General features: G+C 38.4%; 8 protein-coding genes across 10 annotated transcripts; 4 read left to right on the plus strand and 4 right to left on the minus strand.

Annotated features, from left to right (window-relative positions):
* Positions 1-8,192: 8,192 nt before the first annotated feature.
* Positions 8,193-13,279, plus strand: LOC126614420 (RNA demethylase ALKBH10B-like). The gene is made up of 7 exons (XM_050282082.1): positions 8,193-8,908; positions 11,136-11,266; positions 11,394-11,511; positions 11,738-11,839; positions 11,958-12,073; positions 12,249-12,403; positions 12,488-13,279. The coding sequence occupies exons 1-7, from the start codon at positions 8,365-8,367 to the stop codon at positions 12,963-12,965; spliced, it is 1,644 nt and encodes a 547-aa protein (XP_050138039.1). The 5' UTR covers positions 8,193-8,364; the 3' UTR covers positions 12,966-13,279.
* Positions 13,280-14,543: 1,264 nt separating this feature from the next.
* On the minus strand, positions 14,544-16,210 carry LOC126614421 (uncharacterized). Its single transcript, XM_050282083.1, has one exon. The coding sequence runs from the start codon at positions 16,105-16,107 to the stop codon at positions 14,704-14,706; it is 1,404 nt and encodes a 467-aa protein (XP_050138040.1). The 5' UTR covers positions 16,108-16,210; the 3' UTR covers positions 14,544-14,703.
* Positions 16,211-26,212: 10,002 nt separating this feature from the next.
* LOC126614423 (probable galacturonosyltransferase-like 4) lies at positions 26,213-28,045 on the minus strand. Its single transcript, XM_050282085.1, has one exon. The coding sequence runs from the start codon at positions 27,913-27,915 to the stop codon at positions 26,821-26,823; it is 1,095 nt and encodes a 364-aa protein (XP_050138042.1). The 5' UTR covers positions 27,916-28,045; the 3' UTR covers positions 26,213-26,820.
* A 672-nt stretch (positions 28,046-28,717) lies between these two features.
* Positions 28,718-31,178, plus strand: LOC126615463 (exosome complex component RRP4 homolog). The gene is made up of 7 exons (XM_050283290.1): positions 28,718-28,946; positions 29,071-29,172; positions 29,458-29,503; positions 29,634-29,723; positions 30,227-30,292; positions 30,389-30,454; positions 30,646-31,178. Exons 1-7 carry the CDS (start codon positions 28,792-28,794, stop codon positions 31,093-31,095), a joined length of 975 nt encoding a protein of 324 aa, XP_050139247.1. The 5' UTR covers positions 28,718-28,791; the 3' UTR covers positions 31,096-31,178.
* Positions 31,099-33,247, minus strand: LOC126615465 (auxin-binding protein T85-like). Its single transcript, XM_050283292.1, has 5 exons — positions 33,095-33,247; positions 32,256-32,362; positions 31,734-31,937; positions 31,588-31,655; positions 31,099-31,432 (listed from the first exon to the last, which is right to left on the minus strand). The coding sequence occupies exons 1-5, from the start codon at positions 33,183-33,185 to the stop codon at positions 31,321-31,323; spliced, it is 582 nt and encodes a 193-aa protein (XP_050139249.1). The 5' UTR covers positions 33,186-33,247; the 3' UTR covers positions 31,099-31,320.
* A 130-nt stretch (positions 33,248-33,377) lies between these two features.
* LOC126615462 (transcription termination factor MTERF4, chloroplastic-like) lies at positions 33,378-35,723 on the plus strand. The gene is made up of 2 exons (XM_050283289.1): positions 33,378-33,536; positions 34,023-35,723. Exon 2 carries the CDS (start codon positions 34,051-34,053, stop codon positions 35,614-35,616), a length of 1,566 nt encoding a protein of 521 aa, XP_050139246.1. The 5' UTR covers positions 33,378-33,536; positions 34,023-34,050; the 3' UTR covers positions 35,617-35,723.
* Positions 35,724-36,131: 408 nt separating this feature from the next.
* Positions 36,132-38,144, minus strand: LOC126615464 (protein RESISTANCE TO PHYTOPHTHORA 1, chloroplastic-like). Its single transcript, XM_050283291.1, has 4 exons — positions 37,808-38,144; positions 36,910-37,120; positions 36,647-36,816; positions 36,132-36,544 (listed from the first exon to the last, which is right to left on the minus strand). The coding sequence occupies exons 1-4, from the start codon at positions 38,075-38,077 to the stop codon at positions 36,518-36,520; spliced, it is 678 nt and encodes a 225-aa protein (XP_050139248.1). The 5' UTR covers positions 38,078-38,144; the 3' UTR covers positions 36,132-36,517.
* A 15,510-nt stretch (positions 38,145-53,654) lies between these two features.
* On the plus strand, positions 53,655-68,386 carry LOC126615264 (piezo-type mechanosensitive ion channel homolog). Of its 3 annotated transcripts, XM_050283076.1 has the most exons (21): positions 53,655-54,096; positions 54,200-54,280; positions 55,132-55,291; positions 55,382-55,542; positions 55,889-56,045; positions 56,284-56,470; positions 56,827-56,942; positions 57,940-58,024; positions 58,885-59,100; positions 59,184-59,361; positions 59,582-59,710; positions 59,891-60,064; positions 60,175-60,408; positions 61,032-62,582; positions 62,920-65,417; positions 65,678-66,073; positions 66,452-66,610; positions 66,819-67,328; positions 67,457-67,601; positions 67,694-67,838; positions 68,013-68,386. In XM_050283076.1, exons 1-21 carry the CDS (start codon positions 54,048-54,050, stop codon positions 68,146-68,148), a joined length of 7,467 nt encoding a protein of 2,488 aa, XP_050139033.1. In that variant the 5' UTR covers positions 53,655-54,047; the 3' UTR covers positions 68,149-68,386. The 3 variants fall into 3 exon arrangements, with proteins under 3 accessions (XP_050139033.1, XP_050139034.1, XP_050139035.1); XM_050283077.1 differs by lacking the exons at positions 53,655-54,096; positions 54,200-54,280; positions 55,132-55,291; positions 55,382-55,542 and having other exon boundaries at positions 55,907-56,045; positions 56,313-56,470; XM_050283078.1 differs by lacking the exons at positions 53,655-54,096; positions 54,200-54,280; positions 55,132-55,291; ... (3 more) ...; positions 56,827-56,942; positions 57,940-58,024 and adding an exon at positions 58,080-58,115.
* Positions 68,387-70,347: the final 1,961 nt, after the last annotated feature.

Raw genomic sequence — 70,347 nt, forward strand, 5'->3', positions numbered from 1 at the left:
AAAAAAAAAAAAAAAACCTTTCCCCACTACGTATGATGTACCATCCCATATTCTGAGTACATTGAATCATCTCAACCAATTACATGACCTACTATGACTTTGCATTCCTGTCCACAAAATCTATCTTTACATTAATTTGTAGAACTACCTTGAGAAGTAGAGAGATGGATAACGAGTCCAATAGGGTTAACCGAACAATTCCAGTTGGATTATGAGACAGCTCTAATTAGTGTTAATATCATACTATCTCGGCACGCATGTGGTGAAAAAAAAAAAACGACTTTAGTATTGCTAAATGATAAAATTATTTGGATGCATCACACACATTTTTTAATATATATTAAATAATTAATATGTCAACAAATGTGTCGGTTTTATACTTCTATACAGCACCACCCATTACGCAAACAAATAGCACATTATTTGCACACTATTATTAATTTGGAGATGCATGCTATACATTTGGCCTCAACAGACCATTAGTTTGAATTTGAAGATGCTATTACAACAAAAAGATAAAAATAAAAAAAATCGACATCAACTTTGAGGTTGGCAATGAGAATCATTCACATATATATAATCTATAAATAATGTTTTTTAGTACACCGATAACGTTAGTGGGTTAAATAATTAATTTTTAAGGAAAGAAAAGAATGAACGGGATCAAACATGTATCAAAGTGCATATATTATTTCCACCATAAAGCACCATCTGATATGACAAATATTAAACAAACTAAAATCATAAGCTAATAAAATATTTCTATAATCTACCGATACTGGCATGAAAGATAAAAAGGAAGAGAATAGAGAACAAAGGAGGTAGAGAGCCTAAAGGCTAAACTTATCAACTTTTTCTTTCGAGCACCTTCGATCATAGAGATTTTAGTTACAGATCACGAAAAGGAATCGATTTCTTCTTTAACTATCTTTCTCCCAACCTCACGGCCATGAACAAACCACACGACATGTTCGATTATTTTATTGCGTTTTCTCAATAAATGGAATCATATGCAACCACTTCTACTTCAAGTTTATATGGTCCTGGTTACATACGTGTGAGTTGTGTACATCTTCCTCGATCCTCCACCATCCAAATTTAACAAAAAAAGTAGTACTTATCACAAGCTCAAGTACGTTCAAAGTAAAGGGATGGTCACATTTTTTGGATGAATTAGTATCTTCATGGTCTTCGTCTTGGGAGTTTCGGGTAATCAAGCAAGGGCGGAGTCATCCTTATGTTAGAGTCGCATGTGGTCTTATATCCTAGTTGATAATGTATTTGGTTTCTACTCATGCGTCTGGAGTTCGAAACTCCTTCTCTCCTAAATTATTGTAATAATTTCAAACCCCTCCTCATTCCCTTAATAATATATATATTTTTTTAAATCCCTAGGTTAGGGTGGGTTGGTTCTAATCCAATTGTGTTTATGAAAAACAAAATAGCTAATTTACAGGAAACTCGTCTCACTCGATGAAAATTAGATATCTCACCCAAGCAAAAATTAGCCAACTAGATCAAAGCAGCTCCCAAAACGACTCCAGTCAGTTAACTAGATGGAAGCATTTCGGAATAAAGAAATTATAACCCACCCTTGAGAAAATTCCTGGATTCCATTTTTGTAGGTAAGATCCATATTAGAGGTTTAATTATAGGTACATAAGATCGATCCTCGACTAAATACCATAATTTTAATTTTAAAATGTGGAAAATATGTAGTAACCACCTTACCACACCCAGATATTTAACATAATATTAATATTTTCGTCCAACTATTTGACCTAAACTCAGAGATCTTTCTTTATATTGGAGCACATGTAACTAAAGTTTTCATGCTTGAAATGTTACATCCTAAATGGAACCCTAAAAGTTGGCATGCATAGTGAAAACGTATGTACAAATACGAAATCGATATATAGATTTATGTCGTTATCAAGAGCATCAAGAATAAATGGTTCCTCTAAGTTTATGCTAAATTATATTGAAAAAGATTGATGTTCACGGCATGAGATATACATGTTGAGTTTCTATTGGCATGAAGTTTTGAGGATAACAAATTGCGTGAAAAGTTGAAATTGAATTTTGACTTTTCTACAAAGTGATTTTGTGGGTCTCCATCCAAATGTCACACTTTTTTTAACTCCATTTTACATGGACCTCACAAGTCTCATGGGTACCCTTGATTTTGAGCTAAAAAGGCAAATGGAATCATGGCCTTTTCCCCCACTATATAGTTTCAGCTTAAGCTTGGCTTCCTTGCAAAACTTGGCCACGTAAAGTTCGTTTTATTTTATTACAAATCTACCATTACTATGAAAAGGTTTTACATGTCACGAAAATGCGTGGGAGGACTGCTCACATATGTAGATAATTTGAACTCAGAACATGAGAGATTGTACTAATTTGCATAGAAATTGAAAGACCCGAAATTCAATAGAGAAAACTAAAAACATTGCACAAACTCATAAACTCAAATATGAGGTATAAAGAGTAAGCAAGAAATTTTTTAAATATAAGTTAAAGCCAAAGAAAAGTCGATATAATAAGGAGAGGGATGAAAAGAAAAATGAGGACTAGCCTGGAGCAAAAAAGAGTTTGAATTTAGAGCACACTTGAATTTCAAGAGTATTGGATTGATATGCAGCAACATCACCTGTTACAGTGGGAAAAAGAAAAACAGGTAGGATCGGCTAGGGACTATTGTAGTCCCTTGGTAGCTGCGCCATTGTCACGGATGCATTGTTATTAAAGAGTTTGTGTCAATGATGTAATATTATGTGTACATTTTTATATAAATTTATACAAAACAATATAATGTTGTATTCGTATCATATAAGTTACTCTCAATTAACACAGATTCTAATAAAGGTTAAAGCCTTTAAAGTTAAGTTATTCCCTCTTAATTTACTTAAAGAGGCGATGGCTTTGTCATTCCTTTTAGAAACAAGAACTTTTTATCCTGATTGGAAGATTAAAATTTGCCATACTATTGAGGAATTTGAGACAGGTGTAGATGTTTTTACCCAAATTGGATTCTCTAACCCTTCTTTTTACAAATAAAGTACTCAATAAAAATATGTCAAAGTGCGCAGTTGATGACACGACTGAAAATGCTCTTTGTTAAAAGGATGCATACCGTCCCTTCTCTCCCTCCTCCACCTCACTTTAGTTTAGCTTGCTCAGTACACTCCACTTTGAAGTTTTGCGTCCGTGCGGAGCCCTAGCTTCATATATTAACGACCTTATCTATACATATATATATATATATACACATATATATATATGGAGGATCTTGTAATACAAGCATTAAGTTCTATCTCATGATATTCTATGTTTTAATTATGATAACATTAGAATCACCACATGGTGGCTCAGTGGTTGCAAAGAATTTCAGGTCCTTATTCCATGCAGCATTGTCTTGGATGCAGTTTCTAGCAGTGGGTGAATCACACGATGGTGGCCAAGAGAATGCTGAAATGCCTATGTGAATCTTCTCGACCCCCGAAATGATCAACTGCTGTATAAAGCCAACAGTTAGTCCCCCTTTGAAAAAAGAAGAAAGAAATTATGATAACATTAGAGTATCAATTAAGGACCACATAATTGAATTTGAAATGAAGTCTACGTTGGGTTACGTACTAATTAAAACAAAATTGGATATGTTCTCATGTTGATGTAATGTCAATCAGATGTTTTACGTGCATTATAGTATTAGTATGACATAAAGATATAAACTCACATGGATTGACAGGTAAACGTCAAGCTTATGAAAGAAGCTGCTTATTTTCTTTTCATGCAGAATCAGAGAATTAGACAGCAAACCTTTATTAAGAATAACACAAAAATAACACAAAAACTGGAAAAAAGGAAAAAAAAGTAATAAGCGGATTGGTGGTAAGTGGCTTTGTTATAAGCAGCTTTTAGCCAGACAGCCAGCCGGCTTAATTATTTGGCAGTCCACTACTGTCTTTTATGGTGGTGGCAACTGCTGAGAAGCTATCGTCCATCCATCCATGTCTTCGGTGGAGAGTGAAGTCTGCGGACACAACAAAGACGAACACACAAATTGCTAACCCTAAAACTTTAGGTCACCACCCTACAGTCTTGGGTCCCACGCAACTTTCCTTCCTCGTCTACAAGCCAACAACAGTGGAGCTCTCTCATTGGACCCTACCACCCAAAACGAACTTTCCTGGTTATGGGGTTGCTGCCCTGCACCACATATATGGCATTTTCTGGGTCGGCCTTTGTCATAAAATTTGTTATGCCTACTTGTAGTGATGTCAAATAGCATTATGGGCAAAACCACCTCTTGTGTTTCTGTAGTGTGTTTTGGTTTTTTCATAGATTATCAACAATTTCTTTCTTTTTTCTAAAGTTTAAATAAGACTTTTTAATCAAAATGATCCTTAAAATTGACATTACTCCTCACTTTAGTCTATGAAATTTAAAATATATATATAAGTGGCCTATGAATTTGTCCACCATCAATCATTTTGGTGCTTCCAAGAAATCTGCTTTAAATAAGGATAAAATGACAAAAATACCCTCAATTTGTCAAATCATTTTTACCCATTGTTCATTAAATTGAGGATATTTTTGTCATATTTAACATAAATTTTTTCACGGAATGACCAAAATAATTGATGGTGGACAAACTCATGAACCACTTCTATTGATTTCGAATCTCAAAAACCAAAATGAGGAGCTACACCAACCTCAGAGATCATTTTAGATAAAAAGCCTTTAAATAAATACAGTTAGTTAAGAGCACTCATTAACATAAGGATAAAATGACAAAAATACCCTCAATTTGTCAAATCATTTTTACCCATTGTTCATTAAATTGAGGATATTTTTGTCATATTTAACATAAATTTTTTCACGGAATGACCAAAATAATTGATGGTAGACAAACTCATGAACCACTTCTATTGATTTCGAATCTCAAAAACCAAAATGAGGAGCTACACCAACCTCAGAGATCATTTTAGATAAAAAGCCTTTAAATAAATACAGTTAGTTAAGAGCACTCATTAACTAACATTAGGTCAATGAATCTTCATTGTAAATGATCTCATCAAAGCTTTAGCATGCTAGTTGAGCTAACCATGATCTCATCACACTAAGTCAATGTATCTTCATTAGGGATTGAACTAGTATAAAATAGTGTGCTAATACAAATCCTAAATAGATTAAAAGTGCTACATAGAAGGAATACCTGGAAAATTACTATCAAATAACTAGTTGATGATTAAAATGATGGATCAAGCAAATCGATTACTCGATACAATTTATTTAAGGGCTTGTTTACTTATCAGTAATGGGGAAATAAAGATTCTGATAACTTAATACATAATAGAGGTCACGTAACTATACACTTTAGGTGAAAGAATTTATTAATCGTTACATGCATGCAATATGCTAATTAGTAAAGACCGTTAATCCGTTAATATTCTTCTTACCTTAAACAACAACGCCAACTATTCGTAAACCAAAAAATTCATGATTGATAGGCTACAAATGGTGATCTAAGACAAAAGTGCAGAGTAATTAACCAAAAACAACAATTCACATTCGACAATGTATAAACTATGATTACATGATAATTTATACGGAAAGGGATCCTCGCCGAATCCTTTTTTTGGGGATCCCGTGATCGTGTCCGTTCATCGTACATCGTACGATCAATTTTCGTTAAGTACTATTTATATTTAATTTTAAATTTTTTATTTCAAATGATTTCTGATCGCACGATGTACGATGAACAGACACGATCATAGAATCCCCAGAAAAAAAATCCGGTGAGGATCCTTTTCCAATTTATATCACCTCAACCAAAGAGCTTTCCATTCGGTGGCCAATGTATAACTAAATTTAATTAGCTAATTATTGTTTGTAAAGTTAGCCAGCCTGTTGGAGCTTTATAATTTTGTTAAAGTAGCCAAAAAGCTTCATTTAGTTAGGGGGTTGAGATGCTCGTAATTAGTTCGTATGACAATTAGGTGCAAATGTACTATTTAATAATTACTGATTAATTAACTAGTTACGATCATATTAATTAGATCCAATATTAGACATTTGAATTACATAATTCCTCATTAATTTATGCTTAAGCATTCGACATGAGAGGCGGTAAATCAATTTATTGAGTTGTTAATGAGTACCTGTTAAGATATCATCTAACACTACTATCTACTTATCTCACTTTTATATTATGGTGAGACTAAATAAAATAGGTATGAAAGTACTCATTAATTTATCATCAATCATACAATATGCTTTGGATTCTTTGAATTAAATCATAAACTATACGCGCATTCTGCAATACATGTTAAGTTAGTTATTGAAATATCCACCCAATATTTAATTTTATAAGACTAAAATTATGAACTTTGTAAGATCCCACATCGCCCCGAGGTGAGGATATTGTAAGCCTTATATGTATGTTCCCATCTCTACCTAGCACGAAGCATTTTGGGAGCTCACTGGCTTCGGGTTTCATCGGAACTCCGAAGTTAAGCGAGTTCGCGCGAGAGCAATCCTAGGATGGGTGACCCACTAGGAAGTTCTCGTGTGAGTTCCTAGAAACAAAACTGTGAGGGCGTGGTCAGGGCCCAAAGCGGACAATATCGTGCTATGGTGGAGTCGAGCCCGGGCCGGGATGTGACAATTTGGTATCAGAGCCAATCCCTGGCCGGAAGTGTGCCGACGAGGACGTCGAGCCCCTAAGTGGATTGTAAGATCCTACATTGCCCAAGGGTGAGGATCCTGTAAGCCTTATATGTATATTCCCATCTCTACCTAGCACGAGGCCTTTTGGGAGCTCATTGGCTTCGGGTTCCATCGAAACTCCGAAGTTAAGTGAGTTCACGAGAGAGCAATCTCAGGATGGGTGATCCATTGGGAAGTTCTCGTGTGAGTTCCTAGAAACAAAACTGTGAATGCGTGGTCGGAGTCCAAAACGGACAATATCGTGCTACGGCAGAGTCGAGCCCGACATGTGGTGGGGACTCGAGTCGGGATGTGATAAACTTGGTTAGAATTAATATAAGGCTGAGACTCAGCCAAATTACCAAATTAGGGTACCATTTAAAATAAGATTCATGTTTAATAAAATTTTAAACTTTTGGAAAAGTATTAAGGCCAAAAAAGTTAATGAAAATGCAGATAAATTGGAAATGTAAAACTGCCACTAAGCTACCAAAGATAAACAAAGCAACATTGTTAACCTGCTAAATTTTTTTATTAAAAGTTTTGAACCTTCAACCTAATCTGCGTTTACTCATCATCTTATTTATCAGCCATCATCAATGGCATTAACTTACCACTTTGGGTCCAAGCTCAAATTAAATTTATATATATTTTTTTACTTTTTCATCTTCGATGTGAGTTTTACAACATTACAAAGTGCATAACGAATTTAAGCTATTGCGACGAGCCTAATTACAACAAGGTAACACAAATATATTTATTAAAATCGAACATGTAACCCCTAAAAAATATTATTAAAAAATTATGGAAAAAAATGGCTAATCGAGATGTTGGATTATTAAAAAAATTACAAAAAAAAGTCATTTCCGTCATTTTAGTTTACTTACACTCTGTCCCCGCCTCTGTAGTTCGCAACAGCTTCGGATCCTTTTGGTGAGAATCCTAGGATCCGTGAATTGTGTTCGTTTATCATAAATCGTGCTGTCAATTTTTGTCAAGTACTGTTTGTATTTAATTTGAAACAAAAATATTTAAAATAATTTATGATCGTACGATAGACGATGAACGGACATGATTGACGAATCCTATGATCCTCACAAAGTGGATCTGACCAGGATTCAGGTTCCTGCAGTTCGGCCCAATGGGGAATTGGATCCCATCCGGATTAGAATTCTCATATCTTAATCATTTATCATGTATCGTGCTATCATAAATCATTTAACTTTTTTATTTAAAATTAAACATAAATAATATCAGACGAAAACTGATCGCACGATGTACGATTGACAATTATGATGTAGAAATTTCTAAGATTAATGGATTCGAAAAGCATCCTCTTTCGCCCAATGGTACCCTAAACATCGTTCAACGCCATGTCCCCCACCTCAAGATTGCCACGTCAAACGGTGGTCCCCGCCGACAATGACATAGCCACTCTCACTCCTCCGGCAGTATATATGTATTCCCCACCCAAACCCCTCCATGTGAATCTTCAACCTCTCTCTCCTCTCTTTCCTCCTCTCTTTGCTCTCTCTCCTCCTTAAATATCGAACGATTACTGAGACGAACGCCGGAAAAAGCATCCGATATTTGGTTTCAGAGTACGTAAAAAAGAGAAGGGAATTGCTTTCGGGATTAACGGTAACATAGATGGCGATGGCGGTTGGGCCAGCTGCGTCGCCGACTGATGGAGCCGCCCCCGTGTTGGGACCCGCAATGATGCCGATGCAGGCTCCGGTGACTGTGGTATCTGACCAGCTGGCGAAGGACGCAATTATCGGGTGGTACAGAGGAGAGTTCGCGGCGGCAAATGCAATCATCGATGCCCTCTGCGGCCACCTGACTCAGCTTAGCGGGGGAGGAGGCGCCGAGTACGCCTCTGTTTTCGCAGCGATACATCGGAGAAGGATCAATTGGATCCCGGTGCTCCAGATGCAGAGGCACCACTCCATTGCCGATGTGATGCTGGAGCTGCGAAACGTCGGGCCGAAGAAGGTAAGGGTGGAAGACTGCGTGGAGAACGGCAACGTTTTGAGAGCAGAAGAAAATTGCAAGAGCGACGAGGTTAAGTCGTGTTTGGACGCCGAGAAAGACAAGGATAGTGACGAGAAGGTGGCGGAGAGTAATGGAATCGTCGCCGCCGATGAGGTTGCCGAAGAAGAGGCGTCGCCGGATAGCGAGATTACTGATTCAGGTCCGATTCCTTTCCTCTACAGTTTGGATTTGTTACATACGATTCTGAAATTTGATATGAACTGGTAGAATTTTTTTATTTTTGCGATCGAATTTTTGAAAATATTTTATTCAGCTGTGTTATTTCCGATTGAAGCTACGTACTGTAGCTGAGAAGGTTTCTTGTATTCTGAAGGGTCCGTTTGGTTGGTGAGAAAAAGAAAAAAAAAACCTTGTTTGGAATCTAGAGAGCTTTTTGCTCCTGTGTTTGGTTGCCGAGAAAATAACAATGATTTTGCTACATCATTTTCTCTGATTGCAAAAATATATTATTATATTAGTTAATAATTTTTGGCCCATTATTTTAGGAGCCAAATGAAAACGTGTTTTTATCTCCGCCCTCCACCAGATCCGAGATTCAAAACAAGTCCGTTTTACATTTCCTTGAAAAACCGTTTCTCCTCATCAATTCAACGTTGCGTTTTGACGGATTGACTTCTAATTTTTCTGGTTTAATAAATATCTCACTTTTTTAATTAGTAACTTTAACAAAAAAAAATTCGATACTGTTTATCTTAACAAAAAATTATATTTTTACATTAAAAAACTAATTATGATACTATTTATTTTGTTATTATCGTTAAAATTTAAAATTTTCAAGTTATTTTCTTTAGTTTTTTTTATATGATATTCTTTCAAAATTTCCAAAAAATAATTGGAAATTAATAAAGTTAAAAAATTATTTATTGTGGCTGAATTCTTTTTCCGAGGTTTTAGCGGGGTTTTTCAGAGGCTAGGGGAAAGTTTGGATGCACTCGGTGTCATAGTTAGTTTCTCGAGATGCGTGCCCTTTGGTTAAAGGGTGGGCGGCGCTTGATCAGAGCCGCTGACGTGACCGCGTGGGGTTTTGTTTGTTGATTCGGTCTGGGTTGTTAGGTGCCCTTTGACAGAGTGTGGGTGGTCATCCCAACATTAAAATTAGTTATTATTCTGGGGGACAAATGGTCTGCCCTCCTGTTTGGATGTCATTCTCCACGTTAATATTTTATGATTTTTTTATAAAGTTAATAAGATAAAAAATAATAATAATATAAAATGTTAACATGATTTAAAAACGATTACATAAATAGAGAAAATTCAAATTTCGAGTAGTGTGTAATCGTGCACATATTGGCCAAAACTAGAAGGACTAGTTGATGTGTTAATAGTGCACATGTAGTTTTTTTTATAAAAAAACTAATGAAAAGAATTAGAAAATTTGAGTTTTAACAATAAAGATAAAATAAATGATAAAGTAAATAGTACCGGATGCTTTTCGTTAAAATTTATTTTTTTATATTCGTGCAAGTTTCGAGTAATGTATGGCACATTGGCAATGTGTGAATAACAACTGGCGGGACACCCGAATCCACTATTCAAGATTCCGATATTCTGAATGTTTATAGTGGTGCATTGTGTGTAGCTTTACTGCATTTTTGTTTGTTATTGTGTCCTGCCTATTTGGTTGTGCGTGGTGAGTAGCGCTAGGTTTTGCGTTTTATAAAAGCACTTATGAACGGCAGGTAGAAGCATTGGCTTATAAGGAATAAAGTGCCCATATCACAATTTTTATGTTTTAGAAATTGTGTTCAAGATACGCATTCCACAATCATAGAAGCTAATTCAATTCTTTGTGGATTTTTTTTATCAGTTGTGAAAGGTCTAGTGTTGGAAATCAATTAAAAATGAAGTAAAAATTCTTTGTTTAGTTTATTATGTACCGCCTGATTCACGATACTAACAATTAAATCGGTATATAGAGAAGATTATACATGATTTACGGTATTAACAGTAAAAAAAAAAAAAACACTCTTGTTCTGTTATGTTTCAAAGCTTTGCGTACAATACATGAGTATCACTGATCTATTGCAAATGTGATGTTTGTAGACTCGAATTTGATGGAAACTCTGCATCATTTCTGTTTGATAGTTATATTGGCATCGATAGATTCTAGTTCGTTGCTTAATTATACGCTAGCTGACTTCAGAACAACATAAACCAACTGGTTTTTGGATCAGTTGGTCTGTCTTAGATTTCGCCTTTGTTAAATAACCTCATTGTATTTCTCCCTTTGTAGTATGTGAATGTTTACGTGAATAATTGGTTGTTTAACTTGTGCAACTGTTACTAATTATGATTTATTGCTAGTGAGTTCCTTTGATTACCGAATGCATTTTTTTTAACAATTCGATTGCATACTTTTACTGCAGGTTCACAAGAAGCGCAGCTCAATTCAGTAAACGAGGAGATATGCTCTAATCATGACGAGTGTGAGGAGCGTCGTACCCAGATCAAATTGACGAAAGGTTTCTCAGCAAAGGAGTTGGTCAGAGGGCGTATGGTGAGTTATTTCTTCAGTCTAATATTACTGTATAAGAGAGAAGCGAAAGAGTTGGTTATGCTGTATATGCTTGTAAGAAAATCAGGTAGCTATTTATTACTGACTAGCAGATAACCGAAACTGGCAGGTGAATGTCGTGAAAGGGTTAAAGCTATACGAGGACATATTCACTGACACCGAACTCTGCAAATTGACTGACTTCGTAAATGATCTCCACACGGCTGGACTTAATGGAGAGCTCTCAGGTAAAGGAATCCCTTGTTTGTGAAACTCATCCAGGGTTCTATCTTGTTAAATGTGGTCTTGTAGATATCCATTTGTTCTTAAAAAAATTCGCTTCTGAAGTTTGAATGCGAAATCATTTCCATGTAGCTTTATCGAGGCTAACTCGATTTTTAACATAGGAAAGGCTACTCTAAGTTATCAGTATTCATTCAAGAATCTAACTCTTATCTTCTTGACTGAATACAGGCGAGACCTTCATTTTGTTCAACAAGCAGGTTAAGGGAAACAGGAGAGAGCTGATTCAGTTTGGCGTTCCAATTTTCGGGCAGATCAAGGAGGACACTACAAGTAATAACCGAAACTAGTAATGCATACTTGAACTATTTTATAAATGTCATTCAGTTTGTCAAATTCCGGACAGGGCCTTATACTAAATACCGAAGCTAACTTTAATTTGTTTTTATAGACAATATAGGGCCGATTCCAGCTCTTCTCGAAGATGTGATTGATCATTTTGTACTATGGCAGTTAATTCCGGAGTATAAACGACCGAATGGTTGCATCATCAACTTCTTTGATGAGGTATTCTATGTTTTGCTTGCTGCATTGTCTTGTTACCGCCTCTGCTATTGTTTACTAGGAACATAGCTGCAAAGAGGGCGCTTCACGGCATTGGTTTGTGTTATGAGTCTTTGTTTATGCAGTTTCATTTTAATTTAAGAGAGAAACAGTTCTAATGGCAATCATTCTTTTGCAGGGAGAATATTCACAGCCATTCCTGAAACCACCCCATTTGGACCAGCCCATCGCCACTCTTCTCCTCTCTGAATCAGCAATGGCTTTCGGGCGCACCCTTCTAAGCGATAATGATGGGAACTACAAGGGGCCGCTGATGCTATCGCTGAAACAAGGGTATGTACTCTTAGATCTTTCAGTTTCACGTATCTTTTCACGGTGATTGAAAAGCGAAAACGTTGAATGTTTTAACTTCTGCAGATCCCTTTTAGTCATGAGGGGAAACAGTGCTGACATGTCACGACACGTGATGTGTCCATCTCCAAACAGAAGGGTGAGCATTACATTCTTCAGAGTCCGAGTAGACTCCAACCAGTTCCAGTCGCCCCAAACTCCAACCCACAATGGTGCCATGACTCTATGGCAACCCGGGATGGTGAGCCCATACGCGGTACCAGATGGAGCAGCTCTCAATGGTTATGAGGCAATGGATGTGATGCCCAAATGGGGTGTCCTTCGTGCTCCAGTAGTCATGATAACCCCCGTTCGTCCCATGGTAATGAGCCCTCGAAAAGTTCCTCAAAGTGGTACCGGGGTTTTCTTGCCCTGGACCAGGGGGTCAAGAAAACCAGCAAAGCATCTTCCACCTCGCGCCCAAAAGGGACGGCTTATGGCACTCCCTTCCCCAGCAGAAACACATGTGGCAGATTCCACTTCTGAGCCCGGCATCAGTGTCTAACGGAAGAACGAAGGTCCGAAGTTAGCCAGAGGCAGCCCTGGGTCCAAAAACCATGTGAATCAGCAGAGTTTGCGTTCACGTTCGCACTTGTGTTCTGCAGGAGTATTTTCTTGTTGTACAAACAGAGCCTAGGTGCTGTAAGATTAGGGTTGAAGGGGTGATTACAGTACTTTTTTCTTGGATGGTGTATGGCCTTCAGATTTAGTAGAGTATCAAAATTGTGGGGTGTGAATTTTAGCTCAAGTAAAAGGAGCTGAATTTTGTATTATGTTGAAAGTTTTTTTAAACTATTTTATTCACATAGTCCTTCCTTCCGATTTATGGCCGCAAATTTTTTTATACAAGCGATATTTAGGTGAAGGGGATCCAAACACAAGACTTCCAGTGCAAGGACAAATGCGCTAAACCACGCTTCTTGCGGATTTAGGGCCATTACATTGAAACCAAGAGTGGAAAAAGAAACATAACACAACAAAAAAACTGACTGAAAACAATTATCGCAAATCCGTCCTTTTTAAATTATAAGAAAAACTAATGAAAATGGTTTGAAAACTTTTGAGTTTTAATCAAAAGGACAAAACTGTGTTGTAACTTGTAAGTGAATAATACCAAGAGTGACTTTTTAGATTAAAAATATCATTTTCGTTAAAAGTGAACCGTATCAGAAGTGTTACGTTAAAACTCCCATTATTATAATGGAGAGTTTTGAACGCTGAACCTAACCTATTTCTGTCAAAACAAAGGACTCTAAGGGGCATCAAGATCCTTCATCAGTGGGGAAAAATCTGCATGCTTTCGACATTACACTTATCAATATCAACGCACAGCTACTACTTACTGCACCAAGGAGTCAATAGATGAAGGGGTTCGGTAGGCATACAAGCATATGCAACAACTTTCTCTTGGATGAGAAACGGCCAACTCTTTTGGCAGTATTAGAACCCATGGCTACGTTGTGGGCATCTGTTCAGTGCAAATGCCGCAGAAGGGACTGCATATAATTCACATTAAAAACGTGAAAACCGCGCTTCATAAGTAGATCTAGCACATGATTTGGAATGCATGTGGTTCGACACACCTCCTGATTTCCTTCGAGATGCGTTGCTTCAGTCGTGCTGTTTGATTAGGACATCTCTCGCACCAGGTGGAACAAGAGGGGGTGGAACAAGAGGGGGTCAGGTGGGACCGAAACACAGAAATTCTCGAGTTTTCACAAGACATGCCTATGACGTAATTAGACGCTCCTACTAAGTCATTATCCAACAACATCTAAATAAACTTTTGCTAAGGAAGTCTCAGATATAAGGGTGCGTTTGGTACGCAGACGGAACGGAACGGAACAGGACGGAACGGGACGGGACGAAGGTGTAATTTTTGAAAAAAACATGGGGTATATTTGTCTTAAAATGGTAAAACATTGCGTTCCACAAACGTGGAACAAACCCGTTCCAGGGGGGAGGTGGAACGCAAAAACACTCAAAATCTATCCTGTGGAACAGCCCGTTCCACCCATTTTTGGCGCACCAAACGCGGGACGGAACGCCTCGTCCCGTTCCGTCCCACGTACCGAACGCACCCTAAGGGAACCTATTTGCATTTTAAAACAACTGATACAAAACAAAAGGGAAAATTTTAAAAGAATCCCCCCTTACATATATTACACTTAAAAAACAAATTGGGGGAGTACAAAAAATTTCGTGCCTAAATAGAACCAAGAACTTTCAAATTTACTTGCTACTCAAGTTTTAGCTGGTACATCATCATCGTCATCCTCAATATCCCAGCTTAAATCTTCTTCTTCTTCTTCAGCTGCAGTACTGAGCCGCTTTCGGAGCTCGGCTTTATCAGTAGGACTTCCACTTCCACCACCATGGCTAACTTTTTTATCATCAATGCTGCTAAGATCCTCAATCTCATCCCACCCAAGGTCTTCTGCCTCCGGCGTTTCATTGTCTTTACCGGATTCAGCAGCCCCATTCTTCTTCCCTTCCACTGCCGCTTTCTCCTCCGATTTCAATGGTAAATCTTTCTTCCCGGAATCCCCTTCTACCTGCATTTTCTTTTTGGACTCCTTTTCGCCACTCAACTCCAAAGCACTACCCTTCTTCTGATCAACAACTTGAGATTCCCCAACAGGGCTGCTCTCTTCCATAACAATCTTTTGCTCAGAATCTTTGCTGACCAATTCGCTATTCGCGGCTAAATCGCCCTTCTTCAACACCACATTAGTCTCTTCACTAACACTGCTCCCCTCTCCCACATTATTGGAACTCTTCTCTCCAACCTCATTCCCAACCCTCAAGTCCTCAACTCTCCCATCTTTACCAGAACCTTCAGCAGCTACTTCAGTACTTTTCCCCGAATTCTCTTTCGACACCACATTGCTCACATTGTCATCATACTCATCATCATCAAAATCCCAACTTAACTCCTCATCCTCCTCAACAGAAATCGCCCGCTTAACGAGATTCACTCTCACTTCCTCAGCCTGCCTCAGCTTATGAACCCTATAAAAGTAACTACACCAAAAGCTTTCGTGATCAACGCTATTCGAAACAACACTTTTGTAAATCCCCTCCATAGCTCCGTTTTCTTTGAAAAGCCTCCCAATTTCTTCACCTTTCTCCTCCAAATCAAACCCAGATTTCCATTTTTCGTAATCATCCAAATCCTCAGGCTCCTCGCAGTAAGTGCTAGGGTCACCCTGAATCGCACGCACCTGAGCGTCAAACCTACTGTACCGTTTCGAATTCAAGCCCTGCTGAGAGCTAAAGCTTTGATCTTTGGCATCGGAGGAATCCGCTTCGTCGTCGGCAAGGATCGCGTCCTTGCCCTGAGCGATGATCTCGGCCGTCCCTTTCAGCACTGTGTTCCCGAACTTGTCGATGACGTGCCCCACCGTCTCCAACGACCCCTGAGCCACCTCGATCTCTTTCTTCAGACCCGACCCGAATTCCTGCAGGTCGCGGCGGTATGTCTCAATCACCGACTCGGATTTGGTCGCTAGGGTTTTGATCAGATCGCCGAAATTCCATCCGCCGGTGTTGCCGGTACGGTTGGGATTGGGTTGGGTCGTTGGGGATTCGGATTCGGGGTAGGGGGGATCTGGGTCGTCGGAGAATACGGATTTGAAGAAATTCATGGAGGAAAATTTGGGAAAGCAGAGGGATTGGGAATTACCAGAAAATTGGAGAGAGAGAGAGAGAGAGAGAGATGGGAATTTAGGAATGTTAACGTGCGCTTGAAGTGTAGAGCGCACATCAGTGAGTTGGCTCAAGTGTGGGCTTTAACTACGCAGATGGGCCCAACATAAAGAATGGACTGGAGGCCCAATTATTTGAATGGACTGTGTGCCTAATTCTTTGTGATAGACCCAACATTGAGCAAGACCCACCTATCAAGCAGGGACGACGGTAGAGCGTAGTGATATTATCGAAAGCTGTGACTTAGCCTAAGCTTCTCACCTCCTCCTGAGTATAAATATATCTTTGTATCAAAAATATTAAAAATAAAAAATAATGTTGTTAAGTTATTGGATGAATAACATGTTAATTGTCCCAAGAACTCGAATCGACACGAAGGTCTGACACCTTCATGTCGGATCTTCCCCGTATGGGGTTGTACCGTAAGTTCCATGAGTTGGGTTGTTAGGCTATTAAAGTAGCATCGTCTAGCACAATGAAAAGTCTATCAAGAGACCCCTCCAAGATATTTGTGGATTTGTGGATATATCTGTAATTTTCATCGCATACAGTTTATACTTGTCGAAATAAAATGGCACATACTAAAAACGAGTCTGTATTTAACTGACTAATATATACGTATGATGTATAAATCGTAGCAAAAAATGCTAGAAAGACTACATTTTATAGACCACATTTAAATCATCGCTCTAATAGAGATGAGACACCAAATTTTATATGTAGGAGCATTACCCTAATCACAATTCCTAAGATTTGTTAAAAAGTTGTGTAGTGCAGGAGAAGCTTAATCGTAAGCAGCCTATCAGCTTTTGCCACAGGTTCTTCATGAGAAATTTTTAATTGTGATGGGAATACGGATGGTACACCACATGTTTTTATGTAAATGGTAGAAAATTTTAATTTTTAAGTTATCAACATTTTAACACACATATCCCACCATTTATATAGGGACACATGGTGTACCATCTCGTGTGACGGTCACATCAAATCTCTCATTCTTCACCTTCATTGTGAATAGCCTCGTTGCTAGACGCCATGTTAAGCAAGTAACGTTAGGTCATCCGATGCCTCAAGACGAACAGCCTATGGTTCCAGCTGCTAACCCTAATGGGGTTGAGACAACGTACCTTCACGAGGCTCGCCAAACGCCGGAGAAGGATTCAGGTATTCAGATTCAAGTTCACTCCAAGCAAACCGATGACGACGCAGATTGACAAGGTAGGTGAACCTGTGGAGGGCGATGTTTCCGGACACAAAGCAACCTGAAGAAGGTTTGGAGCATTGAGGATGTACCAAAACTAGATAAAGAGAAAAATGAGAAGAAGAAAGGAAATGGGTGCAATGAGTAGTGAAAAGTTGACACTAGTAATGGAGATAGAAGACGAAGATAAATGTGTTGAAAATGAGTTACACATTGATGGGATGAGAGATCTTGTATGTGCTTATAAGTAAGTTGGGCTACTCTCCATATTGTCAATTGGTTTTATGATAGAACTTCAACTTTCTTCAAAAGGATCAAAGATTGCTTTAAGGCGCGTAATACCACTTTTTCACATTGCTCCAAACATAAACGAAAAATCAAAAGCGTTTATTCATAGTAGAAAGGAAGCTATGAGGAGGAACAATGGCATTTAGTCGAGTAAGTCTTAGCCCTAGCTATATGTCATATATGGCGGTTGGCATGGTGGCTCGTCGGGCTGCAGTTCACACTGGGGTTGCAAGTTTCAATTACTGAGATTATTGGGTAGTCGCAGGAGCTTCCGAAAGGTGAAATAGCTATGCTCAAATGAGTCAAATCAATGTAACATGAGAATTTGCAGTCGGGTCCAAGGGGTGAACTAAAAATTGTCAAATTTGTTGTTCACTCAAATTACAACATTTGAATTTAGAACATTATGTGATTACGTCACTGTTATACTGAAAGTTTTTAAATTTCTCGATAAGAAGGCATTAGCTAAATTTGTTTAGTGTGACCATTTGATCCCCGAAACGAATTCATATCAACATTCAACATTGAAACCATGAGGAAAAAGAATCATATATAACAAAATAACAAAAATAAAAAATTGAAATGGTGGAGGATATATGAGGGAAAGTGTTATTCAAATACTTATTTTTACTTCTGACACACTTTTGTTAATTTTTTTATCATTGATCTTTTTCAATTTAACTCCGCCGTGTAAGTTTATCTTACATTACCGGTCCCAAGCCCGAATAAAGGAGGAGGGGGAGGGCGTCAGGTAGTCGACAGCCGGCACTCCATGATCACGTCGAATCCTTATGAAAATGAATCCAGAACGAAATCGCGCTAAAGCTAGGGCGTCACCCGTAAGTGGCGCGTTGTGTGGCCTGAGCATAGTGATAAGTGAGCAAGGGTCGCTGTATCTCCATCGGCACCCGGATGCAGTGTTAAATGAGCAAGGGGGCTATAGAAACTTCTTTTCGAACGACTCCACTCAAAGTTGTTTGGGAGCATATGCTCCTATCAACTTTACACGGGACACACAAAAGAAGTACTTTGATCCTATTAGACGGGGAAGGGTGAAAAAGCTAGGACAGAAGGGTAGAGTTCAAGAGAGCAAAATGCGTTTAGGAACGTGGAATATAGGAACCTTGACGGGAAAATCTATGGAAGTAGTAGAAGTTATGGTGAGGACAAGGATAAATATTATGTGCCTACAAGAAACTAAGTGGGTTGGTCGTAAGGCAAAGGATCTAGAAAACTCAGGGTTTAAACTATGGTATTCGGGCACAAATAGAACGAGAAACGGTGTTGGCATCATCGTGGACAAGACCTTGACACAAGATGTTGTAGATGTCAAGAGGGTAGGAGATAGAATCATGGCAATCAAGATTGTAATAGGACAAGAACTTATCAATGTGATTAGTGCGTACGCACCTCAAGTAGGGTTGGATACGAGTTCGAAGGAGAAATTTTGGGAAGACCTTGGAGACTTGGTGTAAGGAATTGCTCAGACAGAGAAGTTATTTATAGGAGGAGATTTAAATGGACACGTGGGCAGGGAGACAGGCAACTATGGAGGTTTTCATGGTGGCCATGGTTTTGGGGAGAGAAACGAGGATGGGGAAGCTATCTTGGATTTTGCAATGGCATATGATCTCTTCTTAGCCAACACCTTCTTTAAGAAGAGAGAAGAACATGTGATCACCTACAAGAGTGGGTCGTCAAAAACACAAATAGATTTTCTTCTAATGAGGAAAGGGGATCGTATAACTTGTAAGGATTGCAAAGTTATACCAGGAGAGAGCGTGGCTAATCAACATCGCTTGTTGGTGATGGATGTACATATCAAAAGAGTGAGAAAAAAGAACAAGACTTGGAAGTGCCCAAGGACTAGATGGTGGAATCTAAAAGAAGAAAAACAAGCCATTTTCAAAGAGAAAGTAATCACCCAGTATGTGTGGGATAAAGAGGGGGAAGCTAACCAAATGTGGGATTCCATGGCTAGTTGTATCCGAAAAGTAGCAAAAAAGGTATTAGGAGAGTCCAAGGGCTTTGCCTCACACCAAAAGGAATCTTGGTGGTGGAATGAGGAGGTACAAGCAAAGGTGAAGGCTATGAAGGAATGTTGTAAAGCCTTATACAAGGATATGACCGATGAAAATGGTGAAAGGTATAGAAAAGCGAAGCAAGAGGCGAAGAAAGCTGTGAGAGAAGCTAAGTTAGCGGCTTATGACGATATGTATAAGCGACTAGATACCAAAGAAGGAGAGTTGGATATCTATAAACTAGCTAGAACAAGGGACAAGAAGACAAGGGACCTAAACCAAGTGAGGTGCATCAAGGATGAGGATGGAAAGGTTCTTGCTACAGAGAACGCAGTTAAAGACATATGGAAAGGTTATTTTCATAATCTTTTCAATGAAGGACATGAAAGGAGTGCTTCTTTAGGGGAGTTGAGTAACTCAGAAGAGTGTAGAAACTACTCTTTTTATCGTAGAATCCGGAAGAAAGAAGTGTGTGTAGCTTTGAAGAAGATGAAGCATAGAAAAGCAGTAGGCCCAGACGATATACCAATCGAAGTGTGGAAAGTTTTGGGAGAGACAGGTATAACATGGCTCACTAACCTTTTCAATAGGATTTTGAAAACGAAGAAGATGCCAAATGAGTGGCAAATGAGCACTTTGGTGCCTATCTACAAGAATAAGGGCGATGTACAAAATTGCATGAACTATAGGGGTATTAAGCTAATGAGTCATACAATGAAGCTCTGGGAGAGAGTCATTGAGCATAGATTGAGGCAAGAGACACGGGTTTCGGACAACCAATTCGGGTTCATGCCAGGGCGCTCAACCATGGAGGCAATCTATCTCTTACGAAGATTGATGGAAAGATATAGAGATGGGAAAAAGGATTTACACATGGTCTTTATAGATTTGGAAAAAGCGTATGATAGGGTCCCAAGAGACATTCTTTGGAGGATTTTAGAGAAGAAAGGAGTACGAGTAGCATATATCCAAGCTATACAGGATATGTATGAAGGAGCAAAGACTGCCGTAAGAACTCATGAAGGACAAACCGAAAGCTTTCCCATAACTGTAGGATTACATCAAGGCTCATCCTTAAGTCCTTACCTTTTTGCGTTGGTAATGGATGAGTTAACAGGACATATTCAAGGTGATATTCCTTGGTGTATGCTTTTCGCAGACGATATAGTGTTGATAGATGAAACTCAGGAAGGGGTAAATGCAAAGCTTAACCTTTGGAGAGAAGTGTTGGAATCTAAAGGTCTTCGCCTAAGCCGATCAAAGACATAATATATGGAGTGCAAGTTCAGTGCAAATGGAGGCCAAAATGAGTTAGGGGTGAGGATCGGAGATCAAGAAATACCAAAGAGCGACCGTTTTCGTTACCTAGGATCTATCTTGCAAAAGAACGGAGAATTAGATGGAGATCTCAACCATAGAATACAAGCTGGATGGATGAAGTGGAAGAGTGCATCCGGCGTGTTGTGTGACCGCCGTATGCCACTGAAGCTCAAGGGAAAATTTTATAGGACGACAATAAGGCCGGCGATGCTGTATGGCACAGAATGTTGGGCGGTGAAGCATCAACACGTACACAAAATGAGTGTAGCGGAGATGAGGATGCTTCGTTGGATGTGTGGGCACACGAGAAAGGATAAGATTAGGAATGAGGATATCCGGGGTAAAGTAGGAGTATCCGAAATTGAAGGAAAGATGAGAGAAAATCGGTTACGGTGGTTTGGACATGTGCAAAGAATGCCTACTGACGCTCCGATTAGAAGATGCGACTATGGGACAGAGGTTCAGGGCCGAATGGGCAGAGGAAGACCTAGGAAAACTTTGGAAGAGACCCTAAGAAAAGACTTAGAGTACTTGGATCTAACGGAGGACATGACACAGGACAGAACACAATGGCGTTCTAAGATTCATATAGCCGATCCCACTCAGTGACTTGGATTTTCCAAGTCTCCAACCAAGAAGTTTTCCTCACTCGGGAAATTAAGGGAACACTACCTCAACCTATATGCTCCACTCACAAAGCTTCAACATACAAGCTTCAACAAAAGAAAATTCAAAGAACTTAGCGAAGAAGGCTTTGGTGTATTTAACACAATACGTTGAAATGAAGGAAAGCTTATTTATTGATATCCCCGATAAGTTACAAATATGTACATATACTTGAGTCAAAATAAACAAACAAGAGGGAGCCTTCACAAAGGTTGCTTAGGAGAAGTCTCAGCAGGCGGTAGAGCCCCAGAAAGAGAAGGCACCGGAGGAGGATCATTCGGAGCTTCAGTACTGGACAAAACCCTAGAAGGAGGAGGCATCAGAGGTTGATCATTTGGAGCTTCATTACGCGGTACAGCCCCAGAAGACGAAGGCAATAAATGCCTTTGGAACAAACCCACAAATCTCTGATGATCAAGTAAAACCTGACCATCAGATTCCTTCATCTGGTCAAGCTTCCTCTTCATGTTTGTAGCATAGTCATGTGCGAGCCGGTGCAACTGTTTATTCTCATGCTTGAGCCCTCTAATCTCCTGTTTGAGACTCATCACTTCAGCCGCCAATGATTCAACTTGGCGAGTTCGAGCAAATAGGCGTTGGGCCATATTAGACACAGAACCTGCACACTGAACACTGAGAGCCAGAGAATCCTTAACAGCCAACTCATCAGACCATTTGGAAAGTAGTCTGTTATCTTTGGGAGTGAGAAGGTTCCTGGCCACTACCGCAGCGGTCATATCATTCTTCATCACGGAATCCCCAACGGTAAGAGGACCAGTAGGGGAGACGAAGGATGGGCGCCATATGTTGTCTGGAGAAGGCGGGGCTGCCTCTTCAACAAGGTTCAAGTCAAAACGACGGTCGGAGGGGCCAGACATTTTCAAAGGTGTTGAAGAGAGAAGAGGTCGGACAAATCAAGATCTTAGAAGTGCAAGAATGGAGCTTCTACTGGTGGATATTCAAGTGTGCTTTGGAACTTAATGTCAGCCCCTATAAAAATCTGCACTCGACGAAGCTTCAGAAATCGAAGAGGCGCCTGCTCAGAAATCGAAGAGGCGTTTGCTTTCTCAAAAGCTGGGCTGCTCAGAGACCACGAGGGTCGATCTCAAAAATCGAAGAGGCGTTTGCTTTCTCAAAAGCTGGGCTGCTCAAAGACCACGAAGGCCGATCTCAGAAATCGAAGAGGCACCTACTTTTCCAGCCTTGTCAGCACCTGTCACACGCACACTCAGCTTTGCGGAAATTATGGGCATTCTGTCGAAGATTTCTGACGAAGTAGAAAGCACATGAATCGTACTGTTCAATCACCCACTTCCCACACGCAACAGTAGCTCATGGGTACCACAGATAACTTTGCCAAAGTTCTCTGACAAAGTTGAGACACGTGAAGCTTGCAGCTTCCACTACATCGCTCTGACCAAGAAGGGTAAAAGAATTGCAAAGAAACAACACTAACAAAGTTTAAACACGTAAATTTTGAAAGTCTAGCTACCATATTATTACCCACAAGGGTAAAGGAACAGTACCACTGCTGGATAATTGGAAAGTCCCGGTGTGTCAACCTCTGTACTTCGTGGCAAGGTAGACTAGCAAACATGCCCAACCTGTACTCACATTCGAGAAAACACTCCCAACAAGATTGCTTGCTCCAAAATCGAAGAGGCACCGCCCTCCGAATCTCGAGAGCCAGACTCCCAACATGATTACTTTCTCAAAAATCGAAGAGAGGGTAAAGGAACAGTACCACTGCTGGATAATTGGAAAGTCTCTCTGTGTCAACCTTTGTGCTTCGTGGCAAGGTAGACTAGCAAACATGCCCAACCTTTACTCACATTCGAGAAAACACTCCCAACAAGATTGCTTGCTCCAAAATCGAAGAGGCACCGCCCTCCGAATCTCGAGAGCCAGACTCCCAACATGATCACTTTCTTAAAAATCGAAGAGAGGGTAAAGGAACAGTACCACTGCTGGATAATTGGAAAGTCCCTGTGTGTCAACCTCTGTGCTTCGTGGCAAGGTAGACTAACAAACACGTCCAACCTTTACTCACATTCGAGAAAACACTCCCAACAAGATTGCTTGCTCCAAAATCGAAGAGGCACCGCCCTCCGAATCTCGAGAGCCAGACTCCCAACATGATTACTTTCTCAAAAATCGAAGAGACACCGCTCTCCGAATCTCGAGAGCCAGACCCCCAGCAGGATTGCTTTCTCAAAAATCGAAGAGGCATCGTTCTCCGAATCTCGAGAGCCAGATCCCCGACAGGATTGCTTGTTCGAAAATCGAAGAGGCACCACTTTCCTAACTTCAAGAGCTGGATCTCATTGGATAAAGCTTGTCTGTAATCTTCACACGCAACATCAGCTTTCCAGATACCACAGACCACTTTTTCAAAGTGCTCTGACAGAGTTAAAACATGTGAAGCTGGCAGCTCCCACTACCGTGCTATAACCAAGCAGGGTAAAGGAATAGCATTATTACTTGATGTTAGGGAGACTCCTATATATGTCGACCTCCATCCCTAACGGACAGGCAGACCTGCAAAAATGCTCAACCCTTTCTCTTATCTGAGAGGGCACTCCCAACGAAGCATTTCGAAATATTCAGCTTTCTTTCCCCCCGATAATACCTCTGTAAACAAGCTATACTAGAGCAAGAATATCTCATATCATCAGGGTTAAAAGCAAGAGTATCCCATATCATGTTTTTTCCCTGTCTTTTCCTTTGGCCTTGTTCTTACCTGCAAGACAAGGAGAAAGAGAGCAATCAGTCAGCACTTGGAATCAAGCTTCCAGCCAGGAACTGACTGCCTGGAACCCCTTACCTGATTACTTACCTGGCATTGCTCTCGAGTACTCATCTTCAACATCTTATGCTTCCAGGGAAGATACCGCATCTGCCTGAGGAACAAATAGGGCAAGTGAGAAGGATACAAGGAAGCATGTGGAGACAAGCGTAACAGCACACGTGCTGATACATCCACTACTCTGTCAAAAGCAAAAGTATCCCATATCAGCAGGGTCGAACGTACTCTAGATTTGATGGACTTGTTTTGACCCTCAAATTCTTCAGTCGGCCTTATACTCTGGAGGAAACCAGAAAACCCTCCAGCCCAGTTCAAGAATAAGCCTGTGGAAAGTTACTTCTTCAAAAGCAAAAGTATCCCATATCATCTCTCCTCATTTTTCTTCTCTTTATCCTTCATGCTGCCTGCAAGATAGGGAAAATGTGAACAATCAGCCGGAGCTCTGATTGCTTACCTTGTCTGTCACCTCTTTCAGCAGATCCTCTAGCTCGGCGACTTGGGGGACTCCTACTACATGGTTTGTATCGCGCTTGACCAAGCATGAAACTACAAGTAAGCTTCAAGTGAAATTGATACATTACCTTGTGCATCTCCACCAGTTACAGATACCACCCCTGGATGGAGGAAGAGTACTTCCAGAGAAGATGCCACATCTACCTATGAGACAGATAAGGCAAGTCAAGACGATACCACACTCCGGTACTTAGAAGTTTCGTGGCTACGAGATCATTCTCCCACAATATTTCCTAATGTCATTTGTACTAAATCATTCACTTGTACTCACTAAAGGAGAGCTTGAACCTATGTACTTGTGTAAACCCTTCACAATTAATGAGAACTCCTCTATTCTGTGGACGTAGCCAATCTAGGTGAACCACGTACATCTTGTGTTTGCTTTTGTGTAAACCCTTCACAATTAATGAGAACTCCTCTATTCCGTGGACGTAGCCAATCTGGGTGAACCACGTACATCTTGTGTTTGCTTTCCTATCTCTATCCATTTATATACTTATCCACACTAATGACCGGAGCAATCTAGCGAAGATCACAAAAAGTGACCGTTTTCGCTACCTAGGATCTATCTTGCAAGAGAACGGAGAATTAGATGGACATCTCAACCATAGAATACAAGCTGGATGGATGAAGTGTAGGAGTGCATCCGGCGTGTTGTGTGACCGTCGTAGGCCACTGAAGTTCAAGGGAAAATTTTATAGGACGACAATAAGGCCAGCGATGTTGTATGGCACAGAATGTTGGGCAGTGAAGCATCAACGTACACAAAATGGGTGTAGCGGAGATGAGGATGTTTCGTGGGATGTATGGGCACACGAGAAAGGATAAGATTGGGAATGAGGTTATCCGAGGTAAAGTAGGAGTAGCCAAAATTGAAGGAAATATGAGAGAAAATCGGTTCCGGTGGTTTGGACATGTGCAAAGAAGGCCTACTGACGCTCCGGTTCGAAAATGTGACTACGGGACAGAGGTTCAGGGCCGAAGGGGTAGAGGAAGACCCAGGAAAACTTTGGAATAGACCCTAAGAAAAGACTTGAGTACTTGGATCTAACGGAGGACATGACACAAAACCGAGCGCAATGGCGTTCTAGGATTCATATAGCCGACCCCACTTAGTGGGAAAAGGCTTTGTTGTTGTTGTTGTTGTTGTTGTTGTTGATCTTTTTCAATTTGTTTGATCTAATGGCCAAAAATTAAGAGGGGTGTGTGAGAAATAAAAATGATGTGTGGATAGCAATATATACCCTATCCAAGACTGGATATTTCTAATTGAATTACCAAATGACTCCCATCAAAATTTGGGAACTGGGAGCCTTGTTTGGTGGTAGAAAGAGTTAGTTTTTGATCAATTTTGGAGGCTCAATTGCTCATCATCTCATCAAACTATAAGATGCTACAAGAAGGTACAAGAAAAATTGTACCAAAAATGAAATAAGGAAAACAAAAATGTACCAACATATTGTTATACACTAAACTGGATATGGAGACATAATTCCATATTTAAACAAATAACGTTGAGGGCCGCCATAAAACTCCGGTAAGAGGATCTTCCGGTGGTCGAAAGCTATGCCGATAACATTTTCATCAGAAGAAGAAAAAATAACTCAAACACTGTGAAGTCTTCTTCCTCTGCCATGTGTTTCCTCCAAGTAAATATATGCCCTCCTTGCAATTAACCAGCCTTAGCCCAATCAATTTACTCACTAAAGTTTTACTTTTGTTTCTATACTTTTTCTTGCTTTGTTTTTCTTGGTCCCAGTGACCATTTTCTCACCTTCTTGCTCTTCTAGTTAATCAAACTCCCTATCCCCCCTGACCCAATTTTTTTACTCCAAAACTATTTTTCACCTTCTTGCCCTTCCCACACCGTTGATCTCATCATCTCTCGTTCTTCAAAATAATGAGTTGATGAACGGTAGAGATCATAAGGGGCCCACAGATGATCAACGGTGCAGGGCTTTCTTGAATCTAACCTCAACCAGGGCTTGCCCTTCCCACTCCAATGCAGCAAGCTTATAGGGCCAGGATGCAAACTCCTACACTTGCCTTCGAGATTATCCCCACCAAGTCCATGCTGGTTCCACCTGTGATGAACGGCCGTGATGTACCCAGCCAAAACCAACAAAAACGGCGGCAAAGACCCCAAATGGTAAATTCGCTTCTGCTTCTGCACTAGCATCCACTCCTCCATTTTCTTAGTGTACCCACCTTGTCTCCATTTATCCACGTCCACCACCATCACCCCTGTGTTGAAATAGCAAGGATTTCTGCCCTCAAACGTTTTGGACATTTCGTTGTCGGACCAGAACGATTCTGTGAAATATTGGGTGAAGTTTGCATGGCAATATTCTGGCGCTGCCAATACCTTGCCTTGCAAGTCAACCTTCCATAACTTTGCCACGTCATCCACAACCACAAGGTCCGAGTCTAGGTATAGAACCCTATTCACATCGACTGGGATTATGTCGGCTAGGTAAATACGTGCATAGTTTAAGGGTTGGTCCAAGGCTTGACGTATCGACTTTGATATTTTCCCACGTACCCTCTTCGAATCGAAGCGGTAGACGTTGAATTTGAGGTAGGGGAAGGTGGATTTGATGTTGGAGAGCACCTCGGGCTCGAGCCGTGCCCAGAGAAAGTGGAACTCGACAATCTCTGGGCACGTCGAGTGTTGCAGGATTGAAAGCACAGCCGACATGGTGCCTCTTAGGTAATTGGAGTCAAGTGTCATAGCGATGTGAATTTTCTTTGCATGCTCGCAAACATCCCCGTTTCGAAAAGCTGGAGCTTCTTGAAAGATGGCAACATCTGGAGAAATTTTCCGAATGATGCCAAGGCGGATGCCTGTGGTGGCGGCACCATGGGTGAGGCAGTGGAGGAAGATGAGGAGGAGGAGAGACAGGAGGCCATGAGATGTCGATGAGGTGGCCATCCTGCCCTTAATCGTAGAAGAAGGTGGTGGAGGCCCTGGAGGGGGTCAAGGAAGAAGAGGAGGACGAGGGAGAGTGGTAGCCATAGCTAGGCTGGTTGAGAGACGGTTTAGGGGAGAGGTTAGAGATTAATGATTGAAAACAAAAATTTAGGGGGAGGAGGGAGGTTGGTGGGATTGTGAGGAAGAGAATATTACTCGGAGGAAGAGAAGGGGATTTTATGTGTAAAAAGGGAAGGTTATTAGTTATGGTACGTAAGACCCCATGTCCCAAAATCAAGCATATATTACACACAAGTGAATAATAAGAAGCTTATTTATAATAAACTAAATTTTAATTTCTAAATAAAACTTAATTCTAATGAGTTAGGTCCAAATTCTAAAATTATAGAAAAACTCAAGCAGTAAAAAATAAACTTGAAAAACTATTATTTTCCAACAACTGAGAACCTCAACATCGGATTCATGAAAATCAAACTCAAAACAAGCATACTTCACTTACCCGTCCCTTGGGTTTTTTTTAGGGAGTTTTAACAAAATACTCCCGGTACTATTCACTTTTAACAAAAAATCACATTTTTACCTTTAACTGGCACTATTCATTATACCTTTAAAAATGGCTTTTCGTTAAAAGAAATTTTTTTCTAGACTTTTCGTTATTTTTTTATTTTTTTATAATATATTCCCAATTTATGTAAGTAAATATGTCAGAAACGAGGTCATCTAATGTGGGCTTATTTTCATTATTATTTAACTGGGCCTTAAAACGTGAGGCCCATTCATTGCCTCCAAATCCATGCAACGATCTGGGAACTCAGGCTAGGGTTCAGGGTTTTTCTCCTCTCTCTCTCTCTCTCTCTCTCTCCCACAGCGAGAAAGATGAAAGATTTACAGCTTTCGCTGAACCAAACCCAGAAGGTTCGGCTACAGAGAGCTCTCGAAAAGCTCGAGTCTTTGTCTTCAAAAGCCAATTCCAACGCCTCCGTCACCGTCGCGGACTCCATCCTCGTTAACTACGAAGACGGCCTTCTCAAGTACCCCTCTCTCTTTCTCTCTCTAGACTGCTCTGATTTGGTGATTTTTTACTTGGGTTTTCTACAAAATTTTATTTTATCTGCAAAATAATTTCTGGGTATCTCGGATTTCTTGTGCATTCAGGGGACATGGGACCTCTGAGGTCAATGGGGAAGTTGTTGCGACGGTTTGCGGCGTCGTCGAGAGAGTCAATAAGCTGGTTTATGTGCGTTCTTTAAGGCCCAGGTATTTTTTTTTTTTAACAAACGATATTATTTACAATAAGTAAGGAAATGATGGGCTAAGCCTTATAATGAGTTGGCAATAATTTGATTCAAATTTGCTTTTGGCGAGAATAGAACTTAAGACATCTAACTTACAAGTGAAAGTGAAGAGGAATACCACTAGACCGTAGAACTGGTAATTAAGTGTTTAATTATTTGGTTTTCTAAGAATTTGGAAGTTTTAGTTTTTTGTTAATTTTTTTATCATTGGCGCTTAATGAAATTTTCTTAATACGGAATTTGGTAGGTACAAACCAGAGGTTGGAGATATCATATTGGGGCGTGTAATTGAGGTAAAAAAAAGGAATGCTGAACTACCTTTCGATTAATTTTATCGAAGGTTTGATTATTGATGACTGATGATTCGCTTTATGTTGGTTTTTTGAATCTTTTTTTGTAATCTGAAGATTAATAATTGTGCAGGTTGCTCCGAAACGTTGGAGAGTGGAGATAAACTATAGCCATGATGCAGTGTTGATGCTTTCTTCAATGAACTTGCCCGACGGCATCCAGGTATGGCTGTTAGCCCAAGTTGGCAGCATGCATCAGTAGTGATAAGTTTCTTTTACCAGCTAACCATGAGATGGGACAATTGAATGCTAACTAGTTCGTTGTTCAGTACATTGTCCACGGTTTACTGTTATGTAACTTTGTTAGTGCCAAAGATAACCATGGGATGGGACAAAGGAATGCCATTTTTACAGTTGAACATATTTGACATGAATCATGGAATTCTGTTCTATGAATTCATACGGCTGTATTTGAATCTGTTAGATGATCTAGAATTCTCTTCGTATGAACTTTTGTTTGTCAATCTGAACGCTACAGAACCCTTTGATTTGTTATGTATTCTATCGGGTATTAATTTAGATAATTTGAACTCCTTTTCAATAGAAGTAGCGTATTTCTACCATTCGCTCTTGAAATGGAAACATGTTCGGATTCAATTTGGATTTTCCAGTAGTGTAAATTAGGGTTACAATCCCTCATTTAAGTTTCACTCTTTCAATTGCTAGAGGCGCCGAACTGCTCTGGATGAACTCAACATGCGCAGCATTTTTGAAGAGAATGATGTCATTTGTGTAAGTCATGTAACATGAATTACTTGCCTAATTGAATATAAAAAAAGGAGCAAATTAAGAATTGATCCATTGTTACAAATACTTTCCCTTTTCCAGGCCGAAGTTCGTGGTTTTCAACATGATGGTTTACATGTCCAAGCAAGAAGTCAGAAGTATGGAAAGGTTCGTCTTCTACATAATTTCTCAACTTTCAAAAGGATTTCTGATCATTTTGTTTGGTTGTTTTCAGTATTCGCTTCATCGTTGTTGCTTTCCTTTCAATTCTAACTTGCATTGCCTTTCTTGCGTCCATGGTCTTGTGATTATGTATTATTTGTTAGGATTTCTACCAATGACTGTAACCTGCTTCGCAGCTTGGAAGGGGTCAGTTGCTCACAGTTCCTTCTTATCTAGTGAAACGACGAAAGCAGCACTTCCATCATTTAGAAAACTACGGCATTGACCTGATACTAGGCTGTAATGGTTTCATCTGGGTTGGTAAACACGTTGAAGTTACCAATGATATGGTGGTGGATCCGAAGTCAGGACAAGATGGTTTCAAAGCCGATAAAAATTCCTTTAGTCCCGAAGATCAGGAGAAAAACTACACTCTCCAACAGACAAGAGAGAACATATGCAGGACCGCAAATGCTGTCCGCGTATTGTCTGCTTTAGGCTTCAATATTACCGTAGAAGTGATCATGGAGACGGTTGATTTGAGCAGTTGTATAAATGTTGCTATACATGAAATGCTTGGTGCAGAGTTTTGTGTTCTGGTTGCAGAGAAGGAGGCTGTACGCCGAAGCATGACTAAAAAGAAGTGACGATTTGTTGTCTAACGAATGTAATCTGTATCGTTTGAAATCTCAACGTGTGTATCACAATTTTCATCAGTCTTTCATCCCAATTACTCGCAGTTTTGCAAATTGCGAAATTCCGCTTACAAAACATATACGTACATTGAAATCAAAACTCTGTTCTCAATGTCTTTTTCGAACGATAATGAGACTAGATGATTTACAACGGTTGTTCGCGACGTTTCTAAGATATCATAGCTCATCCTTTGGTGGTGGTTCGACATCGAGGCATTCTTCATCCCAATAGTAGGGGTACCTTAACTTTGCTGCAGTGTGTGGCATGAACCAGTCCTGATACATGAACCTGAAACCAAGGGTAGAACTTAGAACAAATAACCCAGCATGAGAACGCGAAAGAACGCATCTGCATATCACGGCGCTCTATTTGTCCTGGTACTGAAGTTGAAGAAGCAATGGATGATATTAAACACAGAAGATGAAAGAAGGTAGTTTGCATACACTTTAACTGGCGGACGAGAGACGGTGACAAGTGCTTGCAAATCCTCATGTTCATTTGTATTCCGGACCTGCAAAGCAGTGTGTAAGTTGTGAATTGCATAGCGGAGAAAAATAAAACATATTAAGGGTAGAATGCTGAGGTTTACCTGGTGAACATCGTTAACAGGTATGTGAAATGTGCTATTTGCAAAGATAGAGAACTCCTGTGGCTTTCCAGGGAACTTCCCGTGCGAGCTCGGTGCAAGGTAGAGAGTTCCACTTCCCTTTAGGACAACAAAAACTTCTTCACAAGAATGCCTGTGTATTGGTGTGCCTGATCCTGGAGCAAATGTTTGTAGCCAAACCTCGACCTGTGAACCCAATAAATTGCATCATATATCAAGTCCCCCAAACGATTTCGCAAATTTATAACTTGTTTATCGCAAAATAAGATGTACAATCTCCAAGGCAGAGGAAAGAACGACAAGCTCAAAAACATCGGGTGGTTTAGATGATCGCGAATATACTTCTCAAAGTATCATCAACACGAACAAGTATATTATCGGACAACTTTCAGTTAAGTATTTTTGAAGATCGTAGTGCAAATCAAATGGTATTGTCCTCTAGGCCACCAAGATCACAAGAACAGTAAATTCTCAAAAACAACGGTGTAACGGTGCACCCAATACCTCTTTCAACCCATGCAAGAGCGAACCAGCAACAGTTGTGTGTGCCAAACCACCCCTTCCATAGTTATCCTGTGGAAGCTCACTGATATTTCTTACTATAGGTAACCCTGCATCGAATATATACCATTTCAGCAAAATAATAGTTAATTAATTGGGAACTTTAACGAAAAGCTCACGGTAATGTTCACTTTAACGAAAAAACACATTTTTATACTAAAAAGTCAATCATGATACTATTCATTTACCCTTTATTTTGTCTTTATTGTTAAAACTCAAAGTTTTCAAGCTATTTTCATTAGTTTATTAAGGGAACTTTAACGAAAAGTTTAATTCATATCATATTAAGCATATAAACCACAATCCGAAGGATATAAGAAAGTCGAAGATTTCACCATTTGGGCAAGCTAATTCTTCCCAAGAAACAACTAAAATATCAAGTTCAAGCGGAGAAGATAACAGAATCAAAGACCATTCGAAACACTAATCGTGAATCAAATGTTCATTAACCATAAAAATATACACTAGCAATAAAACAGTTAATTAGCTTAATCTATATCATTAATAAGCATGTTAGCCCACAACCCGAAGGTATAAGAAAGTGGAAGACTTCCCCATATGGGCAAGCTCAAAATTCCCAGAAAAAATACAGAATCAAACACCATCAGAGACATTAATCATGAATCAAACGCTGATTAACCATAAACCCATGATTAAGAAAACAACTGTCAATTCTTACCCAAAAAAATAGGAAAACAACTGTCAAGACTCTTTGATATAAAAAATGGAGATTTGAAGCACGAATTGTGTAAATTCATGAAAGATCAAGAAGGGACATTTACCTTTGAGTGAGCATTTGGAAGCTTCAGATATTGCAGAGAAGAACAGCAAGCTGAAGAAGAAAAAGATAGTAAGAGAAGAAGACCCTACCATTTTCTCGCTCCTTCCACAACTACTTTCTCTGCGTCTTTTTCATGAGGTGTGCCAAGTAATTTTATTTTCTAATTATTTGATGGGGGTGTTTTAGTCGTAGCATTCTGTTGGGTTTCCGCAGGCCCAAAAGCACTTTCAGGACCAAAAACACGTTCAGGCCCAAAAGCACTTTTATGGGATAAGGCGCACAAGACCAGTTCTCTTGCCAAAGGTTTAGGAGGAGGAGACGAGTGTTTACCCAGCTGCTGCTCTACTGAGCTGACTACCATTGTTGAGTCGGTCTCTCTCAGCTGCTCTCTGGATAAGCAGCTTACCCAATTCTCAGCCACAGCCAGCCAACTCCACGAACAGGTCAGCTTCTTCTTCTTCTTCTTCCTTCTCTGCAACTTTGTTCAAGTTAACGAGCATTTAGCTGACGAAAATGGAGATTAAATGAGAAATGGATAATTGGGTTTTCCCAAAAGTTTGTGTCTTGGGTGGCTTTTTACTGTCTGCTGAACTTTCTGCTGTCCGGCTTTTGCTACTGAAAAAAGCTAAATTCTTCGTATTATGTATTTTTGGATGTAAATGGTAGAACCCAAATTTTTTTTTTATGCCTACGGTATGAAAATTGTATTCCTTTTTATGTGTTTTTGTAGAAATTTGTCTCACAAATGAAAATTAAGCCTCTTTTGGTTGCTGAATTTCATTAGAATTTGTGAGTCCGTTATTCGAAAGGTAAGAAAATAACAAGATTATCATGTTGTATTAGTAGATTTTCTTTGATGAACAAGATTATCATGCTGTTCTCTGCTGTGTGCTATTTTGTATTTGAGCTATGCCTTTCGTTTTTCGCAGGCGTGTTGGTAGTTTTAAATCTGGAAGTATGAAGATTAGATGCTATGCTGGTATTACGAAACCCAGCTTTTTGCTTGTGCATTCAGAGTTACCGGCATTTACATCTCTTAAGCCCGAATTCGATTCTATATCCACGCTTTGCAACCGAGAGAAGTTGATTCGGTTGATAACAAGGTGTCAGTATTCTGTTTCTGGTAGAAGGTCAGAAAGCAGTTATAAGGATTCGTCGGTTTCAAATCCAAACACCACTCGTTTAGGTAGGAGAGAAAGAGGTTCTTCATCCTTATATAGTCGTCCTAGTCTGTTAGATATGAAGAATGAAAGGATGGAAAATCGTGCCCGGGTTTATGATTTCTTGCGAGGAATTGGTATTGTCCCTGATGAGCTTGATGGATTGGAGCTTCCTGTTACAGTCGAAGTTATGAGGGAACGTGTGGATTTTCTTCACAATCTGGGGCTTACAATCGAAGACATTAACAACTATCCACTTGTTCTAGGCTGCAGTGTGAAGAAAAACATGATTCCTGTGCTCGATTATCTTGGGAAGTTGGGTGTTAGGAAATCCACATTCACAGAGTTCTTGAGAAGATATCCACAAGTCCTGCATGCTAGTGTTGTTATTGACCTTTCACCAGTGGTCAAGTATCTTCAAGGAATGGATATCAAACCCGATGACATTCCTCGGGTTCTTGAGAAATATCCAGAAGTGCTGGGATTCAAGCTTGAGGGGACCATGAGCACTTCAGTGGCTTACTTAGTTGGAATTGGGGTTGCAAGAAGGGAGATTGGCGGAGTTTTAACTAGATACCCGGAGATTTTAGGGATGCGTGTTGGTAGGGTGATCAAGCCGTTTGTTGAGTATCTTGAAAAGTTGGGTATTCCAATACTAGGTGTGGCTAGGCTGATAGAAAGGCGGCCTCACATCCTTGGGTTTGGATTGGAGGAGAGGGTGAAACCGAATATTCAATCCCTTTTGGAGTTTTGCGTTCGAGAAGAATCACTTGCTTCTGTAGTGGCACAATATCCTGAGATCATAGGAATTGATCTCAAGTCTAAGCTTCTCAGTCAACAAAGTTCACTCAAGTCGGTAATTGATTTGGATCCCGAGGACTTTGGCAGAGTTGTTGAGAAGATGCCTCAGGTTGTTAGCCTCAGTGATAGACCTATGATGAAGCATGTCGATTTCCTTAGGAATTGTGGATTTTCCTTGGAGCAAGTGAGGAAGATTGTCGTCGGGTGTCCCCAGTTGCTTGCCTTGAATCTCGACATCATGAAACTCAGCTTCGATTTCTTTCAAACAGAGATGCAAAGGCCTTTGGATGACTTGGTTGCTTTCCCAGCATTCTTTACTTATGGTCTGGATTCGACCATAAAACCAAGACATAAGATGGTTTCAAAGAAAGGGTTGAAATGCTCCCTCGGATGGCTTCTCAACTGCTCCGATGAAAAGTTTGCGCAACGAATGGACTACGACACTATTGACATGGAGGAGATGGAATCATTACCGTCATTTAATATGAATACGCTCACAGAACCAAGGAGCGACAATTCAGGTTCTGACTACGATGATGATAGCGATGATGATTATGTATAGAAATAGAATGATCACTCAACCTTCAATTTGGCTTTTCAAATTGGGGTTTCCAGTAGAGTTTTGTGGATGTTATATTGTGAAAGTAAATTTATTTATTTGAAGTATTACACACTTTTTCTTTTTTGGCAAGTACTTGTGATGTTAGGCCTCATTTGGCAGCCTGTATAAGGGATCAGATAGGATAGTTAATATGATTCCGGGTGTTTGGTGCAATTCAGTACTAAATAGTACCCGTATTACTTATACTGGGCCCACACATTTACATGTGCTAATGTAGCAAGAATGTAAAGGAAGAGGAAGAGGCTAGAAACCGAGTCCGAATTTGCTCACTAACCTTCTTAAAGCGCACCGCGTGTTCAGAGTATTGTGTTCACGAGTATTTTGTTAGTTCGACGATGGATTTTTCTTCATTGATGGGGTAAATTTTTGAGTTTTTCTACTCAAACACCAAATTCGTCTTGAGTTTGATCGTGAACTTAAGCAGAGCACATTTCTGGTGAGGACAAGGGAGCAAATTGATGCGGTAACTTTCTGAGATTCCAATAGAAGTACGAATGACATTGTTATGTTGTTGCAAGAACAACAGCGAAACGATTCAGTATTTCTATGTACAAAACTACAAATTTATCATTTCATAACTTTTGTTCAACTATATTTTCTCTTGTCAATATCCATCCTATATGAATAAGATCGCCGGAACATGAACGAATGCGTCCATTATCGCGACATTTCCCCAAAGTCTGACGGTGGCTTTGGCTCCTGCAGGCTGCAAGTGAGGCAAGCACCATTTTGTTCATGTAAATGTACAAGCTCTCTTCATACTTTCGAGCCATCAGCATCGAGAAACCTCGTATAATCGTGTGCCTATCGATTCATCTGAAAAAGCAAGCTACTTGGATTCCTAGTCTTTTGTTTGCAGCCAACCAAGCTGTAGGAACAGAATGTATGTTACTAACTATATCAGCAGAGAAATATCACAAATTATACAAAGGAATGCCTAAAGTAAACATCTGAATCTCAGATCACGTACCTTCCACGCATACATGGCGAAAAAGGCTACGGTATCAGCAGACCAAACGACAGCAAAGGACTTAATAAAGAATGGGATTGTAACATTGAGTAACGGGACGAGGAGGAAGAGATAGTTTAGAGCTTCCTTCTCATTTTTCGAGCAGTCTCGTGCGCGCAGTGAAGGAATTGCTGCAAAATTAGAAGGTTAAATTCTTTGTTCAATTAGTATATCTTTACCACATAGGAAACTTTGCAGGTAAATTTATAGGGGGGATAACTTACTAAACATCCAAATGGACCACATTCCCATTAATCTCCATATGTCTGGTTCATTTGACGGAAAGATGAGATTGAAGGACAGAACTCCGCCTAGCAGCATGGAGGCGTAGGCTTGAACCTCGAAGACAGTGTACAAAGTGCTGCCTGGCACGGCAGGGTTTTTGGAAGCCGTGGAAGCCCTTGGTGCAAAGGTTGCAGCAGTCTTCTGAACAACCTGTTTGTTACAAGAAATGGAAGTATAACGTTGTGAGAAATCGAACAGACTAGTATTCTATCTGCAAAACAAAAAGGAATGCAGGTCAGTAAACTACGTTCGAAAACAATAGCCGAAATCAGACTATTCTCCAATGTACATTACTTGTTAGCTTCTTCTACTAGCTCAGTTCTTTGTTCATGTTTCTGGTACTGGTTGTTAATCACAAGTCTACTCCACAACTCAATTCGATCACCCGAATCCAACTCAACTCGATTCATAATCCCACATTAGGCTCACTAAAACACACATTAAACTAACTCTAAATCATATCTTGCAAATTGCCACTGACTCAACTCTATAAGTTGCGGCGTTTTATGCAAAAGGCTTCGATGCTTAACACGCCCCAACCCCGATATCTCCAAATACCAGGATGGGCACGTGTCATCCAGGTGTCATTTGGATATCTGGATTGGGGCGTGTCAATGCTACTAGTAGCGGACACTCATTCTAATGCCATGCCACATTAGAACGTGAGCATGGAAATTTTTTCTCGATGCGGGATTCACACTCTCAACAGCCCGCTTAACGTAATATTTCCGTTTTCACTACCCAATTTTGCAATTCACGAGAAAATTTACAAACAAAGTCTTATGAACAAATTGCAATTCAGGACACCCATCTGAACAAAAAGCTTTAAAATCCGACCTTTTTGAGGTCCTTGTCGAGTGGAGAAGCAGCAGCAGCAGGGAAAGTGGAGGATTTTCCGGCTTCGCGTGGCTCGGCTTTTTCCACCTCTTCCTTTGGTTCCTCCACTGCTGCCTGAGCATTCAGCTCATTGGCATTGGCATAAAGTCTGAAGAAAATTTTGGCGGGAACTGGAGAATTGCAGGGTGAAACGTGTCTCTGGTTCGAAACGGTGGAAGGATACCTTGAAACTTGGAGGTTGCAGAGAGACGTTGAAGTTAAGGTGTTCATGTTTGAACACTTTCTCTCTCTGCTGATAAGATTTTTATTGAAAATTCAACAACAAAATGGTGTGAGGAAAAACAGAGAGAGATAAGAAATTTGAGGCAGGGAAGAAAGAGATGTTGGACAGCATTTGGGCCTCACTGAATGGAGAGTTCTGGCCCATATTATTGATTGGTTTGGGCCTTACATTGTATCATTGAACAATTGGGTGATATATGGCACAGATATACCGTTCGTCAGTGTGATGTTCTTTGTTAACGACACAATGTCATATAGAGTGAAACTTACATATAGGGTGACACGCCCCGATCCTAATATTCCCAGAATACCTAGATAGGCACGTGTTGGCCGACACCCGAGGGTGACGAAAGTTATTTCTTAAGTGCAAATGCTGAGAATAAAGGATGGATAAGACTTATAAATATAAAAGAATCAAGAATATGCATTTAAGGAACGTATTCAAAGCATACAACTAACTAAAACACCGAAAGAAATAATATAAAATTGAAAGAAACAAAGGATGGATCCTACACCGAGAGGACTCGAAGATACCGATGCGGAAATGCCTATATGTCAAGATTGTATGTCTCGATTCTAAGCCATGAAGGGGGCGCAAAACAAACATAAGTGGACCAATTTGATATATAAATAGGAAAACAATTATTAACGTACTAACCCCCAGGTTTTATGAAAACACATATATATCATGATAAACATAGGTTTTCCGAAACCTAGCATGCCGTGCAGTGTCTCAAATCATAACTTGTATATATAATAATCACTAGTGAATTGTCCGATAACCCCCAGGCCCCATGCCATCTCCCCGTCTCTGAGCATACAGTCAGAGGAAAATACACTTTAGGCCCCATGCCGGCACTGTCCCTGTGCTAAATAGCCAGAGGAAACACACTCCAGGCCATATGCCAACACCAAACCGTCACCCGAAACAGACCAGAATCTATCTCTACGTCCCGTAGCATAAAGGACCACTAGGTAAGTACAAAATCATTGAACATATATATATATATATATATATATATATATATATATTGAAAAGCAACTTCATAGTATAAAGTCATTCATCATCTATACTATAAAGAAGTATTCTAATCATGTTCTAAATATCATATCGTCATTCATCGGATATTCTATAAGAACACGGGTTATAGGAAAAATAGTAATAATTCAAACTAGCCTCAGTAAGCATGTTATCTCAAAGCATTTCATAGAACATAATCATCAAATCATACTTTTCATGTATGCATTTCTACTATCAAAACATGCATTTTAGAAGGGGTCCACTCACAGTACTTTGCCGTCGAAAAGTCACACAGCTAGCAAAGACAGAAACGCCACTATAATTGCCCCTAACCAATGTCTTAAATGCCAATAATATCAGCGATATTTAGCTGATATTATTGATTTTTCACGTTACCGATATTTTAATAGGTATCCAACGGGTTTTCATCAAAATATCGCGATATAATCGATAATATCGCGATATTTTGGAAATGTGCTAATCGGAGAAGAACGCCGGAGCTTCTACAGCTCCGACCGACTGTAAAAAAGCACCCTAGACTCCGATCTAGGTATCAAAATGAAATAGAAGACGAGATGAATGTTTTTATAAATTTCGTTTGCCGTGAAACGGTCGAAGGTGTTTGAAAAGTTTGTCAACACTCACGGCCTCGCCGGAGATGGATGTGCCTATTCCCGAGCCGATTTAGTCCTAAAAACCTTGCAAAAACACGATTTTGAACTTAAATTTCACATATAAGCTTCAATCTAGAACAGAAAGAGGCAAACCCGAAGCTTACCTAACTAGAGACGAGAAGGAGAAGGAGAAAGACGAGGTTGCTGATGATGATGGGTGTCTTCCTGAAGCAGGTGCGATGGTGTGCGTGTGTGTGTGTGGGTCTCGGACCCTCGGTGCAGAGAGAAATGAGAGAGACGGCGCCGACGAGGGAGGAGCAGAAGGCGATGTAGGAGAAGGATCGAGAGACCTTGGGTCTCTGTGCGTGTGTGTGGAAAAAGTATTGAGAGACCTTGGGTCTCTGTGTGTGTGTGTGTGTGTGAGAGAATGGAAAAGGGGGAGAAGGGAGCTCAGAGAAGAGAGAAGGATCGAGAGAGAGACTGTCTGCGTGTGATGTCTGTGTGCGTGTGTGATCTCTGTGTGCGTGTGTGGTGGCGTGTCTGTGTATGTGTGTGGTTGGGTCATCTAACTCACCTGACAACTTTTACAATCAATTTTTACAATTTCAAACCATGGACAAAAATAATAATGCTTTCATAATGAAACCGTGTGCCACTGTGAGTCTGTGATATTTTTTCACATTCAAAACCGTGTGCCACTGTCTGTGATATTCTTTCACATTCTCTATCCTTCATATCCCATTCCTGTTGGGATGGAATCGAGCGATTCATGGAAACAATTCGAGACTTAATCTTCAAATGATTTTGCTTATGGACAACGTCAACCAATCTCGGATCCATATGGGTGGCATGTTAACAATTACATGCAAAACTATTTGGGGGATTTATCATTTGATAACTACTCTTCACAATACACTCACTCTACACATAGAGATGATGAAGATAGTGAAAATTTTGAACCTCATAGGAACTCTATGTGGTACTAAGTCACTCATGTATCTTACCATGCAATATATAAAGTGTAAAATATTGTACTAATTCATTATATATAAACATATTGTACTAATTCATTATATATAAACGATTATGGTGTGTTTAAATTTCTTTTATTAATTACTACATATTTTATACACTCACAATGTTTGCCAGCTCGCTATATAATCAACTTGATAATGTTAAATCCATCATGCAATGCATTTCAATCCATTTTTATGATAAACTAATAGATAATTGACTAAATAAACATCCTGCAAAGTTTCAATAAAAAATTTCAAGTTTTTTTTTTTACAATTTCCGTGGTTTCCATATTATTTTTATCGATATCGATAATATCCCGATATTTCCATCGATATTTCCGTGTTTTCGGATTACCGATATTTCCGATATCATCGATATTTAATACCTTGCCCCTAAGCACATAAAAAGTCCAATAAATAAAACTATATAATAGCAATTGAATTTGGGAAAACAGACATTGGAAACGGATTCAGAACGTCGAATTACCCTAAAAAGGGTCTCGTTTAAACTTCGTAAAAGTCGATAGAATGTTCCTAGAATATTCCCTGACGGAATATTTCCCATAGGGTTAAGGGTTTAGGGTAATGGGGTTTAAAGGGTTGGCTTAGGATGGGCCTAAGGCCCTAAAGGAAAATGGCCTAAAGGTCTTTAGGGTTTTTAAAATCAATTTAATAAACAAAAATATTTAAAAAGGTTGGGGTTGGGCTTAGGGCCCCCAAACAGCTATAGCCCAAAGGCATTAAGCCTAAGGGTTTTTGGGTTCTAGAGAGGACAGGCCTATGGCCCTAAATAAAACAGCCTAAAGGCTTTTTTATTAAACCAATTAAAATTAAAACAAAATAAATAAAAAAAAAAGAAAATGGTGGAAAGGGAACTGGGGGAAACAAAACAGCACCATTTAAGATCCAAAAACCATTTTAAAAGCAAGATAATCTTAAGCTTAGTGAAAATACAATTTAAATTAGGGGTGGGTGTAACATAGGGTGGTTATATACATACACGGCGTTTTACATTTCATACACCCCTCTCAATCTTCAACCGTCATATCAAATGAATTGAAGATGATCAAATAACATAAATTAATAAAGGGTGTATGAATAGCACGGAATTGGATCCTCTCCTGAGCCCAAGGAGAGGATCCTCCTGACCAAGGAACGTGGGCTGTTGGATTTTCATCCAACGACTATAATTATTATAACTTTAAAAGGACCCTCCATGTTTGTAACCGTTGGATGAAAATCCAACGACCCACTTTCCTTGGTCAAGAGGATCCTCTCCTTGGGCTCAAGAGAGGATCCTCTCCTTGGGCTCAAGAGAGGATCCAATTCCGAATAGCACCACCCACACATATCATTGTATTATTAACATGGGACAAAATGATGTCAATGTACATGTGTCATCTAAGTTCTTCTCGCACCTCAAAGTGCAAAAAAACTCATGTGCCCGATATGAAGGATTTATTTTTAAAAACATGTTCATTTGAGCAACATCATATAGCATGCAATTAACAATTAAAAGGCGGAATCATGCTTGCATGCACTAAAAAACAAAACATTACCATGAAATTCAAAGCCTAGTAGATTGGTGAACCAATAATCATCTCAAAACAAAGTGAGTTGAAATTATTACCTTTGTAGATTCCTCTTTGCATAAGCAAAGGCTAATCACCCAAAGAGATAGGGCCTTCATTCCTTGCTTCTTAGATCCATGGATTTGGATGGAAAATAGGTTTCTCCAAGTTCCCAAAATAGGGAACCTCTAAGTCTCTTCACCAAGGTTTGATTGTAGAAGAAATGAGTGACCTTGGAGTAGTAGGATTGCTAGATGTACCCTCCAAGGTGTTGGCCTCTTTAGAGAGAAAATGGAGAGACAATTCTCACCAATTTTCCCCCAAAATAAACCCTTAATTTTTCCTTAATGAATTTTGGCTATAAAGTCATTTATATAGTCACTTCTTTAAGTAACCTAAACAACCAAAACCCTAATTCATCTAATATGGCCGGCCATTTAGGGATGTTTGGGCTTTTGGGCTTTAATGAATCTTTATTCATTAAATTGTCATACAATTTAAGTTAATGGGCTTGACGTTCGAAGCCCATTGGGCCTTAAGGTCCAAAACTATCCCGAAGTCTTTAACGAACTTATTCGTTTGATTAATTAACATATTAATTAATCCTTGCCATAAATAAATGATTAAACCATTTAATCATTCTTACTCATTTCCGTTTAATCTCCAATCTCTACCTTTTACGGTGTGCGATCCATTAGGTTCCTTTTAGCGAGGTAGTGGGCGATTAAAACCATTTTACATCGATTGTGAATTGAAACTATTTTCAATTCTCCCTTTAGTGATTACACACGTTTAGGGCTTCCACAAACCATGAGTGACACCTAGCAGCATATCATGGTTACCCAAGCTAATCAGAAGAGGTGGAGAACCTATTCAGTTCGGGATTACAAATGCAATACGGTCCTTCTCTAATCTAATACTCTTGACCACATTGTTTGGTATGATAGTTTATTTACTCATGTCTACTATCCAATGTGAATCGTTTGCTTATATGATTTCCTTGAATGTGATTTGGAACGCATTCCCCAATCTCATTCATACTCTGGCCAGAGATTCCAAATCATATCATAGAGTATTCTCCCTCAACTGTTTGAAGGTTAGAGATCCCTTGTTGCGCATTCACTTGTCTCCATAGCTAAGTGGCTTAACCCCAACGATGCCGTGACACCCCGAGGGGGTGAATTAGACATAATCAAAGATTAAGGACTTAACCACAAGACAACTGTGATGCCTCAGGTCAAAGGACTACTTTGCATTATCCCAACCATGAGTTCTCATGTGACATGGAATATAAGAACTCTTCGTTGATCACGTTCAGTGAACTCATTCTCTTATTGAGCACCTACGTACTTGTCTTGATGTCACACACACCAATGACTCGAGACTAGTCACTCTCCCTGAGAGAAGACACAGTACGTACTGATCTTAACGGACTGTCAATGCCCAATTAGTAATCCTATGATCAGGAACATTTAGGATGTGTCTACGAAAGAATGGTCTCATTAATCTAACTTCATTAGATTGCATTCTCCCAATCACATATTCCTTGGACTTTATCGTTTAAGCATATAACATTTATATGAGACGGCTCAAACAATAATCTTTGCCCTTTATATGTTAAACTAGATTAGTTTAACATTTGAAATGTCCGTAAAGTATCATCATGTGATTGGTTTTAGGGCACATTTCCAACAATCTCCCACTTGCACTAGAGTCAATCAGCATTGGTCATCAGTGATGATACCTCTTCTGTAGTCATTTCATAAATGGCTGAAAAGTAGGCCTAGACAATGGATATCTATATGTTATCCATAGAAACAACGTTTGAGAATAACAACGTCACCATTATACATGATTCTCAATCATGTGGTTCAGTCTCTCATTTGTGTTCGGATCTTGATGAGACCTTGATTCCCAGGCTTGAGCTATCGCCCCATTAGTGTCATACACTTTCTGGTTGGAATCGAATAGAGAGTTCATAAATGAACTTTCCCATCCAAACAACATTGTTGTAAACTTCTTATATGGCAATATATTTTGCATTCATAATGGAACACACTAAAGTCATTACTTTAATGTTTCCATTCAAATATCTCTTTAGTCATAATAAAGAGATATCTGTTTATCTCTTCATTCACAATGGAGAAACATCTAATGATGGATTAGATTCATAATCTAATACATTTACGCTTCCATTACGTTACTCTAATTCTTCCTCGATCTTTGAGGAATTTATCCTTTAGTATTTCTTAAATACTTAATGACTCACTTGACAGTTGCCATGGTTCTGATCCTGGGATTGCACTGATGTCGTCTTGTACCGTTCTAGGTACAACTCATATCAATGTTTTTCATACAATATGAAATACATAAATCACCTTTCTGCGTATGCATAAAGGATTCTATTTACGCATTATTTCTTTGGGAGTCAAAGAGTACGCTCTCTTTGAGAAGAACAACTCCTTAGTCTTACTAGAGTTGTCCTTTTTATTGAAGTTTATCATCATATGAGAAACTTCCTAGCATCTCTTGTCTATTATTAGGGATTGATATAATCCAATTATATCCTAAAATCTATCATTATAGATTTACATCCCATGTATATAGACAATGTCTCCCATATACATTCTATCGTTATAGAATGCTTAAAGTCATAACTTTAACGAAGAAGAATTCATTTCATTTCCAAAATTAATATATCATATATATTTTAAATTTTAGGAACATGATTAACTCCCACTAATCTTTTGTAAACCTAGTAAACAAAAGATTTATTTACATCTTTATAAGCAATCAAACGATTTGATCTTTTTCTCATAAGATGCAAATAGCTCCCACTAGCTTGCTAAGATCCATGATGGATGGATCTCTACAACTTACATGTCTTGTGATTCATAGTTTTAGACATATATTATCAAGACTATCTTAATAATGTCCAAACATTGAATCACCATTTAGTTGTAGCTAGCAATCTTCGAATTAATTGAAACTAAGACTATCTCAAAGATGGTTTCTTCAAAGTCAACCATTTTCTTTGATTGTAGTCACCTTAAGCTACCAATTAGCTATGAAGGTTTCATTATTTCGAGTCAAATGGTACTTTACCATTTCCTTGAGTATATATCGTATATGCACTCAGTGTATAAGGATTTTCATTCTTACTTCTTTCGATTTAAGAGGTGCAACTCTATGACATAGTCATAAAGTTCAAAACCATTCAACTGAGACGGTTTATAAATCCTTATTGACTACCTTGGAGCTTGAGGTATAGGAACTAGGTTGTTATATTTGTTGATTACTTCCTTGTCTCTCAAAGAATCCATTCTTTGAGTTCTATCTCTCGTTCATTTGCTCTTAGGCAAATCACATTGTAGGATTACAATGAACTACCCAACAAAACAACATTTGTTAGTTGCTTTATAGAAGCGATATCCAAAAGTTATTTTAAGGATATCCTACAAGATTGTTATCAAACAAATATTGCTTATTAGCACACAACCCCAAATCTTTAACATGCTTAAGATTTGTCTTTCTTTTCCAACTACATCTTATGGAGTCATGAAAATATTGGAAGATCTTCTCATCGACAATCATATTGTTTTTAGAAGTATATATCCTATATATGGGTAATAGATAACATTTAACGAACTAAATCTTATTCAAGTTCGTTCTTCTCCTAATGGAGAAATACATTATCTTATGATGCTATTTTCCTTGATATCTTTCAAGGAAACTCATCTAAAGTGTTACCTTTCCTTGGATCAAATCTAAGGAGGTAAATACTTTAGATATCTTACTCATCTATTTACATTTCTTGAATTCTTTGAAACCTTTTGCAAAGTATTCGGACTTGTGTTTATTCAAAATAAACTATAGTCCAACCGAGAGTGATCTTCGGTGAATGTCATATAACATGAGTAGTATTATGTTGTGGACAAGTGCCACTAACATCTAAGTGAATTAACCTCAACAACTTTGTAATTCTTTCTTCTTTCCAAAAGAATAAAGATTCGAACATTTCGCCTCTATACAATTTTAACAAGAAGGTATTGGATCCGGATCTAACGATCCAAAACATCCTTGTTTCACCAACTCGTAACTTATGTTTTAGAGGTATCACAATTTAGTTGGGATTAGTCACTACCTTGCAACCTTTTGGGTTTTAAGCATCATTATATTCTAAACAGTTAACACTACCATATCATCTCTACTATAGAGACAATCAATTAGATTACTATAATCCAATTTCTTTGGTAGTTCATACGAGGAAGTAAGTATTATCTGCTTTCGCAGAGATCTATATCTTATTCACGTTCCGTATGTGAAGCACATTTTCTTCTCTCATATATCTTCTACTTCTTATTAGTCACACTTTTACAACGATTTGTAAAACATAGTTACTAATACGGAATCATACATTCAAGTAGAAGAACCAACTGTTTTGAACTTTTCAAGAACAATTTACAACACCTTCGAAATGTGTGTTCTTGACACTTGCAAGACATTTCTTGCAAATACCCCTTCCAATGTCCATCATTTCATAAAGAAAGTTTGTTCCCTTGGAGTTATTTATCTTCTTTATTTGACTTTCACCTTTGACTACATTAGTCATGGTCCCTAAACTCCCACTATCTCTCTTGAAACCTTTTTTTCAATTGTGTTATACACATCAAACAATTTGGAGAGTATGTGGTTATTGTTCACTACATAGTTTACCATAAACTTTAGTGAACCATTAGGATAGGGAAACAAAGGTGAAGTCCTTGCCTAGTTTCCGTCTCGTTAAGTGGTTTAACACTTCAACACTTAATGATTCAAAATCATCATAAGTCCATGTTAATGGACTATTTTTGTCAACCAACCATTATGTTCTAAACATAATTACGAACTTTCAAGAGTTGTACAAGGCAACTCTCATTTCTTCATACAACAATTTGTAAGTGAAGAATCATGGCATATAAAGTGTCCATGCCCTTGTGCTTACTTCTCAAGTTCTTTGTTCAATTAACAAAGAAATAAGCACTAAGTGTTTGTATTGACTAAGGGTTGTTCAAAGCAACTCTTATTTCTTCATACAACAATTTGTAATTGAAGAATTATGACATTAAAAGTGTTGTCCTCTCTATGATAGACCTTTTCTAACATATTCTTCTAATGATACATTATCAATAGGAAGATTGTGAGGATGAGACTACTTAGGTACTTTTACAAGCCATTAAAGACAATCTATGGTTTTGTAGTACCAAGTCCGGAAACTAAAACATTCGGTTTTGTCAAGTGTTGGATAGCGTTTGCAAATATATTGGTAAACAAATACATAACGAATATAGATTGATTGATTTTAAGCCATTTGATTCGGGTCTTTAAATCAAAATAGCACCACCCACTATTTTTGGCAAATTCCATATCCCTCATTGGAATTCGAGAGTTTTGGATGAAACTCTTAGTAGGTTATGGGAGACTCACTACTACCAAGCCCACCTCAGAATTATATCATGTTGGCTAGCGTTAATAATAATGAGAGAGTACGCTTACTCATTTGCAACAACCTCTTGCAAGTACCCATCTAGTTTGGCCTCTAGAAAATGATGCCTCAGAATTATATCATGTTGGCGTCATTGTACTTAGTTAAGTCATTCCCACCATGCCTAGTTCGTGTAGGTGTTCAAGCATAGCCTCAGAATTATATCATGTTGGCTAAACTCGTTACCTACCTCACTTCATCATGTATGTATATAGAACTCCTCCTGAGTGTAAGCACGCACTTTGTACTCCCCCATTATAGGGTGAAGCCGGTGTACGAGTCACAAACGATCGGAGCCTACCACGGTGGAAGGCCACGAAAGAGTGTTCTAAGCACTCTCCGCTTATCAACTTAATATTGGTTTGGTTGAGGGTTTTAGGTCTCATCACATATCAATATACATTTTAATCTCTATTAAAACAATTTGGTCCTATTACAACTATTGGTCCATATGATTGTTTTAGTTGTACATAATACTCCCACTATGCTTTTAAAAACGGTTTTTTTTTTTTTTTTAAAGCAAGAGTATATGTTACTACTAACATAAGGTTTGCATTCATTTGATGGACTATATAGTTGCCTTAGGGCCTTAGGATGACTATGAACCTTTGTTTAGATTCAACACGAGCCTTGTGTTGAATCTCGGTCTAGGGATGGAGATTGATTTTAGTTACGCGTTTAATCACATTAAGGCGTGTTGTCTTAGGGGCGTTGGACCCAATTACTTCTTTTTCATGCATATCATATAAAGCAAGAAAGAAATACTTCAAAGTAAAGGATGAGCTTATGCTCATTACAACATTTGCATAAAACAAATTACCTTAAAGTAAAGAAGGACTTATGCCCCTTTACAACATTTGATCAAATCAAATTACAACCAAAATCTAATCTACACATTCCCATGGTTCAAACAAATTTGAAACGCCTTTCACATAGCTCAATTATATTAGGCTTAGGTTCATAATCATCCTTTAATTAATTAACGCTTTAACTAATTAATTGAATGCAACATTTTCATTTGGTTTTTGTATCCATAAAATTGATTTAAGTGGAGCTAAACAAAATGAAAATCCAATTCTCATTTAAAGAGACAAAACAATTTTGTTCTCATCCTATTTGGGCCATCATGCAATAACCACAACTTTTTGGGCCATATTGCGAAAACATAAACTTTTGGGGTCACTTTGTAAAAACACAAAAGTCACTACTTCATGTAAATACAACTAGAACCCAAAATTTAAATAAATTCAAAAACTTCATTAAAGGAGCAAAACAATTTGTCCTTTAGCGTTTTTAGGCCTTAACGTCAAAACGTAAACTTTCGGGTCAAAGTACAAATACACAAAAGTATCAAAACTTTATGTAATTGCATAAAAGCCCCAAAATTACCCTATTTTATTAGGGTGGCCGGTTTTTAAGGATAAAAAGGAGTGGTGGATGTTTTGATTTATTAGTTTTGTCAAAAAACAATCAAGTAGTGCTTTCACCTTTCATAAAAATAATATATGTTTTGATGATTGATGTTTCCATCATCATTTATACAAATATTTAACACTTTAAATACTTTCATAAAATTAATATATGTTTTGATGATTGATGTTTCCATCATCATTTATACAAATATTTAACACTTTAAATACATGATAAATCATTTGAAAAACATATATCATAAACTTTATGAAATAAATCAAAACTTTGAATCAAAACACAAACCTTTGTGTTCTTGGCAAGAACATCAAGAACATATGAAGAACATCCATGAAAACCCATAAGAGCTCCATGAATGTTTTCATGCAATAAAACTCAAATTTTTATCATTCAAAATGAGGCTAACATCCTAGGGTACTTAGGGGTTCCAAAAGTCACCTTAAAACCATTTTAACAAGACAAACATGAACCCAAAAAATCACCCTTTGGATTTGGCCGAAAATCCCTAAAATCATGGCACCAAATTTTAGCTCCAATATTCATCCTCATATGAACTACATCTACAACATTTGAGATGGCAAATTTTCAAACAAAATTTACATTCAAAGAAGCAAGAATAAAGCTTGTAACAATTACAACTTTTAAATCATAAACTTATGAACTACAAAACCCAAAAGGATTTACCAACTACTAGACCTAGGCTCTGATACCACTTGAAGGATTTATTTTTAAAAACATGTTCATTTGAGCAACATCATATAGCATGCAATTAACAATTAAAAGGCGGAATCATGCTTGCATGCACTAAAAAACAAAACATTACCATGAAATTCAAAGCCTAGTAGATTGGTGAACCAATAATCATCTCAAAACAAAGTGAGTTGAAATTATTACCTTTGTAGATTCCTCTTTGCATAAGCAAAGGCTAATCACCCAAAGAGATAGGGCCTTCATTCCTTGCTTCTTAGATCCATGGATTTGGATGGAAAATAGGTTTCTCCAAGTTCCCAAAATAGGGAACCTCTAAGTCTCTTCACCAAGGTTTGATTGTAGAAGAAATGAGTGACCTTGGAGTAGTAGGATTGCTAGATGTACCCTCCAAGGTGTTGGCCTCTTTAGAGAGAAAATGGAGAGACAATTCTCACCAATTTTCCCCCAAAATAAACCCTTAATTTTTCCTTAATGAATTTTGGCTATAAAGTCATTTATATAGTCACTTCTTTAAGTAACCTAAACAACCAAAACCCTAATTCATCTAATATGGCCGGCCATTTAGGGATGTTTGGGCTTTTGGGCTTTAATGAATCTTTATTCATTAAATTGTCATACAATTTAAGTTAATGGGCTTGACGTTCGAAGCCCATTGGGCCTTAAGGTCCAAAACTATCCCGAAGTCTTTAACGAACTTATTCGTTTGATTAATTAACATATTAATTAATCCTTGCCATAAATAAATGATTAAACCATTTAATCATTCTTACTCATTTCCGTTTAATCTCCAATCTCTACCTTTTACGGTGTGCGATCCATTAGGTTCCTTTTAGCGAGGTAGTGGGCGATTAAAACCATTTTACATCGATTGTGAATTGAAACTATTTTCAATTCTCCCTTTAGTGATTACACACGTTTAGGGCTTCCACAAACCATGAGTGACACCTAGCAGCATATCATGGTTACCCAAGCTAATCAGAAGAGGTGGAGAACCTATTCAGTTCGGGATTACAAATGCAATACGGTCCTTCTCTAATCTAATACTCTTGACCACATTGTTTGGTATGATAGTTTATTTACTCATGTCTACTATCCAATGTGAATCGTTTGCTTATATGATTTCCTTGAATGTGATTTGGAACGCATTCCCCAATCTCATTCATACTCTGGCCAGAGATTCCAAATCATATCATAGAGTATTCTCCCTCAACTGTTTGAAGGTTAGAGATCCCTTGTTGCGCATTCACTTGTCTCCATAGCTAAGTGGCTTAACCCCAACGATGCCGTGACACCCCGAGGGGGTGAATTAGACATAATCAAAGATTAAGGACTTAACCACAAGACAACTGTGATGCCTCAGGTCAAAGGACTACTTTGCATTATCCCAACCATGAGTTCTCATGTGACATGGAATATAAGAACTCTTCGTTGATCACGTTCAGTGAACTCATTCTCTTATTGAGCACCTACGTACTTGTCTTGATGTCACACACACCAATGACTCGAGACTAGTCACTCTCCCTGAGAGAAGACACAGTACGTACTGATCTTAACGGACTGTCAATGCCCAATTAGTAATCCTATGATCAGGAACATTTAGGATGTGTCTACGAAAGAATGGTCTCATTAATCTAACTTCATTAGATTGCATTCTCCCAATCACATATTCCTTGGACTTTATCGTTTAAGCATATAACATTTATATGAGACGGCTCAAACAATAATCTTTGCCCTTTATATGTTAAACTAGATTAGTTTAACATTTGAAATGTCCGTAAAGTATCATCATGTGATTGGTTTTAGGGCACATTTCCAACACGATAGTCTATCAAGTGGATTGTGTGAGTCACTTACAAAGACCAATGCATCGGGTTGTTTAACTACATAAGATCGAGTGATACTTAAATACAAGAGAATTTTAACAAAAAGTTTCCAGTACTGTTTACTTTAACGAAAAACCACATTTTTACACTAAAAAGTCAATTATGGTACTATTCATTTTACTCTTTATTTTGTCCTTATTGTTAAAATTCAAAGTTTTCAAGCAATTTTCATTAATTTTCGTTAAAGGGGCCTATTTCTTCATAGGCATGTCGATCAAACAATTTATCTTGTCTAACTATTGAACACAATAATTTCTTAAAGGTACACCTTCTTATTAACTTGATCGTAATGCATATCATAACCGAAAATTGTAAACTTTTAAGTCACTACTTGAAGATTATTTATGTGAAAAAAAAATTGTCAAATTAATTGTTATGTCAATTACAAAATATTCTTCATTTTGCGGAGTAATTTTTCAGTATGCTCAAAACACGGAGCAAAACATTACATGTCATTGTAATGAATGTAGTGTTTCGCACTTGTTTCGAACTCATTGAAAAATCTCTAAGTTTTGCTATAGGTACATCTCGTTCTTATTCATTGATTGTGGGCCCAACATAAGGTCATCCTCAACCAAAAGAGGGCCAACGGGTTTCCTTTAGCCCTATAGTCATACAAGAAATTATATTTTAATGAACAGTGCTAGTACATATTTTATGTCATCTCCAATCGAGGGGGCCAAAGGGTCATAGGCCAAATATAGTCATTTGACAAAAAATCATCTCCAACGAAGGTCATAGACCAAATATAATTTATTATTTTAATTAAATTAATATGATTAATTAAATTAAACTATCATATTAAAATAATGTTTTCAGACATATTTTAAGTGTCACTTGTCCCCAAATGAATAAGCCTTCAGATTTCTTATTTTTTATATAATCTCACATTTTTTTTGATATGATTTCAAGTGACACATGTCGCTAACGTGAGTAACTCTTCATATTTCTTATCTTTATGCAATCTCAATAAATTTTTGGATAGGATTTCGAGTGACACATGTCGCTAAAGTAAGTAACTCTTCAAATTTCTTATCTTTATGTAATCTTAATAATTTTTCGGATAGAATTTCGAGTGCCACGTGTTGAGATATAATTGGTTATGCAAATTTTAGATATGATTCCTATCCACGTGACACTTCTTATCTTCAGCTTTTAATGTTGTAGGAATGGTGTAGGTATTTATAGGTAAAAAAATTAGATTTTTTTTTTAAATTCGTCCAAAAAAAATAATTCAAATTCCAATGGTAACCTGACGACAGCATGACGTTAGCTAGTCGGCATCATGTTGACGCTAGGTAACTGTTAGCATTCAAATGGGCTGAGTTGGAGGGTTAGCAAAATGTTAAGCTTGGCATTCTAGAGCTGGAGGGCTGACAAAATATCAAGCTTGATATTCTGGCACTGAAGGGCAGGCTGGAAATGGCCAGGCCGGTGGCTTGATTTGGGGGTTTAGGCCTGATGAGGCCCACAAGCCCTTTGATCCAGCCCTCGATTGAAGACGATTTTCGTGTTATTCTGAATTATTTTTAATCCTATGACCATTTAGCTTGATCAATTGGAAATGACCTAAGTGGGGCCAAAATACTACCCTAAAGAAAATCGAACACGCGTACGACTCCCTTACTTTGCCGCGAAGTCCACCAATCACACCAAAATAACAGAAAAATTTGTCCGACCTTGGTTAATATCGTAAAAATCCGAAAAAAAAAAAAACAATATTCTAATTTTCCATTGGTCACAAATATCACTTAATTTACAGGCTGCAATATAATTAATGATTTTTTTTTTATTTTCTGAAAGCTTCTTGCTTGTTTGCCAATCTCAGAGATATAACTGCGACTTTCAGCTCCGACTTGGGAGACTGGGAGCTATCGGAGCTCCAGAGATTAACAATTCTGATTAATTATTACTTTGGAGTTTCGACGATTGTTTGAGTTGCCGCGAATTTTGGAGGAGTAACGTACCGATTTTCTGTTTTGTTTCGTTACCGTGCGCCTAACAGAGAAGAAAGCTACATCCAAGCTTCTTCATTTTCTGATCAAGTTGGGAGCTTTCTCAGGAAAATTCGGAGTTTCTCAGGAAATTTGAAGGTTTTGGGAAATGGGTTTTCGTGAATTTGATGTGAATCGAAAACCCATTGGTGGAATTTTGGAATTGAAGTGATTGGTTTGGTATTTGGGGCATGTAATGGGGAGATTTCTTGGCGGGTTTGTGTTGCCTCTGCTGCTGCTAGCAGGTAAAAAATTAAAATGCAAATGCCTTTGTTTTTTTTTTTTTTTGCCAATGTTTTCGTAGAAATTTAATTGCAACTCAAAAAGCTACCATCTTTTTTCTTGCAGCTGCTATTATCAACTGGAGCGTCCTCTCTCTGGTCAATTTGATAGCGTTTCTTCTTATTCTATTTAATGCACCGAAACTAGGTAAGCTAACTGCTCTCTGTGAATTTTCCAGCTTGGTTTCAACGTTTCGAATGAATTTAGGTAGACATGGTACCAAGTGAAAATGTTCTTGTGAGATACTAGGAAACTATGTGCAAAATGTGCTTATGGATTACTAATTTCTTGTTAGTGAGTTGACATGTAAATTATGTAATTCCTCATATGCAACGGGTTTTCTTGATATGACTATGTTAGCTACATGAGACTAGCTAAAGTTTTGACTTTGCCCGAAAACAATGTGAATTGTGAAAGAGTGTTTCAGGTCACAATCACTTAGTTAAGTTCATACTGCACATTGACTGTTGCACGAGGTGCATTGACTCACCAGTCCATAAATCCAATCATGTGCCTCAGTTATTTCATGAACGTGATAGCACGATTCTGCAGTATTCTTTCTTTTGTTTTCGTTGTCACAGATGGTTATTGTGTGTTTATGTATAAGGACAGAGAAACATATTATGCGGTTATAGATTCCATAATAATATCTTGAGTAGGAAGTTTGACTACGGTTTAAAATATAATTGTCATGATTCCTTTTTCAATGCATCTATGAGGGTCAGATTTGGTTGTCCTGAGTAGCTATGTCCACCCACATAGATGCCAAATATATGCATAAATTCTGTGAACTTCTTTTAGACAATAAAAGAACATGAATTTTTGGGCTCAATGTCGAACCTTGGGTTGGGTTCATGCAAAATTTGGTGTTATCAATGCAATTTATGAGACAAAAGATAAATGTTTTCATATTTTTATGCTGCTTCTTATTATCCTAAATGCTGGAATTACTTATATAATTAACTTTACTTCTTCTGACAGTGTTTTTCTTTTTGTAGGATTTCATTTTGGAAGGCGGCTTTTATTGACATGGATCATTGTTATATTTTCTTTATTTGTTATTTTTTCTCAAGTGATATATCTTGTTATATGGGCTATTGAGGGAAATAAATGGAGCGGAGTGGATGCTTGGTGGGCAAATCTTATTGGATTCATGATGTATGAATTTTCTTTTGCTTCTACTTTAATATCACATCGCTTTATTACATACACATACGTTTATACAGTGTTTTGTGTGTGCTTTTGCAGATTGCAGTCATGGAAATCTCCTCTCGTGCTATACTTTTTACTCTTACAACTATCAGTAGTTGCTGTTGCTTTAGCTGATTTGTATGGAAACAGATTTGGTCTTGTTTCATCATGTGATTCATGTTGGGGTCATTTCTCATCAGCCATTGAACGACTAATTTGTAAGTAATTAATTGCCCGGATTTATTTTTTTTCTCTTTGGTTTTAATGTATGATTTGTCCTTTCAACCCATATAACATTAAATACATAAAGAAATCCAATTGTAATGTGTAAAGCTTGGATATGGTTCTTGTTATGCATTTTATTTTCTTCTTGGGACGATGTTCTTGCAAATTTTAAAAGATGCTTTTAGCAGTTAATTTGTTCACCTTATTAATCTTATTTTAAAATGCCATATACATGCCCGTGTGTAATCATCAGTTATCAGTTGGTTAAGTTGATCATATCAGAATTAATCATACAAAAGTAACAAGTGATTTGGATCATTTCTTTGTTCCTTCTGGAAGGTTCTCATCTTAGAGTTGCTGCCTTGTTGCTGTTGCCTGCCATTCAGTTGGTTGTTGGAATTAGCCGTCCTTCATGGGTTTCTCTACCCTTTTTTATTGGGAGCTGCATTGGTCTTGTGGATTGGTCTTTGTCAAGTAATTTTCTAGGACTTTTCAGGTGATTTCCTTGTAATCCATCATTCGTCACTGGATGATATTGTTGCCTCTCTCTCTCTCTCTCTCTCTCTCTCTCCCTCTCTCTCTCTCCCTCTCTCTCTCAATCACACACACACACACACACACACACACACACACACACACACACACACACTATCTGTCTATATATCTATCTATGTACACATCTGCTTTAGTTAGTTTCGCTTCTGTTGCTCATGGTTGCATCTATGGGTTTGAAGGTGGTGGAAGCCTTTTCACTTGTATGCAGGTTTCAACATTGTCTTGCTTTATGCGTATCAGCTCCCTGTGGAGTTTCCAGATATGTTACGATGGGTAGCTGAGTTCATTGGTCTGTTCAAAATAACTTTACATTCGGACTGGACTGAATTTTGTTCATGCTGCTCTCTTTTACTTTTCTACATCATGGTATGGATATGTTTTATGTCTTCTACAAATTCAACACAGTGTATGTAGTAGGATACTTAAAAACCATTGATTTCAGCTTATCTACAGTAGGTTCTGCAGGTTTGATAATGTAATAATTATTTCCTGGGTGATACTGTTACATTATTCAAGTTAATCTGACCATAAAATATTTAAAAATTTGTGTATGAAAGTGTAAACTATAGTTCAAAGTTGTGATATGGCTAAAGTGTGTGATATGTGCGCCAATCCCATATTACTTATCAAATGTGTATGTCGTCCGTGGTACTTTATTGCATAAGTGCTTCAGTGCTTACCTGTTGTGGTTTTTCTTTTACATTTTCTCCCTTCTAATGCAGCTATCCTGCGTTAAATGTGATCTAGAGGAAATGGATTTTATTTTATCCATGAAAGAAAATAACTTGACGGAGCAACTTCTTCCCTCGAAGCATTCATTTTTTATTCGTGAATCTAGGTAATATTCTTGGATGTTGTAACATCTTGTCATCTGGTTCACAGTGTGCCGTCTCCTTTAATCATTGCCTTGAATGCGTATAAGTTAACTATTTGATTTTGTTCTAAGTTCTAACATAGAGGGAGGAAGACCTTCTGTATTCCTACTCTAAGTCCATATCTTTGATCTTGCTGAAGCAGAGTTTTGAATAGAACATGATATGTAGCAGGATAAGTACATGCAAGACCATTTGTTGGATATAAGATCAGAACATGATAGGTTGGGCTCATTTAACATATAGAAAGTTTGGAGTGAATCTGACTAAAGCTGCAACCTATCAGAGGCCAGTAATTTTTAAAGAACATGGGAGATGAAATTAGAGTAATCCAAGTCAACAAATTCTTGGAGTTCAGTTTCTTAGAATCTTCCCCCAGTAAATAAATGAAAAAGAGCCTGTAGTTTTCTGGTAGCACATTAAACAAGGTCAAGATCAAAAGATTTTGCAGGGTCGACCCTTCATCAAGCCTACAATTTTTTTTTTCTTCACTTTTTTCTTGTGAAAGAACTGAGATTGACATTGTCAGAAAGATTGTGATGATAACCCATCAGTCAACATCACATTGTTGACATGTTGCAGATGATGTTTATCCATGTTTATGTCCCCCCCACCAAAAGTGACTTCGTGCAGATTGGCTTGACATTGCTGTTTCCCTTAAGCACTAGATCCCTGTTTGGATTCTGTTTTTCTTAAGCTTTAAATGATTAGCATCTAGATATATCTTTAGTTGATCCTTGAGGCCAAGTTTCACAGACACTCTAGGATATACCTGGCATAAAATACTTTGCAACTAATAAAAAAATATCTCCTTATTTGTTCTGATGATTTGTTTGCCTTCAATTATTGCATAACTAAACTTTTTTTGCTGGATCTAGTGTAACTGGTTACTTTTCTCTGTTGGAACCTTTATAATTGTCAGTGTGTTTGCTTGCAGCTTAAGTAATTGTTTATTGTTTTCAGATCTGGTGTAAGGCATACCAATGTTTTATTGACTGGAGCGGTTTTCCGGACCTTTAGTATCAACTTCTTCACATATGGTTTCCCAGTATGTATTCCTATACTCTCTTCTTCTTGACTGAACAACATCATGGTGTTTATTGAGGCTGAATTGACCCATGCATGCCATCTTTTTGAAGGTGAAGATGAGGCAGTTGTGAATTTAAGTGCTTGATTTTAATGCGTGGGGCATTGGGTATCTACTTAATTCGAACCATCATCTAGGGATCTTACTTGCCATACCAAAGTGTTCATTTAGGTTTTATGTTTTTCCAATCCAGTGAGAACAAGTTTCTTGTTACTTGCTATTTTTTGGTTTCCAAAAATAAACTCATTGTAACAATATGGATATGCTCTTTTTTTTCTACTAAAGTTTTGGACTTGGAAACTTAAGATAAAGTATTTATTTTATTAAATTAAGATTAACTGGAAATTTAAAATGTTTAGGTAGATGAAGTGGCCAGGTAGGAAATTAAGTGGCTAACACTGGACAGAAGTAGCTCAAAAATATTAAAATACATTTACTTAATAGGAGATATTTCATAACCTCATATGAGTAGGACAATGGAAGGTATGATGATGAACTGATGATTATACAAATACATCATTGTAGTCTTTTTCATGCACCAATTGCTATTTGGTAGTTTTGCAATAATTTCATCTCTCTTTTTTCTTATTCAAATGATTGAGTTCTTTAGCTTGAGTTGGTGAGTGACTTGTTTAGGGTTTGTATAATAAGGTTTTGCAGGGGCCATGTAAGGTAGAGTTTGGGAGGAAAACTGGGTTGTGACATTTTGTTAACTTATGAGTTTCCGGTTTTTCATTTAATTGCATCTGGCTGAAATTGTTGTTCTAAGATCTATATTCTTTTCAGTCTATATTAATTGCCTTTTATGGTGAATTTGACAGGTTTCCTTGTTTGCTCTTTCATTTTGGAGTTTTCATTTTGCAAGTATATGTGCATTTTTGCTACTTGCATATGTTGGCTACATCATATATGCCTTCCCTTCCTTATTCCGTTTGCATCGACTGAATGGGCTGCTGCTTGTCTTCATTCTCTTGTGGGCTGCTAGCACGTATATTTTCAATGTAGCATTTGCATTCTTGAATCGGAAAATCGGGAAGGTAGTACTCCCTCTCTGGTGATGTTTCATGTCTGAATTTAACAGAAAATGACTGGAAGTTAACTATTTTGATTACATGGTCAGAACATGGACATATGGGAGATGATTGGGTTGTGGCATTATCCCATACCTGGATTCTTTCTGCTTGCACAATTTTGTCTTGGAATACTGGTTGCCTTGGGTAATCTTGTGAACAACTCGGTTTTCCTTTGCTTGTCTGATGAGGATGGACAACCTTCAAATGACAACAGTACTGTAGAAGGTATTGAGATACAATATGAAACCAATTGATTGAATAACTAGTAGCTCTTGTTGTTTCTTCTATGTGGTAGTGGGGGGTTGCCAGATGGCTCTGCTTAGGTTAAGTTATATGTTTGTCTAGTCTTTTTGTCCACACTCGTGCAGATTTTGTTCCATTTTACTTAAGTTACGCATATACTTAGGTCATTTCTAATTATATCCTGTTATATCCTTTATCATAGGCGAGGGAGAGACCAAAGTATTGATAGTGGCCACAGTTGCTTGGGGACTGCGCAAAAGTTCCCGAGCTATCATGCTGGCACTGATATTTCTAATTGCCATGAAACCTGGTTTCATCCATGCTGTATATGGTATGTATCAAATCAGTATCTAATTTACTTAGTTATTAGTTCATGAAATTTACTGTTAGCAACTTAGCATGATGCCTTTTGTTCAGTCTTATTTCTTTATATAGTAATGATGAAATTAATGCTTAAATTACAACATACTACAGTTGTCTAATTAGTTTTATGTTTTGACTTGTGATTCAGTGATATTCTTTTTGATATATCTTTTGAGCCACAACATTAACAGAAAGATGCGCCAGTCTTTGATTCTCCTATGTGAGGTTCACTTTGCACTATTGTATATCATTCAGATTAATCCGATCTCTGATACTTTGGAGAAAAAAGGCACTTTGAGTGCAGAAATCTTATCACAATTAGGTATGTAACTGTTTTCTCATATGAGACTTTTATTATGCTTTATGTCAGAAACTGCTGCCAAAAGAAAAATTAAATGTCTAGTGATATTATCTTTTCTGGAAATGATGCAGGTCTTCTTCAACATGAAAGCTCGTGGGACTTTTTGCAAATAGCTTTGCTTGCTTGCTTCTGTGCAATTCATAACCATGGTTTTGAAATGCTATTTTCGTTCTCAGCAATTGTGCAGCATACACCTAGCCGTCCATTTGGTTTCAGCATTTTGAAAGCTGGTCTGAATAAATCAGTTTTGCTGTCAGTGTATGCCTCCTCAGCCATTCAGTACAGCCATGATAATCCTTCTTATGGTAACATTTCATCCTTGATATATGTATTTATTATTTTCATGAATGTGGCCAATCTGGTCTCTTGACAATTGCAGAGTAAATTTGAAATTTGGTCTGAACCTTCTCATTTACTCTCAAGTGATAATCTAGTGAATGCTTAGTCAGAGTGATGTAGATGGTGTTAAATGAATTACCATAAGAAAGAAAATGTGAAATGAATGATTCATTAGTTTGAGTTGGGTCTTAGATTAGATTGCAGTTGAAGTTGGGTTTTTAGAAATCAGTCCCTGATTTCTCTTACGCGTACTTAACCCATGCGATTGTGCACACGAAGAAAAAAAACGTTTACTCAAATTGCAGGGTCCACTAGAAATAGAGTTATTTGATAACATAGTTTGGGATGCTAGTGCTACAAATGCGTGTATGGTGAAGTATGTAATGAATATTTGATGAAATGGAACAGATCCAATAAAACTTCTCAAAACCATACATTGTTGGTTTCCTTCTCAAAAGTCTATGTATTTGGTTTTATAAATCAACCTTGTATTTTAGGACCATCTAAAGCAGACATTTTTCTACTACTTCTAGTGTTCTCTTTAATTACTGTTGACATTGATATTTTCTGATTTGTTTTCTCTTTCCAGAGAGAAGAATTGCATTATTCCTCGGTGCAATTGGGCAGAAGTTTTTATCTGTGTACCGATCATGTGGAACCTACATTGCCTTTCTGACAATTCTCCTTACTGTATACTTGGTGAGACCCAACTATATATCATTTGGGTACATATTCCTTCTCCTTGTTTGGATCATTGGAAGACAACTTGTCGAGAGAACAAAAAAGCGCCTTTGGTTCCCATTGAAAGCATATGCAATTGTGGTGTTTATCTTTATCTATAGCTTGAGCAGTTTCCCGAGCATTGAGCTGTGGTTGTCCAAGTTCATAGACCTTTACTTTTATCTAGGTTATGACTCAGAAGCTTCATCTTTGCAAAATGTTTGGGAATCCCTAGCAGTCTTGATTGTGATGCAACTTTATAGCTATGAGAGAAGGCAGAGCAGGTATAACAGGTCAGATGATGCCCATGTGTTGGAATTTGGAGTGCTTGGGTTTGTAAAGCGGTTTGTCATTTGGCACAGCAACAAGATCTTGTTTATTGCATTATTCTATGCATCTTTATCTCCAATAAGTGCCTTTGGCTTCTTTTATCTACTTGGCCTCGTCATCTGTTCATCTTTACCTAAAGCTTCACATTTCCCATCTAAATCATTCTTGGTTTACACAGGATTTCTAGTAACAACTGAGTACCTTTTTCAGATGTGGGGTAGACAGGCTGCAATGTTTCCTGGACAAAAGCACTCTTATATTTCCCTTTTTTTGGGTTTCCGTGTATTTAAACCGGGATTTTGGGGTCTAGAATCTGGCTTGAGAGGAAAAGTTCTGGTGATTGCTGCATGCACTCTTCAATATAATGTTTTTCGCTGGTTGGAAAAGATGCCAAGTACTATCCTAAACAAAGGAAAGTGGGAAGAGCCTTGTCCATTGTTTGTCTCAGCAGAAGATGCCGATGCCAATATTAATGGCTCCATCCCAAGTGAGGATAACAAGCAATCAACAGATTCCGAAGCGATTTCAGTGAAACGAGAAGGGGCTAGGAGCCAATCATGGCCCTTTTTTATCCCTAGTTCATCGCAGTTGCCTAACCATGTGTCCCCTAAAGCAGGAGATTCTGAGGGTAGTAGCAGTAACAAATATTCATTTGGGTACATTTGGGGCAGCACCAAGGAGAGTCATAAGTGGAACAAGAAGCGGATTCTTGCCTTGAGAAAGGAGAGATTTGACATACAGAAGCTTATTGCAAAAATCTATTTGAAATTCTGGATGGAGAATATGTTTAACCTCTTTGGTCTTGAGATAAACATGATTGCATTGCTTCTGGCAAGCTTTGCTTTATTGAATGCCATTTCTATGGTATACATTGCGTTACTTGCTACATGTATTATTTTGAATCGGCATATTATACGTAAACTATGGCCCATATTAGTTTTCCTGTTTGCATCCATTCTCATCCTCGAGTACTTTGCCATCTGGAGGAGTCTGTGGTCTCTAAGTCAGCCTGATGAGACTAATGCACATTGCCATGATTGCTGGAAAAGCTCAGCCATGTATTTCAGTTACTGCAAGTACTGCTGGTTAGGTAATATTCTCTTAGCCATCCGAGGCATACACACACAGGCGTGCACACTACACACAAATATACACATGCATGAGCACACAGAAACACTATTTTTATTTTCTTTTCTGAACACTATCCTTTCAAAGGGATATATGCTTTCTGAGATACTAAATTTATTTTCTTTGCTGAATTGGAGAGTGTTGCAGAAAATTGATATGGATTATTACTCCATTGGTGTTCAAGTTTCAAGACAATTTTTTTTTTGTCTGACCTTATATCTTGTTTCCTTTTATATTTCAGTTGTTATGTAGATCAATTCATTCCCTTTAAATTATTAACAATATACCACTTATGCTAGGACTTATTGTCGATGATCCGCGAATGCTTATCAGCTACTTTGCTGTCTTCATGCTTGCTTGTTTTAAACTTCGTGCTGATAATTTGTCCGGATTCTCGGTGTCATCAACTTACCGTCAAGTGATATCTCAACGTAATAATTTATTTGTGTGGAGAGACCTCTCTTTCGAAACCAAAAGCATGTGGACCTTCTTTGACTACCTGAGGCTTTACTGCTACTGCCATCTATTGGATCTTGTGCTAGCATTGGTGTTGATTACTGGAACTATTGAGTATGACATTCTGCACCTTGGTTATCTTGCTTTTGCGCTGGTTTTCTTTCGGGGGAGACTTGAAATACTAAAGAAGAGGAACAAGATATTTAAGTTCTTGCGCATATACAACTTTGCTCTTATCGTTCTTTCTCTTGCATACCAATCTCCTTTTGTGGGGGAGTTCTGTGCTGGAAAGTGTGAGACCGTAGATTACGTATTTGAGATGATTGGATTTTATAAGTATGATTATGGGTTTCGGATTACTGCAAGATCAGCTCTCGTTGAAATTATCATTTTTATGCTGGTATCACTTCAGTCCTATATGTTCTCCTCCCCAGAGTTTGATTATGTTTCTCGATATCTTGAAGCCGAGCAAATTGGTGCAATTGTGCGTGAGCAAGAAAAGAAAGCTGCATGGAAAACTGCACAGTTAAAACATATTCGTGAATCTGAGGAGAAGAAACACCAGCGTAACCTGCAAGTGGAGAAAATGAAGTCAGAGATGCTCAACCTGCAAATCCAGCTCCACAGCATGAATTCAGTTACTAATTGCGGTGACTCTCCTGCAGTCAGTGAAGGCCTAAGAAGGAGGAGGAGTACTTCTCTTAACTCGAACAACGATCAGGGGACCTCTGACAAAGAAGGATTACAACTGAAAAAGGAACAGATACTTAGAGAGGATTCATTATATCCCTTTGAATTGCATGAATCTCCTGCACCAGTGAATGTGGAAACCCCAACAGTGATGGAGTCTGCGAGAGATTCAATAGAATCTCTTAACTGTGAGATCACTGAAGTTGACGATGATGTTGCTGATGGCATATTTTTCACTTCTTCAGAAAAGAAGGACAAAGTTAAAGGGAAAGCAAAGGAAAGCCCACTAATATCTGCAGTTCATCTGCTAGGTGATGGTGTTTCCCAGGTACAGTCGATTGGAAATCAGGCAGTTAACAACCTTGTAAGCTTTTTGAACATTGATCATGAGTTTGACGTCAGTGAGCACTCTTCTGTTGAGGATGGGGTATATGATGAAATGGAGAGCCAGAAAGTTAAGGTGTCCTTTAACCGTTCATCTTCCGTTCGATCCGACATGAGTTCTGATGCAACAAGTCTGCAGTTAGGAAGGATCCTCCGTCACATATGGTCCCAAATGCGATCTAACAATGATATTGTGTGTTATTGTTGTTTTATCCTTGTCTTTTTATGGAACTTCAGTTTGCTTTCTATGGTGTATCTGGCGGCTTTATTCTTGTACGCACTATGTGTAAATTCTGGTCCAAGTTACATCTTCTGGGTTGTTATGCTGATTTACACTGAAGTCTATATTTTGCTTCAGTATCTGTACCAGATTATCATCCAGCACTGGGCTTTCAGTGTTGCTTCAGACTTGCTTCGCGAGTGGGGATTTCCTGAACATAAAATCACATCTTCTTTTGTGGTCAGTTCATTACCTCTCTTTCTTGTCTACTTATTTACCCTCTTACAGAGCTCTATAACCGCAAAAGATGGTGAGTGGATGTCGTCTACAGACTTCGACTTCTATAGGAGGAGTGCTTTCCATGGGAAAGAGATTCCTGTCAGTTATAGCTGGAGTCAGAAAATAAAGAAGTTGCGGCAAATAATGGAAAATGCAATAAAATCAATAATCAGAAGCTTCTTTAGGTACTGGAATTCACTGACACAGGGAGCAGATTCCCCTCCTTACTTTATTCAGGTGTCTATGGATGTGCGCTCATGGCCAGAGGATGGGATTCAGCCAGAAAAGATTGAGTCTGGAGTAAATCAATTGCTTAAAATCATTCATGATGAAAGATGCAAGGAGAAAACCCCTAATCTATGCCCTTTTGCTAGCAGGGTGCAGGTCCAAAGCATTGAAAGGAGTCAAGAAAATGCAAATGTAGCCTTGGTTGTTTTTGAGGTGGTATATGCCTCCCCCGTGACAGAGTGTGGCAATTCAATAGAATGGTACAAGTCACTTACTCCAGCAGCTGATGTGGCGAAGGAAATTCTTAAAGCACAAGATGCTGGGTTTGTTGAAGAAATAGGATTTCCATACCCTATACTCTCTGTTATTGGAGGAGGCAAGAGGGACATTGATCTGTATGCATATGTATTTGGTGCCGATCTGACTGTTTTCTTTTTAGTCGCCATGTTCTACCAATCCGTCATAAAAAATAAAAGTGAGTTTCTTGATGTGTATCAGCTTGAAGATCAGTTTCCGAAAGAGTTTGTATTCATCTTAATGGTTAGTTATTTTTTCATCATCTTCTGTCATGCTTAGTGAAAAATCAAGCACTTTAAGATCTATTGCAAAAAGCATGGAGTTACAAGTTTGAAGTTAAATAACTCACCCTTTGTTCTTGGTTTATACCGAAGCTATGGTGGAGGAATTCATTGCACTGTTTCTTTTTCGGTCCACAAATTTATATAATTTATTATGGTTAATAAGACTGAAATGTATAATGTTATCTAAATTGCTAAAAGGTTAAGTGATTTTTTGTGCAGATTATCTTTTTCTTGATTGTGCTTGACCGCATAATCTATCTCTGTTCATTTGCCACCGGAAAAGTGATTTTCTATCTTTTCAACCTCATCCTCTTCACATATTCAGTAACAGAGTATGCTTGGAACATGGAGCCTTTCCACCAACATGCTGGAGGATTAGCACTCCGTGCTATATTTCTTGCAAAAGCAGTTTCTTTAGCACTGCAGGCTATACAACTCCGACATGGAATTCCTCATAAAAGCACTTTGTACCGGCAGTTTTTGACTAGTGAGATTTCAAGAATTAATTATTTGGGATATCGACTATATCGCGCTCTGCCTTTCCTTTATGAACTGAGATGTGCACTTGACTGGTCATGCACAACCACATCTTTGACCATGTATGATTGGCTGAAAGTAAGTTTCTTAATCTATCTGTAGCATTCCGTCATACTTAATCTTGCATAAAAGATAAAACTTCAACTTTCAAAACTATGCACTGAATCATCACTGGAGTGCCATCAGTTATGGTTACCGTCTTCGTTTATTGATAGTGCTATCATTGTTGAAATATGAATAATTTATACAGAAACCTAAAAGAGTGGGATCACATTGTGTGTTGAAATTAATGGGATGTTTAGATTCGAAAGAACCACCACAGCTAGTCTATCTTATTCTCCCTGCAATACCTTCGTCAGAACATCATTTGATTGCTTATAGTGTAAATATATGTATATTTTCTGAATACATGAACATTTGCATGTTGTTTCTGTAACTGACTGGCTTTCTATTTAGCTGGAGGACATACATGCAAGCTTGTACCTTGTCAAATGTGATGCAGTCTTGAATAGAGCAACGCACAAACAAGGAGATAAGCAAACGAAAATGACCAAATGTTGCAACGGGATATGTCTGTTTTTCATATTGATTTGTGTTATTTGGGCTCCAATGCTGGTAAGTAATGTTCACCCACAGATACTGATTACCAATTTGTATCATGAGTTCATAAAGTAATTGGTTTTGCTCAGTCTTAGGCGATCTGGCACACACAAACAAGTAGACATGCTAACCTGTGCTTTAATATTAAGTTTACTTTTCGAGTAGAAGAAACAGTTGGTTGCTTTTCTGAATCATGCATCAAAAACTCCTTTGCTCCTTACAGATGTACAGCAGTGGTAACCCGACGAACATTGAAAATCCCATCAAAGATGCCAGTGTTCAGGTTGACATAAAGACAGCGAGTGGAAGATTGACCCTATATCAAACCACCCTTTGTGAAAAGTTCCAATGGGACAAACTCGACTCTGATGTTAATCTCGATCCTGAAGGTTATCTGGATACCTATAATAAGAAAGACGTCCAGTTGATATGTTGCGAATCTGATGCTAGTACTTTGTGGCTTATCCCCGATGTAGTTCAAACCAGATTCATTCGGTCCCTTGATTGGGACCCCAACATGGCTATATCTTTTACTTGGGTACTTTCCAGGGACAGACCCAAGGGCAAGGAAACTGTGAAATATGAAAGAAGTTTGGAGTCTCAGGATCTTCCAAAACAGTCAGATGTCCAAAAGGTTCTCAATGGCTCCCAAAACAGCTTTAGGATATACAACATTTATCCAAGATACTTCCGTGTCACTGGTTCTGGTGATGTCAGACTGTTGGAATTAGAGGTACACTTTCTCGCGCATGCATGTTTTACTAACTCGAGTACCATATCTGCATGTCAGTTCTCTCAGTTGTGTTTCTGCAGTAATTTGTATAGCAGTTATTTGTTAAAACTACTGAATACGATTTACAGGATAAGTTCGTTAGCGCAGACCTTGTTCTGAATCGCTCAAATTATGAGTGGTGGTCCTTCCACGACATCAATTCATCAGATGTCAATGGATGTGGAGGTTTGACAGGACCGATGGCCATCATCGTATCTGAGGAAACACCGCCACGTAAGTTTACCAAAAGCATCACGTGTCATTACATATCTTCGTTTTCTCTTGGCTAAAATTGCTTTTGTTCTTCATTTTCGGGTGATATTCAGAGGGTATTCTCGGTGACACCCTGAGCAAGTTCAGCATTTGGGGTCTATACATAACATTTGTTCTTGCTGTTGGCCGCTTTATCAGACTTCAATGCTCTGACTTACGAATGAGAATCCCCTATGAGAACCTTCCTTCCTGTGATAGGTAAAGCCAACTTAATAAAAATTTAGAAGCGTTTTTATTAGAAGCACGTTGAAATCATTAATAACCCGGAATCACTTAGAAGTGCTTTTAGCCATTCTAGAAGCACTTCCGAACAGGCCCTTACTTGCTCGGTTGGTCTGACATGGGTTTTGTATGATATCTTTTTATGTACAGGTTGATAGCCATCTGTGAAGATATATATGCTGCAAGAGCAGAGGGTGAGCTTGGAGTTGAAGAGGTCTTATACTGGACGCTGGTGAAGATTTACAGGTCACCACACATGCTGCTCGAATACACGAAACCGGATTAGTTCTCCTCCATCTAGGTTTAAATTGCTCACATTAGGTTTCACTAACACCCGTTATAGAAGGAATGCAGAACAAATTCTTTTTCCGGCCATCGAAACGCCGGCATTCGTGCTGTTTCTTCTTCATTTTTTAACATAGGTTTAGGATAGATGGATATTTGAAAAGGATATTGATTTGTCATGTATGTATAGTTCAATACAAGTTCAAGTAAAAAAACCAGTGTGTGTGTTTCAAGAACAAGATTTTACAGTAAATTTACATCTCGTTTGCACGTATACATTAAAGTTCTTCAAAATGTGAAAATTTAAAATGAAATTTTAGGAATATTATATTACCGTTTGTCGGTATTTAAATGATATATTAGAAACATCGATGAAATTTGTTAATTTTAACCGAAATTTCTCCGCTATAGGGTAAACTTCACCTCACTTGCAAAATCTTTTTCTGATTTTCCAATATTTCCGGTGTCGAATAAATTTCAAATACTAATTGATGCAGATTGCTGAGCAACAAGTACACATGTGATACTTGTGGAAGATTACTTGGCCCTAGAAGAACAACAAGCACGATTAAGAAATTAAACGAAGAGTAACAGTATTTTGGTCATCTTAATCAACTAATATTTTAAATTATCGAAAACAAAACATCTGTCTTTTATTTATTCCATTTCTCCAGATTGAATGTCACAACCCGTCCCGGAATTACCTTATCGTTGATGTGAAAAGACGAAATTACCCTTAAGGTGATTAAGGTATGTGTGTGGCATGTTTTGGATAATGCATATTTTCCTAAGTTTTGGATAATGCATATTTTTCTAAGTTTTGGAAAATTTAAGTTGGATTAAAGGTTGTATGTATATTTGTGTGGTTAGGGAATTAAATAGTGACTTGTTTTAGGTGGACCACACACACACGGGACAAACCCTTTCCTTCCCCGTGCCCTCTCTCTCTTCCCTCGCAGTTCTCTCTCTCTTCCTCTCGAACCCATACGGACCAAAGCACCAATCCCTCAATTTCTTCGCGCATCGAAGCTAAAAAGGTGAGTTTCTTCATCCTTTTAACCTCCTGATTCGAATGGTGTTACTTTTAGAACTGGAAACCTTAGAAATCGCGTCAAACCCGTAACCCCGAAAATGTGCACTGTTCATGCACACGTAAAACGTTGTGTTTCAGGGAATTTTAAGCTCACAGTGAGCTTAAGGAGGTCCTCGCGAGCTTCGGGGTACTTCGTTAGTAGAATTTGGACGTCGGAGGATGGAGAACGGAGCTTTTCAATTTTGGCCTGAACTTCTAAGCTTTTTCCGGTGAATCCCCGACGAGTTAGGGGTCGAGGTAGGTATGTATGTGTTCATCTCATCAAGATCTTCATTTTGATATAAAGAGCGTTGAAAATAATGAAGAAATGAGTAAGTTATGGCAATTTCAAAATTTCCCAGAAACTGGCGACTTTTCCGTCGCCGACGAAACCAGTTCGGCGACTGGAGGAAGAAGACGATGTGCGTGGGGGCGCGTAGGCCTGTGCCCATCCCGGCGCGTGGGGGCACGTGGCAAGTCCATAAATTTTTCTAAAAATACCTCGACGTCCGTGACATCAAGTAGGTCACTGTGGTATATTCATATACCCAAATTGAGCATCGTATGAGAAGTTATTACAAATTGTCGGTTATGTGCTTTAAATAACCTTGTTTTAGTTGTTTCGCATATAGGTGATACATATCCCGAGGACGAGCACATTCAAAGACGTCACGGAGGTTACGACCCTTCGACTTATCAGTGAGTGGGCAGTTATTTTTCTGTTATTACCTATATACGATTGATTTTCCTAGAAATTGAATTGAAATGAAAGTATGTTTTTAAAATGCCATGCATGCATATTATGAAATATATGAATTAGTAATTGATGCATATATATATGTGAAATGGTGTTGTGGACGCACATGTGAGTATCAGGTGAGTTTTATGTTAATTATATGATTTATAGATGATGTGAATTGTGCTGAGAGCTCATAACATGCACCCCTGGTGTTAGTGCTTATATTATTCACCCCGCACCACACGCTCACCTTGGATCCAAGTAGGTGCATGTCGTACAGACCATGAGAGGGTTCCGACATGTTGTACAGACCATAGAGTGGTTCCGACTGTAGGTAATTTTAGATTATTATACAGTTGTTGATAAGAGAAGCACTAGAGCGTATTCTT

This window comes from Malus sylvestris, chromosome 3 (genome assembly GCF_916048215.2).
Source record: "Malus sylvestris chromosome 3, drMalSylv7.2, whole genome shotgun sequence".
Lineage (NCBI taxonomy): Eukaryota > Viridiplantae > Streptophyta > Magnoliopsida > Rosales > Rosaceae > Malus > Malus sylvestris.

Coding starts and splice junctions, on each gene's coding strand:
- LOC126614421 (XM_050282083.1), bottom strand. CDS start 16,107: ATGAATTTCTTCAAATCCGTATTCTCCGACGACCCAGATCCCCCCTAC.
- LOC126615465 (XM_050283292.1), bottom strand. CDS start 33,185: ATGGTAGGGTCTTCTTCTCTTACTATCTTTTTCTTCTTCAGCTTGCTG. Junction 31,938..32,255: donor TCTTGCATGGGTTGAAAGAG/GTATTGGGTGCA, acceptor TTGGGTTCACAG/GTCGAGGTTTGGCTACAAAC. Junction 31,656..31,733: donor CTGTTAACGATGTTCACCAG/GTAAACCTCAGC, acceptor ACTGCTTTGCAG/GTCCGGAATACAAATGAACA.
- LOC126615463 (XM_050283290.1), top strand. CDS start 28,792: ATGAAAGATTTACAGCTTTCGCTGAACCAAACCCAGAAGGTTCGGCTA. Junction 29,504..29,633: donor TATTGGGGCGTGTAATTGAG/GTAAAAAAAAGG, acceptor ATAATTGTGCAG/GTTGCTCCGAAACGTTGGAG. Junction 30,455..30,645: donor GAAGTCAGAAGTATGGAAAG/GTTCGTCTTCTA, acceptor CCTGCTTCGCAG/CTTGGAAGGGGTCAGTTGCT.
- LOC126615264 (XM_050283076.1), top strand. CDS start 54,048: ATGGGGAGATTTCTTGGCGGGTTTGTGTTGCCTCTGCTGCTGCTAGCA. Junction 60,065..60,174: donor AGAAATCTTATCACAATTAG/GTATGTAACTGT, acceptor GAAATGATGCAG/GTCTTCTTCAACATGAAAGC. Junction 65,418..65,677: donor AGTTTGTATTCATCTTAATG/GTTAGTTATTTT, acceptor TTTTTTGTGCAG/ATTATCTTTTTCTTGATTGT.
- LOC126615464 (XM_050283291.1), bottom strand. CDS start 38,077: ATGAACACCTTAACTTCAACGTCTCTCTGCAACCTCCAAGTTTCAAGG. Junction 36,817..36,909: donor GTGGTCCATTTGGATGTTTA/GTAAGTTATCCC, acceptor CTAATTTTGCAG/CAATTCCTTCACTGCGCGCA. Junction 36,545..36,646: donor TCGCCATGTATGCGTGGAAG/GTACGTGATCTG, acceptor CTGTTCCTACAG/CTTGGTTGGCTGCAAACAAA.
- LOC126615462 (XM_050283289.1), top strand. CDS start 34,051: ATGAAGATTAGATGCTATGCTGGTATTACGAAACCCAGCTTTTTGCTT.
- LOC126614420 (XM_050282082.1), top strand. CDS start 8,365: ATGGCGATGGCGGTTGGGCCAGCTGCGTCGCCGACTGATGGAGCCGCC. Junction 8,909..11,135: donor TAGCGAGATTACTGATTCAG/GTCCGATTCCTT, acceptor CTTTTACTGCAG/GTTCACAAGAAGCGCAGCTC. Junction 11,267..11,393: donor AGTTGGTCAGAGGGCGTATG/GTGAGTTATTTC, acceptor CGAAACTGGCAG/GTGAATGTCGTGAAAGGGTT.
- LOC126614423 (XM_050282085.1), bottom strand. CDS start 27,915: ATGGCCACCTCATCGACATCTCATGGCCTCCTGTCTCTCCTCCTCCTC.